The 72,089-nt window shown below is 38.5% G+C and overlaps 1 protein-coding gene across 2 annotated transcripts; it reads right to left on the reverse strand.

Moving 5' to 3' along the window:
• Positions 1-1,885: 1,885 nt before the first annotated feature.
• LOC124605415 (activating transcription factor of chaperone) lies at positions 1,886-50,380 on the reverse strand. 2 transcript variants are annotated; one of them, XM_047137066.1, is made up of 3 exons: positions 50,228-50,380; positions 29,315-29,665; positions 1,886-3,502 (listed from the first exon to the last, which is right to left on the reverse strand). In XM_047137066.1, exons 2-3 carry the CDS (start codon positions 29,553-29,555, stop codon positions 2,481-2,483), a joined length of 1,263 nt encoding a protein of 420 aa, XP_046993022.1. In that variant the 5' UTR covers positions 29,556-29,665; positions 50,228-50,380; the 3' UTR covers positions 1,886-2,480. The 2 variants fall into 2 exon arrangements, with proteins under 2 accessions (XP_046993022.1, XP_046993023.1); XM_047137067.1 differs by lacking the exons at positions 29,315-29,665; positions 50,228-50,380 and adding an exon at positions 4,467-4,797.
• Positions 50,381-72,089: the final 21,709 nt, after the last annotated feature.

Consider the following 72,089-nt stretch of genomic DNA (forward strand, 5'->3'; position numbering starts at 1 on the left):
TCAAACTCTGTACACCACCTAGATACAGCAATAATGAGTCTTTCACAAGCACTGGTAACACTTTGTTTGAATCATTCATTCACTTCCTACTACTAAATAAAAATTTGTACTGTAAAATTGCTTGCCTTTTTCTGTTCAATGTATTCTTTCTTACAAAACTGCTTCAGTTTTAAACGGGCCACGTACTTCACCCAATAATCACATTTGTCTGACACGAAATTTAGCTGCTATTGTGCCTGTGAAACTTTGATGTATCGCTGACTCCAACTTTCTAATGAATACACACACATTTATTCAGAACTATTAAGCTGTCTATACACTTCTTACAGTTCAGAAACTACACGCTAACATACGTAAATATTTATTCACCAACATAATGCCTGAGCAACTTCCAACACTTAATACCTTAAAATGTGCTGCAAAGATATAATGCACGTCTCCTATGCCAGGTATCTACAATATATTCACCTTATATTGTTCTATAGAAGTATACACTCAAAATCACTGTAAAATGTGTGTCTTATTCTGTCACTTTGGAAAATGTCAGCTGTAGAAGCCACATATGTACTGGAGGGACTAGCATGACACCATAAAAGAAAATTCAAATACCAGAAAAGTCTCTCTGCAAAATTTGGTGCCCATTTACATATTCACATGAATGCTGTTCATCAACATAACAGTTTAATAGGCTGGAAGGAAGGAAAATTTAGTTTAATACCCCAGCAACAATAGGGTAATTAGAGATTGACCAGAAATTTTGAATAGCATACGGTTGTGGAAATTGCTAGAAAAACCCAAAGTTGATGCACACAGGGATATAAATTCCACACCTTCCGAATGAAATTTAATGTTTCCCACAGCACCAACTTGCCCAAAAATATTTTTCCGAAGTGCACTAACTGATATTATTTAGTAATATGCTATCATGGAAGGGTCATTCCTCTAATTTAAGAGTGATTTCTTTAGCAGAATTGCAGTTTGTCAAAATCTGGCAGCTGCAAAACTGCACAGTAGATTTAACCAAAGAGTTACTGATTCCAGAATGAATTTTCACTCTGCAGCCAAGTGTGCACCAATTTGAAACCTCCTGGCAGGTTCTCAGGGTCCCATGTTCAAGCATCCGTCCAGCACACAGTTTTAATCTGCCAGGAAGTTTCAAAGAGTTGTTGACTTTACTAGATATGATAAATATAGTTGGTCTAAAGTTGTACCACAAATAATATGGTCTGTGTTTTCTTCGTGGTTCTTAGAAGAGTCAAGAGATAAATGATCTTAAACAATGTGATCATAAGAAAATAGGTCTTTACTCAGTTGGCTGACCATCCCAATCTTTCTTATTATATTACAAATAGATGCTGTCATTTCAGAATTAGTGTGAAATGAGTTTTGAGGCAAAAGTCTATGACAGCATGTGCAGAGCTTTGCAAACACCATTTCACCAAAATCAGAAGCAATGTTAACCACTTCCTGTTGGAGGTGGAAAAGAGTAGCTCTGGAAACTTTTTGTGACCCTCCCTTATTTAGAATTGAGGGTGATCTGGTATCACATAACTTTAAAACTGCTCTTCAGGAACTCTTACTTTACATTACACACACACACACACACACACACACACACACACACACACACACACACACACACAGAGAGAGAGAGAGAGAGAGAGAGAGAGAGAGAGAGAGAGAGAGAGACAGAGAGAGAGAGAGAGAGAGAGAGACAGAGAGAGAGAGAGAGAGAGAGAGAGAGAAGGGGGTGGATAAAATATAAATTTTAAAATGATGTCTTGCTTGCTTAAGAAGTGAGACAGGTGTGTAAAACCAAAATTAACTGAATGATGACAATTCTATAAACGACTAAAGCATGAAGTCATGTAAGTGATAACAAACATTTTTCCACCAGGTTCTCCATTTATTACTCATTCAGTGTTTACAGTAATAAGGCTTAAAAGTTCCAAGTAAAAAATATAAAGTATGAGACACACACACAAGTAGAAGAAAACTAAACTATTCTAAAATTATTTACTTACCTAACAGCGTGTCTCATTAAAGAGTTTAAGTTAATATTCCATTGATATTTTAACAGCACACAAGAAATGCCTGACTGATGACAGATTAAAACAATGAAGCAAATACATTGCATCCATGCCACTGTGTGGGTAGTGATATGATAACAACCGCCATTCTCAGCATCAGTACATTGTACGTCATCACAATGAGAGTTAGCTATCTACAATCACAACGCACACAATGGTATAGTGAACCAGCGGAGACAGTGTAACCACCCTGCAGAATACTGTCCAAAGGATGAATTAACACTTTACACAAAAACAGCCTTTCCATTTGCACTAAGTTTAAATTTCCTTGGGTAAACGCCTTAGGATCATTAACTAATAATTAAGTACTTGTACTCAACAGAACTTATGGCATGAAGCTAATGCTAACAATTCAGACCAAATGATACATTCACTGAATTATTAAATACATTACTTTATCAGTCCTTTTGCTCGAAACACGTCCCTCATGAGCCCCTTCAGGTACTTTATTTCACGTGACAGATCAGTTATTTTCTGTGTAAGTTCAGAATTCTTCTGTTCCAGGGCTCTCTCTTCTGACAAGATTTCTTCAATTTCTGCCTTCTTCTTCTGACGGTAGCGGGTAGCAGCATTTTTGTTTTGTTCCTTTTTACGTAATTTCTTTTCTTCCACCCCTGGACGAGCATAAGGTTTAGATGAAGAACCTCTCTTCCTTCCTGATGATTTCTGTGGCCCAGGTGAAGACAGCTGTTCTGCTGCTGGAACCCACTCAGGGTCATCAGCACTTTCTTCACTGCTTTCAAAACTGCTGTTGGAACTTGTACTAGGGCTCAGTGGTAACACATGAGGCTCGTATCCATCTTTAGAATCACTTGTGAACCTGCAGTTAACATCTTGCCACGCATTACTGCTAACATCCATGTCTTCTGCTCGAGATCGTACCAGCTCATCTACGTCGGCTAATTCTTTTGCAATATCTGGCGCAGGAGTAGAAGGGACCATCTGTTCGAGGTTGGTGAAAAATGTATCTTTCTTTTCAGAAATTACTTCTATGAATGGGCCAACGGCAGTAACATTTACTGGAACTGCAGTGGCATGGATGGGGAGAATGTGTGGCTCCGAAATGAGAAAGGCATCATTAGATACAACACTATCTGTTGGTGAGTAATGAGTAACAGAATTTGCAATTGTGGGACTCTGAGGTGGTGTGAGGGTTCCATTGTTTAGTTCAACTTCTCTAAATGCAGACTCAAATTCTTGAAGCAGTGTCTCTGTCTGAGAGACAGGGGCAGACAGTGATGGTTGAAGCACCTCCTTGGAAATGTGAGAGGCATCGGCCACCAGTGACTGTTGTTTCACAGCCTCATGTAGTGGGGCTCTGACACCATAGAAAGTATCACGAGGTTGCTCCACTGGTAAATCTTCCAGAATAGGTAGATCAGTCTTCTCCTCCAACCAATTGTTGAAAGGTTCTGCATAACAAAAGTAAAAATATTTCAGTAATACTGTCAACTGACAAATCATTATATATATGAAATTAACTGCATGATTGTATGTGTATTTCAGTACAGATGAAACTACAATAGACAAAACATTTCCTGAGTTGAATTAAACTCATTTGGTGACTTTTGTGTTTCAATTGAGAATGCCACAAATTAAAATACCGCATGCTACAAAATTACTGCTGTTTTCCTTATCCCCCCCCCCCCCCCCCCCAAATCCATTACTATCAAGAATGTGTTAAAACTTTGAAAGTCACTCTTTATTTTCAACTTTCTTTAACTTTTGTTAATCTCATAATTTTACCACAAAAAATAAAAATAACTGTTGTAATTCTTGATGCTAATGTACTCCATATTTGTCTCATTGTGTAATAATACAGTCAGAGCACTTAACATCACATTGCTCATATTTCATAAAAATGCTCAATAATTTAGAATACACAGTAAGATTATGATGTCACACAGCTGCAATACAGTACAGCTCAGTAAACTGACTAGACACTGGAGAACAGCTATTCAAATGAATGTTTATCAAGTTAAATTGACTGATTATATGGCAATCATTTTGTGCTGTTTCTATTAAATAGTCATACCAACATCTGGTGTGTAGTTATCAGGCAATACTTTATAATGTTAAACCCCTGTATCAGTAATTATGCAGTTGAGACTTCAGTGTTTTCTAAACAATGCTGAAGCAAGTGCTAACACATTACAAAACAAATGAAACCGATGGGAAACTGAACTTAAGTGTTTGAATTAAACATAACACAATTCAGTCGTCTACCACTGAATTCAATTGCGTACCTACACATTACATGCTCAGTACAGAAGTATGTAAGCACCAGGCAAAAAATAGTTGCATCAATCACAAAAGAAATATATAATTATATATACTGCACACTTTCACTTTTAAAGCCATTGCAATATTACATACCAAAGAATGCAGCAGCCATAACTTGTAACTATCCAAAGTATAATCTTCTTTACAAATTATCTTGACAGCTGTTTTCTTAATTTTGTGCAAACACTTTGTTCACAATTTGGGGGAGAAGAAATCTCTGCACCCAAGAAATTAAATGTTCACCTTCGGTTCACCAATTTCTCTGAATTTACAATAATTTCACGGTCCCACAAGTACAGGTAATTGTACTGCATGCTATAGTAAATGAAGGAACACATGGGAAAAGTGCAACATGCGACTAGCAACAGGCTATTCACAGTGAACACATCTGTCCTGCCACACAGCTGGACGCAGACTGCCTCCTCTGCTGGTTGCCCTATCTGAGCCTCCTCCCTTCCACTGGAGATAAGTGTCCCCCCTCTAGAGCTGCCTCAAGGTGAGGAGTGGGGAGGCAGCTTACTTGACAACAACAATCAATAATAGAACCTGATACAATGTAAACATGTCAAGTGATTGAGGTTATCATGTTCGCAATATCCTTATGCATCATCATTCAAGTGGCACAGACCTTTGCAACTAAGCAAAAGAAGCAATTATTTGATTGAGCCTGTTCTTTAAAATTTTACAAGGAAAAATGAGAATTTAAGTGATCATAATCACAAATGAATAAAACTTAACATCACATGTCCCCATATTCCAATGAAGCCTTACTTTTTCACACCATGTTTAAAGTATATAATGCAACCAGGCTCTCTGCATATTTAAAATGCAGTCTTACTGACTCTACTTTTTGCCTAATTTGTTCTGCTTAATGGAGTTCAGTTTTTTTTACAGGCTTTTGCATTTTTCTGGACACAGGTGTATCCTATTAAAAACATTTCTTTACATTATTTTTCCTGTCTTTGGTATTTGTTGCCATTAAAGTATTTCTAGAGTGATGAATTACTGTTTGTTTTCTGCAAATCAAATCTCAAGCTCCTCCTGGAATTGGAATAAATGAAAGTTTTGTTAAATTACATCGAATCCTATGTTTATTTAGACTTTACAAAACGAGTTATTGGATGCACTGCCTTTTACTTTTGCCTGTAACTTTATTAATCTTATAAAAGTGGAAGAGTGTGAAGTACTTTTGGGGAAGTTTTCCACGAGAAACCAAGCACACAGAGATTGGATGAATGACTCACATACAGCAATTAGCAGAGTTTGATTTTAATATACATAAATATTGGTATCCAGTATGAGTTAGATGAAACCTGGATAATCACAGAAACTACTTTTTTCCAAACAACTCCAAGTAAATGGGTTTATATACATTCTTTTGGTTAAAATGAATATAAGCATCTTTCATTAATATAAATGGAATGATTACTTCTGTTAAATTTGGGACAAAGAAAAAAATTGAAATTGTGGGTATCTAGAAAAAATGTCAAATATATTTGTTAATTATAATATGCTTGTGTTAAAATGGATACCACCACCAGAACTCAACATGAAGCTTTTTCATATGAGCTTCCTTTGATCTAACATGAATCCAATATGCAGAAAGAATCCTTTTGCAAATGTGATGAAAATGAGATATGGACAACATGCCTTGTGACTGAAAAGCTGTTTTCATCTTATTATCCGCTTTGGGATAGTTTCTTTCCATTCTATCTCTCTCTCTCTCTCTCTCTCTCTCCCCGCCCCCCAGACCCCCTCATTCCAGTATTCCACATAACTTCAAAAGGATCAGCCACTGAAGCACTATAGCATACTACAGTAGTCCATAACATTGGTTGCTTCCAGAGGCTTAAAAAAATTATTTCTAAAATATTTAGTGCGCTACACTCTTCAAGATGTCATAGGCTCAAACTATTAATACGTGCAGTTTTAATTAAACATACTGACAATTGGTATCAAAATACAAGATAGACAATTTCCAAAATAGAATGACTTCCAGTCAGAAAATGAGGACTCACAGATTTGAAGAAAGATATTGTAATAGTTCAAAATAAAGCCTATAACTAGCACCAGAATAAACAGCTCATAAATACCATTTCTACAACTCATCATCTGTTATCTAAGGAGACATACAGACTTCCAAAATTCATCAGGCAGAACATATGGACAAATTCATTATGTGTAAAATTATCTTGTCAAAGGAAGAAAAATGATGTTGATGACAAGGTCAGTAAAGACTGAGCACAAGGTTGGCTTGGGCAGTAGCACAAGGAGCGAGCTCAGAGCCTTTCCCTCGCCAAAGGAACCATCCCATTAAGTCTGCTATTGTGTTTATTTTGTACATGCTTCTAGGTGTTTGGGTCAAAATGACCCAATTTTCTTTCTGTTTCCTGTAGGTATACTTTTTAACGTATGTGTATTGAAACCACAACTAAATTTATAATTTAGACACTATAATGCACTAACCTTCCAACTGCATACAGAATAGTACAATGACACAATAACTGATATATTAAAATGAGGTGTTACTTGATTTTCACAACCCTATGCCTAATTGTTACTAACAGTTTTTACATGGATATGTATGAATTTTTTTACACTCAGCTCTCTTCACTAAACTTTTGCTGTCAGGTTTTCCTCGTAGATGACATTTGCCTCTCTTCTTACTCCTCATATAATTTTCTTTCGATGTGGACAACATCCTCGTCTCTCTATTTCTCCATTAATCACCTGCTTTCCACGAGTTTCTAGGAACAGTCTTCTTCTCTGCAGTGCGTTTGCTTACCATTGGGGATAAAGTACCTTCAATAGCAATTTCATACAGACATGTCAACAACACGTGAAAACACACTAGGCCATTATTTATTTATTTTTTTTTTTTTACTGTATAATTCACCATCATCTTGCCTAGTGTGTCCACAGCTCCTTTTATGTTTTTAAGTTTAAAATAATTAGCAGTTTTCCTTTGCTGTTATCACTACCTTCTGCATTATGGTGCAGAGTGCTTTGCAGAATAACACTTTTTTTCCCCCTTTGGGATGTATATAAAAGTGTTGCGTCTTTAGTGAAAGCAAATGCGTATGAGATTATAAATCTCCCTGGTTTGCAACAGTTTTTGTGGGCTAGAAGGCTTCTTTTTAGCACAGTTCCAATCGTTGCGTTATCACTTTTCATTAGCATCTGTCCTAGCTCGTGAGTGGTCAAAAAGTTCTCAAAGGTAATGTTATCCCCTTCTACATCAATTAAATCTGTTAGGTCTTGGTTCTTTTCAGGTATACTACCATTTCCCAGTATATGACTGAATATTTCATATGTAATTTGTTTCACTGTCAGAAAGCACCAAGAGCCTGATGCCACACTTTGCTAATTTACTATGCATATACTGGTGGAAAAGGTGGTTTTTCCCTTAATGCAACAAGTTGTTCATCTACCGTAACAAACATATTGGAATTGTAAGGAAATATCTCTGCCCATTTCTCCCAAAAATTTCTTATAGTACCAAACTTATCTTGTTCACCACTTCATAGTCTTGCCTCATATCATCAAATGTAATAACCCCTGTTATCTCTTGAGTGTTTCTAGAGACACTGTAGCTCTGAAATTCAGACGACCTTCATATTCATCCCATGAACTTTCGGCAGGCTCACTGCGTGACTTGTTCTTTCAGCATTGGAATGGGTGAGTATAATGTTTTAAACTGATGGAGGAAGGAATAATTTGACAGCTGAGTATTTATTTGCAATGCAAGAAAAGGCATCCCTTGTTGGTCCTGGAATCAGACGAACTATATTACACGTTAATGAGGATTTCTTTCTAAGGATGACACAACATGTTATTTTGAATGGAGTTTTATCAACAGTTGATGGACTTATTTCCAAATAAGAGGTACAAAAAATACTGATATTACTGAAAGTATGCTGGTAAAATTATTTAACTGGATAGATAAAAAATCTTTTCACCAAGCAGCGGCAGAACACACTGTTATGATTGGTAAGCTTTTGGAGCCAAGGCTCCTCCTTCAGGCAGAAGGGTTGAAGGGAATGCAAGAAGGGTGAAGGAAAAGGACTGAAGAGGAAAAGGACTGAAGAGGTCTAGGAAAAGGGTTAGATTTTGGGAAAGTCTTCCAGAACTGGAGATCAGGGTAACGACATACCGAAGCATAGTGACATACAATTTTAACAGAAAATTGTAATGTGTTGATACAGAGGGTTCAGTAACTATTGTTGCTTTTGCAAGGAGCACTGGAATTCTTAAATGCCCTAAATATTTGTATAAACTCAATTTGTATACGTGGAAAAAAAAAAAGAAAAAAAATAAAATCGCAGGTTTCCCAGTTAAAAATACACCTTTACCTGGGTGAAAATACAATTTTTCCAAAGTGAAAATACACTTTTCTGGGTCAAGTGACAGTATACTTTCCCTTGGAGCTGTAAAACCTATCAATCCTTTGAATGGTAAAGGTTTTATACATCAGCATAGAACTTCGCAGCACTTTAGGAAATGAAATGCAATGAAAAAATAACGTGTTTTTGAAAGATCTTTGATGCGCAGCAACATGTACACTGCATATTTTCTTATTATGAAGGTGTAAACATGAAGTCCACCAAATACAGCACATTGGCTTCCCAAGCACTGAAACAAAGATTGCAAACTGCTTTTGTCAGCCAATTATAGCTCATGTCATGTGACCTTGCCAGCCAATGACAGCAGATATTCAGAGGACATGATACACGATGTAGACAGCCAACAACAATACCACCGTTAAGCAGCATGAAAACACAAATAGAAAAAGTTAATGGTTTAAATTAATGTACATATAGTATAGTTACAAACATAGATAAGCTTTCACATGTCACATTGGTTCCTTTTTGTGTGTTACTCTTTAACATTAATCAAACACGAACATGCCAGTAAAATTTTTAAATAATGGCATAAATGGCTGGTTCTCTGGGCCCAAAATTTTTCTCAGTGGCAGTCCTCAAGGTGTTACGTTTTGAGCAAGAATCAAACACTCTGTGATACAAAAAATTCATAACACATTCTCACACGTAAAATAATCCATCTTGTATAAAAGGAGATTTACTTTGAAGGTAACATTTCTAAAACCACTATTAACAATATTTTTCTTACGATCTGTTACAAATAGGTTAATTTGCAAAACTTCCAGACAGTGTCAGGAAACAGGCATTACTGCGCATATGCAGCTATTGTGACACAGGTGGTCTGTGCTTGGTTTTGGTCTGTGTGTATGCTTTTTGATGCATTTCTGTTTGGAATTTCGTGCATATCTGGGCATCAGATGACCAGGTGCAGTACTACAGCATGTTGTTCGGAGAGGACATATGGAGTTACTGTACTTAGAGCAATTCATATCCATTGAGGATTGCAAAATAAGAAAGTAATCTTTGGCATAACATTCATTTCAAAACTAGACTCTACAACTGAAATACTATTATGTAGCATTTCCAATTGAGTTCATATGAACGCAGCACTGCACAAAGCTAGTCAGAATGAATAAAAATTTCTTGCAAAAAAGCTCTCCTTGTACATGCTACAAATGCTACAACTACGGACAAGAAGTTTTTCATTGTTTTCAAACAGTATAAAAAATTAACAAGATTTCTCTGTAAAGCCACAAGGTTTCTCTGCGAAGTCAAGAAACTGTACAACTTGACATTAATATTGTACTTCAGGAGTAAATGTAAAGCCTTGTGGGAAGTTATGATAAAATATGGTGTCCTGCCAGTCTATAATTTACCGAAGAATGGCATTCTGTAAATTTAAAGATGTGAACAACACAAATTAAGATGTAATGCCAAGCCTAGAGGAGGTACCAGAGAAGTGTTGACACGACTTGTAATCAAAAAACATTGTGTTGATGGCAGGCAATTTGTAAAATTCTGCTAAAGCTGTCAATATGTTTCAAACAAAACATTTTATTCAATACTATTAATCAAACTTGACTGCGTAGCCATCTTCAAGTGAAAATTTAAATATTTTCACATGTATATAACGATGTGTTAAAAGAAACAGGACATCAGATACCAAATGAGCATCAGAATTTAATACTAAAATGCATAATTTGGCTTAAAGTGCGCATTCATATGTCCTGATTCACAATTAAGTAGACCTCTACCTGGTATTCAGCTTTTCAGTGTGGTTTTCGGCATGTCAATTTTCTTGAGTAGCAGAACTGTATTATCTGATGTTTGGTTCTTTATTACAACATTATGCCATAAATGCCAGAAGATGAAAATGTGCACTTAAAATTCAGCAGACAGTTTAAACCAACCAACAGTTTTTCAAATAAATTGGCTGTCTTTGTGGAAAAGATTAATAAAAGCAAAATTTCTTCAGCAAACCAACAAAAATAACTTCCCGTTCTGTGACATGAGTAATGCTTGACTGCCAGTAATGTGAAAATAAAATAAATTCAGAAAACAAACTAACATCACATTTTTGTCTTCCATGATTGTGACTGGATTTTCATTCACTTGATAGCTTCCAGCCACAGAAATCAGTTTTGTTTTCATTTGACAAAACAGAGAGAAAACAGCAAAAAATTATGAAAAATTAACACAGATCACATGAGGACTACCCCCTTCCTCTAACTCAGATTGCTTGGCACATGCATGAATCTGGCAGTTTGGGCATGCTAGATAAATTTTTACAGCTAGCATCTGGCTGCTTGCTGCTACTGCTTATACAGCTAAAACCGCACTTCAAATAGGCAGAAGCGGGGAAAGATGCTGCTCATATGTAACTTCAGCTCTGTGCATGTGCGTTAGACCACTAGCAACTCCTCAAATGAAAGTAATGAGAACAGTTCTGACATCATGCTCATCGAAAGCAGTTTATTGTTGCAATTGCGCAGTTTTCATCCTAAAGTGATCGACACATTTTGCTGTCTGAAGACGCTGTGTGTGCACCATGTCTTGTTGTAAAAAAGTGAAATCCCTTGTCAGAGTATCAGTTCTTATAACTCAAACTTACAAGAATTTAACTGAAAACTAAAACAATAAAAAAATACCCGTAAAAAAATTCTGAAAAATTCCCAGGTTTTTCCAGTTTTCTCTCTAATGAAAAAAAATTCCCGTGTTTTACCCAGCTGTCCTGGGGTGTACGCATCCTGACAAAGTCAGTCCGCAAATGCTGAATGGCGCAAAATGTTTAACGTATCGCCATTTTCCTTGTTTACTGATGTGGATAGCTGGAAACACATTAGGCTTAATTAAGGACTGTACGTTAACTAATAAAGTACACACAACAACATCCATTCAACAGAGAAAATCTGCACCAGTAACAGTTTCCTGCACTTTCTCAACCCTAAATTTCATTGGCTTTAGGAGCTTGCCGCCACAATTTTGTATGCTCTTGGTACACACACAAGTGTGTACAATTTTTTCCCTATAATGTCGAGAAGAAACTTCTAAGGAGGCCTTTGACAGACTTCAAATTATGTATTTGAATTAATTTCATTAAAAACTGATGATTGGTATTAACGATTTGGTGAAAGGAAAAGTGAGGAATATTCATTAGTAATTAGTTTCTATGTTCTTTTTAGTAACACAATGGTCTTAAAAGTTCACTCACATTTCATCGAAACTTTGCAAAAAATGGCATTCCTTTTAATTTTAAGTGTACACGATTCGTAAGAGCTACCATGTCTCTTTACACAGCTGCCGCCTCATAGTCGTCACACATTACAACGTCACAAGCTAGACGAGTGTACATCTACGCTCAATTTCACCATCTTTCAAGAATAAGCTTTAATTGATTGCTCTAGAATATACAACACCCCCTACATATTGCTCATGTAGGGATCATGAGGTCAAGATTAGAATAATTACTTGTAGCATGCACAGAGACATTCAGACATTCATTCCTCCCACACACTGCATGTGAAAGAAAAGGGAAGAAACCATAAGAAATGTTAAAATGGGGCGTACTCTCTGCCATGCATTTCACAGTGGCTTGCAGAGTCTGGATGTAGACCTGTTGTAAATTTTTAGTATGTTGCTCTCTACGACATTTCTGTCAAATGTTTTATTAGTAGTGTTGAAAATGAAAGTGTTTTGTAATATGCTCTTTTTTCACTTGGAAAAAATAGAGTGAATGATTTTTTAGTTCCCTTTAGCCAGGTTCATTCCATACATTATATAGAACCACCCTGTTAAGAGTCATCACAGCATGATTGATGCATCCTCTGAGCTGTTCTGGTGTTCTTGGCAGTGGGGATAAGTAAACACAGTCCTTAACGTATCCCCAATGGAAAAAGCCACAAGACGTTAGGTCAGGTGACGTGGGGAGCCAAGAGAAATGAGCCACACCATTCTCACAATTATGCCCAATTCAGTGATATGAAAGTTTATTGTTTAGATGGTGACAAGCACCAATCCTTCAATGAGGGGATACCCTGTCTTGTTGGAAGATGAAATTATCAGTGTCAGCAGCCAGTTGTGGAAACAACAACAACTGTAACATGTCAAGGTACGAGGTAGTTGTCACAGTCTTCTCCAACAGACAGAAACTCCTACTTGCTTTGTTGTCATTTTGTCAAGGTACTGCACACTCATTGCTACGTGGGGGGCACAATGCAAACTCAGGGTTTATCGTTCTATTCACGCATCAACCATATTTGTACATGTAGAACATTCAAAAGGAATGAATCATTTACAGAATCCCTGTGCAATAGTTGCACATCTAACCAAAAGCTAGTGGAATTATCTTGTTATGAAGCTCATATTATTACCAAGCAACCTCTAAGCCACAACAGTCTAATAACATAATGGCATGCATGCAAGAAAGCTGTAAGGAGACATGGTGGGACGATATGCAGTAGCAATAGGCAGTGTACCATGTGATGTTCCAGCTAAGAGAGTTGTTCTACAATGTCCTTTGTAGTGTGCACTTTGGGATGCATGCAGAATGTTTAGTGTTTACTTTTATGTCAGTTTAGATACAGTGAAGGTACTTAGCAACTGCAGTGTTGTTACGGATAGCATAAAGGAATCTCAGTATTACATTAAGAAATGGCTTTGGTATTTTTCCACAATCGTGGCTTTGCATAAGAGAGAGAGAGAGAGAGAGAGAGAGAGAGAGAGAGAGAGAGCATGGGGGGGGGGGGGGGGGGGGCGAGATTCTCTAGAAAGAATTGATTGCACATGCATGAACTGACTGTGATGCATAATCGCAACTGCATTTTCATTACTACCAAAAAAGTACTACTGATCACTAACATGTTGTTGTTGTTGTTGTTGTAGCTGCTTTACGGCACAAAACAGCTGAACTCATAACTTTACATGGTCAATTACTGGATAAAGTTGGAAAAAAGTTGATAATACTCAAAGCCTGATCGACTGGAATAGATGGTAGCTAAAAACGATCACTTCCCCTTTGAGGAGGAGGCCAAACATTTGAAAATTAAATTTCTTTCGCCATATTACTACACAAATAAAAGTAAAATGAATCTACAGCTCTAGCTGTATCTGCTAAAATCTGATGTTGAAGTATACAACAACAATGCACCAACCTATTACACAGTAGATAAGTGCTGCAGACCATTCCAGTGTGGACAGATTCTGAACATGACAAAAGTAAACATTTGCTGGGTTCTGTGACTGCTCACACCCATTTAAAAAGCTTTCTGGACCAAAACAGCAATATAAATGTTGCAGGGATGACAGGCAAATCCTGACGACAGCCACATCTCTCCAATTACCATGTCCAAGTGAGAGGACTATCACTATGACACCAAAAAAAAGAAACATAGACAAGACCCACAAGTCATTGGGCAAGATGATGCTGAGCATTTTTCAGGAATGCCACTGTGCTAACGGATAATGCTGTTATGGAGCAAACTGTCACATGAACAAACCAGTGAAATACTCAAGTAGTATGAAATATAATGAAGCCGCATCCAATAAAATTGAGCAGATATTTTGAGGAAAAGGAAAGGTTAAAGCCGAATATCAACAATTATGGAAAGGGTAGACTGCAACTCACCGTAAAGGTGGCATGCTGTGTTGCAGCTGTTGAAGCTACATTGTTAGCTGCAACAGGCAGAAGACACGCTTTGTTGATGCTGCACATTTTAGCAATTTTGATCAAGATAATCTCACGCTGCACTGTTCTTTTTTGGCACCGCAGTTTAGAAGTGTGCACAAAATTAGCTAAGTGAAAAATCTGGGCAAAACACAAGTTTTGTTTACATATAAAAGCCAACTTAGTAATTTTCCTTTGTGTGAGACCATGTGTACAAGATCGTGTGCCAATTTACCGTTCTAGATTCTTACATTTTACTATTCGCATCAGTTCTGTGTAATCTTTCATTGATTGTATCAATGACCATTTGTATTGCGATATATTGTGACTGTTGGTAATGTGATATACTGTGAAATTTCAAACTTTCGTGAGTGCCACAATATACTCTTACTGTTATCGTCAATTGTAGGCTTACCTGTGCTCTTTGAAATTTTTTGAGAACAGTAAGCCTATCCTCATTCAAAACAATCATACTCTAATCTAATTGTAAAATTACAAGAGAAATATGTTATTCTGACTATTTTCTGGTGTTTACAAAACTATATTTTTGTAAGCTATTGGTAAGGGTGTTTTGGATACAAAACTGATTTCACAGAAAATCAGTGTTTGTGGTTCATAGTTCAGCCAAAGAGTACATCACCCCTGAATTTTGCTGTACATCAAAGCAAATAAATGTGCATTTTTGAGAATTTTCAGAAGCTACCATTGTACTTTGCACAATCTACAAGCAATTTGTAGCAAATCGGCCTTTGTGATTTAGTTACTGTAGCAGATTTTCTAACTAAAATACTGTGTTACATCTAGTTTTCCATTAAAGAGGAGTAGCCCTATATATTATCTCCACTTATTATAAATTAACACTGTTTTCAAGTATGCTACTGTCTATAATCAAAATTAAAACATTTTAGGAAATGAGTAATTTTTACCACAGGTTTTTATGTTGCCTAAATAGAAGTTCTTATAAAAAACAGGCAACTTTTTAGCTCTGCAGATTGAAAAATAGTCAGTGAGCTTAATTTAAAGTTATTTGTTCACTGCCTTGAAATATACTGCACCAGCCAAAATGCAACACAGGACGAGTTGGTTGACACTTGTAAGCAGCTGGAAATCTTCCTAACTACTGCCAAACTATTGGCAGCTGCTGTGAATCAGTGTGCTGGAACAGCTTCCAAGAGTCGAGTACCTGTGATACCTGTACCAAAGGTACCTGAAGTACACTCATGATCAGAAAAAAACATGTTCTGAAAAAATGATTAGCATCTCAGTCACCTCGGTTCAGCATGTGTCCTTTTACCTAGTAGGCATAGGGTCCACCATGGGCCCTGATAACTTGTTTCATGTGTGATGGCATTAACACACATAAAGTGCGAATGGTGTCCTGCGGTACAGCCACCCATGCTGCATTCACCTAGTTCCAAAGTTCATCTATGGAGATTGGCACCGGGTCACAGTGCTGCACACATTGTTTCACCATACCCCACAGATTTTTTAGCAGAGACAAATCTGATGATCTGGCAGGCCAGGGCGAAAGGCTGACATGCAAAAGGCTGACATCCTATGATACAAAGAAGGCATGTGTTCCTGCAGCAACATGTGCTCGTGCACTGTCTTTCTGAAAAAATGATGTCCGGGGTGTTGTGCAGAAGGGATATGGTTACTGGTCACAGGATGTCATTCACATAGGTCACACTGGTCACTGTGCCCTGGACACACACCAATTGTGATTTGTGGTTTTACCCAATAGCACCCAACACCAAAAGGTCTTGAGTTGGTGCAGTATCTCTTGTGTGAATGCAGTCACCGTGCTGCCGCTGCAACAAAATTTTCAAACAAGCAGAACCCGGGTTCATCCGAAAACACTATCTTATGGCATTCCTGTCCCTAGTCATGTCATTCACATTCATTAAAGATAGACAGAGAAGTGGACAACGCGCATGTAACCCATGCCATAATAAACAGCAACAGAGTGTCACCCCGATAGTGTACTGTGTGTTACAATGCTCCACCATTGCACCAGAACCGAGAATGTTGGAGATCTGTCCTGTAATGCTATTTGGACGAGGTGTCAATCATCTCATGGGGTGGTATGGGTTGTGCGACCTTTTGTATCTCATTGTGTTCTACAGCCTTCCATGAACCATTCAGCACACAACCTTTACAATACCGAAACACACTGTCCTACATGAGCAGTAGTTTCCTGGATGGATGCATCACATTCTCTCATGCCAATAATGCGCCCTCTTTCAAACTCACTGATTTCACAGTACGGTTTGTGCTTACATCTGTGAGGCATTCTGCATGTCTGCTCAAGTCACAGTGATCCATTACCTTCATTTTTTAGTGACAATAAGAGCCACACGCACAATTTACCGGTAGGTGGTATTGCGCTGCGGTATCGATGTTGCACGCCAACATGGTTCAAACGCTAGTTATTTCTGCAGAACATACTAATGCAGAAAGTTCAGGATCTGTCATTACTCATCCACTTGACTGCAAGTGTTATGTCATGGTGGGCTGTAGAGGATGGACAGGGACCAGGGAGGACTCACCACATCCCCCTAACCAACAAGTCTGAGGTGGTGTCTTTCACTCAAACTGAGCCAGTGTCACTTACTTTACCTGTTTTGGGGAAGTCTGTTTTGGTGTCAGGAGGAGGCAAACACAAAACAGTAGAGGTCTATTAATCATCAGCAACTGAAACACACAGCGAATGATTGTAGGGAAATAGCAGCAATGGAAAGGAAAGGACACCAGGGGTGTTCATTGTGTATGCTTGGGGGTCTCATACAACATGTTGAAGGAGCATCTATTGAGGGAGCACGGTGCAACCAGCTGCAGACTGTGGTGCATGTTGGAACAAATGATGCCTGTCATCTGGGCTCTCAGGTCATTCAAGCAACTGGCAGAGACGGTTGAGAAGTGCAGGATGGGGACACGAATTGGGAGGAGATTACAGGATTCCCCTTCCGCTATAGTCTACTGCTCCTTTTTGAAAAGTTTTCAATTTCAGTCTAGCCTGGGCACCCAAAGGTAGCAGTCAGGTGCATGGGAGATGTGCTTGGTTGGGTGAATGTACATATGTTTGTCTTTTCTGATGCAGACTTCATCTGAAAGCTTAATCTCTAATAGTGTTTTCATTGTGCCTGTCTGTAACTCAATGTGTCACTTTCATGATGAGTAGGAATACATCCTTTCCATAACTGTTGATATTCCAACCTGGTTTAAAAAAAATTAAAACTGGATTTAAAACCACAGAGAATTTAATAATGTGTGTTTCCTGACGTTTTCCCAGCAGATGGAATATCCCACTATTAGCAGACAACATGCTCAACTGAGATAAAGTTCCCAACTGTCAAAGGAAACATTAGTCTAGGTCTTCAGTGTTTGGCATTACAAAATATACTCTCCACAAAAAAGAACCAAATACTCTGCAATAACTGTGGATTTGCTGACTCTCTGCACTTGCTTTGTTTTATTATTAGATGCATAAAGTTTTATCTATGGCTGATACTCGTTATCAACAGTAAAACCTTCGATGCATGCAAAACTTCTCCCCAGTGTGAAGTGCATTAAAAATCTTCCAAGTGACTCACCTTGAGAATGGCTAAAAGGCTGCACTTAAAAAAAAAAAAAATTACAAATACAAAGAAAAATAGTGGAACTTAGAATTCTGTCTCTGACATGACATTAAAACTATAAATAATAAGTACCAGTTCTGATGTTTACAATATTACAATTGATAATTGTAAGACACATTACACAGAGCAAACAGGAAGACATTTTGTGATGCATCACAAAGAACTCATATAAACTAGCAACAAGACAGTATTGGGTGTTCACAAATTGAGCAGTATGTGCACCAGGAAGACATACACTCTGAGTGCTGGCATTTAAATTACTGCACTGGGGGTGAAAAAGAAGCAGCTCAAAAAAGTAAGACAGTGATACATCAAATATACAATATGCCAATTCTGTTGGCTGATCCAAAAATGTGGTTCATAAAAGGAAGAGAAAAAGTAAGGTGCAAATAAATGAAATTGAGGATTTGAGAGGTTGGAAAGGTGTTAACACACACAGGAAAGATGTGTTAGGAGAGAAACAAATGAGGAAATCCTGGAAGAGAAGACAGAGTAAACAGGCATTTTAATTGTATGTGCATGTGCAGAAAACAGATGAAGAGAGGATGCCCAGGAAGATGCACAAAATGAAGATGGAGGGAAAGAGACCAAGGGGAGGGCCAGGGGTTAAGCAGTTAAAATAAGTGGAAGAAAGTACTCAGACGAGAGGAGAACACTGGGTTGGAGTAGTAAAAGTGGTGAGAAGCCCAGACAATATGAGGAGGCTTTTGTTCCAAGCAGATCCTGCCATACAAGATAGTGGTGGTGGTGGTGGTGGTGGTGGTGGTGGAGGAGGACAAACTTTAAAAACTGGTTAATTTCTTCCAGGCATAAACTTTCACAGATAAAAAAAAAATGCTGCTCTACACAACACTATGATTACAGTCCATTGCCTCTGTCTCTGGAGGGAAGGGTGATGGTGGAGGCAGCAGCAAGATAAGTCACTATGTGTATGTAGCAGCCATTGGCTGTTTGCTGATGATGCTGCTGTTTATGGGAAGGTGTCACCATTGGGTAATTGTGAGAGGATACAAGATCACTTAAACAACATTTCTAGTTGGTGAAATGAGTGGCAGCTAGTTCTAAATGCAGGAAAATGTAAGTTAAATTGGACGAGTATGAAAAACAAACCCATAATGTCTGAGTACAGTATTAGCAATGTGCTTCTTGACACAGTCACTTTGATTAAATATCTGGTTCTAATGTTGCAAAGCAATATGAAATGGAATGAGTATAGCAGGATTGTAGTAGGGAAGGCAAATGGTTGTCTTTGGTTTATTGAGTGAGTTTGGGGAAAGTGTGGTTCATCTGCAAGGGAGACCGCATATAGGACACTAGTGCGACCTATTCTCGAGTATTGCTCAAGTGTTTGGGATCTATACGAGGTCAGATTAAGGAAGACATCAAAACAATTCAGAGGTGACCAAACAGATTTGTTACTGGTAGGTTTGAAATCTCAAGTGTTATGGACATGCTATGGGAACTCAAATGGGAATCCCTTGAGGGAAGACAACATTCTTTTCGAACAACACTATTGAGAAAATTTAGAGAACCAGCATTTGAAACTGACAGCACTATAATTCTACTGCCTCCACCACATGATGCGCATAAGGGCCACAAGGGTAAGATACGAGAAATTAGGGCTATATGGAGACATATAGAGTCTTTTCCCCCTCACTCCATTTGAGAGTGGAACAGGAAACGCAATGACTAATAATGCCACCGGAAAACCAGCACCATGTGTCGTACAGTGGACTGCAGAGTATCTTTGTAGATACAGATGTATCTGAGCAGGAGGCAATTTTTTGTGCTCTTCATGCTGAATTAGATCACAAGCAATTTGAAATAGATATGATGATTGGGGGGGGGGAGGGAGATTATCTTGGGAACCGGATAAAGGCAACAAGCAATGGGCGAAAGGGGAACTCCTTTTCAACTTCATCTATATTTGATCTAACAGTACGGAATACATTTGACTTGTCACATGAAAGAGGAGGGGAAGAACTTCATCCAGCTGTAGGTCACAGTAGGGTGCAGCTGACTTTTGGATTAAAGTATCTTGCGAAAGGAAAAGGAAAATGTATCTTTTTGACGAGAACAAGTAGGTATCCTGCGGTAGCTGTTGACTACAATAAACATTACTTTAAAGTTAATTAAAAAACCAAGGAACATGTACATAATGTCTGAAATTGGTAATTCTGACAATAGACTTAAGGCTATATGGAATGTAGTGAAATGAGAGACAGGACAAAAAGCCGCAAAACAGGATACCATCACTACTGAACTGTGTGGAAGGGCTATAAATGATGAGTCAAAGGTATTTAATAATAAAGTCTTAAATATAGTAGATGTATCACCAACTTCCCCTTCTGAAATTAAGAGAATTATATGTTCTCCCAAAAATAAGAGCTCGTTTAGTTTTGATGGTGTTTCCAACACAGTACCACTGATCTGTTCCCATACAATAAGCCCGAGATCTGATCCCATATAAAATGCCCAGTCTTATCTGAAATGTGTAATGCATCACTAACTCAGGCATTTTGCCACAGAGACTAATATATACTGTTGTTAAACCCCTCTTTAAGAAAGGTGATACGAGTTATCAATACCTACTGACCTGTTTTCCTGCTGACATCATTTTCCAAGATTTTTGAGAAGGTGATGTATTCTAGAACAGTATCTTACCCGAGCAAAAATTAATATCCTCGGCAAATCACAATTCGAGATTCAGAAGGGTTGTTCTCCTGAGAATGCCATTTCCATGGTCACTCACCACATTTTACAAGCATTAAATAATAAAAGTAGTGACAACTGGTATTTTCTGTGACTGCGACCTATCTAAGGCATTTGAATGCATGAATCACAGTATTCGCCTAAATAAATTGCTATTTTATGGGACTGCTGGTATGGTCAACCAATGGGTAATTCATATTTAACCAAAAGAATGCAGAAAGTTGTACTTACTAATTCTACCAACACAGTCTGTGGACATAATTTTGACTGAAGTAAAATCACATATGGGGTTTCCCAAGGTTCAATCTAAGGTCCACAATTGCTCCCCAGATATGTAAATGACCTTTTGTCTAATATACAACAGGAAGAATTAGTTCTTTCCGGCATTGACACTAGTGTTGTAATCAATCCAAGCACACACGGAGAAACAAAGGAAATGGTAAACAAAGTTCTTAGAAGTATCACTGACTGGCTTTCTACAAACGGTCTCACCATCAATTTCGAATAGAGACAATGTAGGGGTACTACACGAATGATAAGTGTAACAATGGCGAGGAAAATGTAACAGGGTGGAAACTTAAAAATTCTCAAGTGTTGATTGATGAGAACTTAAACTAGAAAAATCACATTTTGGAACTCTTCAAACAACTTAGTTCAGCCACATTGAGGCTGATTGCAGAACGATTCTACTGCCGCCAACACACATTTCGCATCAGAACTAAGATGATATCAGGAAGATTAGGGCTTGTACAGAGGCATATAAACAGTCGTTTTTCCCTCGTCTATTTGGAAGTGGATAGCAAAGGAAATAACTAGCAGTGTTAATGAGTACATTCCATCATGCAGCACTTTTGGAGTAAGTGCACTGACCAGCCAGAACATTATGACCACTGACCCACTATCGATATAAACCCATCCACGCAATAGCAGCATCACCTGGCAAGGAATGATAGCTTGTCAAACACAAGCATGTTGCCTGTAGTATCTGTGGATGTACTGTCCACGTGTAGAATAAGGAAGGCACGCCATCTATCTGAGTTTGACTATGGGCAGATTGTGATGGCCCAGAGGCTAGGGACCAGCATTTCGGAAACAACACGATTTGATGGGTGTTCAAGTGTTCAAGGAGTGCTTTGGTATCTTCAACACATGATGAAACCATGGTGAAACCACGACCAGATGTCGTGCGACCCGGTGGCCACCCTCTTTACGGACATAAGCATCCTAGGCTGGGCAGACTGGTAACAAAGGATAGATGGCAAACTGTGGGAGAATTACCAGACTAATGATCAGCAGAGTACAACTGTGTCTGAACACACAATGCACCAAAAACTTTTAACAAAGTATCTCCGCAGCCAACAAACCATGCATGTCTCAATGTTAACACCATGACATTAGTGACTATGACTGAAATGATCAAGTGGCCATTGGCAATGGTTGTTGGCACAGTAGCAAAATGTTGCATGGCCTGCTGACTCCTGATACCTTCTTCATCGTGCTGATGGGAGGGTGCGAATCCAATGTCTTCCAGGCGAACAGCTCCTTAACACCTGTACTATGGGATGAAGGAAAGCTAGCAGCAGCTCTATTATGCTCTGGGGAACATTCACGTGAGCATCCATTGATCTAGTGGAGCTCGTACAAGTCACCATGACGTCTAAGGAGCATTGTACATCAGTTGAGACCACTCACACCTCTTCGTGACGACCACGTTTCCCAATGGCAGTGGCATTTTTCAACAAGATAATGTGTGCTATGTCACAAGGCCAGGAGTGTGATGGTGTTGTTTGAGGAGCACAATGGCTGCCTACACCCCCACCCCCTCTACTAGCTAGGGGCCATATTCTGTATCTTTCCGCCACTTTACTGATCGTTTCGATACGCGAGCGCACCTAACGGACTTTTTTTTCAAAACAGAGCTCCAACACTATTTGTTAAGCATTTCGAAAGAGATTCCAAATGGTCCTAGCAAACTGAAATGCTGTTGTCAGTTCTCCTTGCACTAACGAATGAAAAGCAATCTGCCTCAGATCTGCGCATGCACACTGCAGCGCCAAAGCGGCACGATCTCTAAGCGGCTAGCAGCCGACACAGGCATGCCATTCTTCACAGTACCAAAAAGTGTGGTTTTAGTACGTAATACTGTTCAAATTTAGCTGACCCCGCACTTCTATGAAAGCATGATAACAATAGAATGTTGACTCAGTTCTGGAAACTGTCTTAAATGTCACATTATGTTATTTTATTCTCATTCACATCGACATCTTGTTTTGGATTTTACATTTTGGAATACGCGTTAGGAATGGAGTGTAGTACTACATTGTACAAATACATCTATAGAAACACCCGAAAAATTCGTCATTTTTTAATTTTCTGTAGTTCCTTAGTTGCTTCAAAATTCATGGAGGTATGTTCCGTCTATGCAACTTATTGAAGGCAGTTTGTTTATTACCACTGCTTTTTGCATCCTTTATTCGTGACGACACTCAACAAATAAATGAAGTGAAATGTGTATGAGAATGAACTGCCCTTAATTAGTTGCACAGGAAGAACACATCTTCACGAAACCGAAAAATTGTTTAGAAGAGTGTCAAACAATAAGAAGATGCATAGAATGTGGTTACAGCTCGCTCCTAGAGATCCAAATGATGAAGTAGACTACTTCCCTATATGATACATCAACAATTTGGTTCATTAGGACAAAATTTAAAAAATTGCCTTTTTTGAGAGTGTGTGGCGAGTGCAGATATAGAAGTTCGTTTTACTTTATAACGTGCATCTTATGAATCAAAATGTTTCATATATGGTGGTATAGGCTGAAAATATTGTGGCAGGAACCTTTCGTCTCTGTCTACTGTTGTTAAGGATTCGATCGCAGATAAATACTTATGACAAAGGAGTGTAAAAATGATTGCTGCTAGTTTCATTTGCAGTCATTTACATTGTCCTCTTAGATTCCTGTCTGACCACACTCTTGGAAATCGCTACGTATTCTGAAAAAATGGTGAATTATTTGTGACAAGAAGTAGTATACATGTCACTGTCAGTTGTTTCCTGCACAGTAATTTCAACTTTCATTTCTTTAACATATGGAAGTCACAAAATCAGAGATACTCGTTACTCAGAAAGTGTGCTCTTACATGTAAATTACAACGAATATTTCAGAGAAATGCGTAACTTTGACGATTAATCAAGTCTCAGAATGTGTTGCAAACAGGAAGAGGAAAAAAAAAAATATTTTCGCATCCAGCGGTATACGAACCTACGCTCTTCGCCACGACACTTTGTCACCTTACCAACTACGCTACTACAACTTGCATGCTGTCAGCACTTTTTTTGTGTAATTCCATTAGAGAGACAGACATGTTGACTTCGTTGCTGAATGATGCAGGTGTAAGCCATAAATGCATGAAATTTTGGAAGGTTTCCTCCATCTGACTTCATATAATTCCTTTGCATAGTTACTTAAAAGTTTTAAATGTGTTTCAATAATTAATAAGTCAACCATAAATCATTTGTGGAAAAGAGTACATGAAGTCACTAGTAATTTCAGCTAACACTCATGTAATATACATAAGCAGAGCCAATGTCTTGATATTCAATGATCTTTAAACTCTTTAAATTATTTACAGACATCAGGTGAGTTGTGTCAATTGTTGCAGAAATATAAACATGTATAAAATTATTGCAAAAACAAGACTTTCCCATTTTTATACAAAATTGAAGGAAGCAAGAGAAAAATATAACTTCATGAGCAGATGTGGTTTTGGTTCACTGTTCGGTGTAAGTTATAACACACAACAAGGCAGCTTCTGTACCTATGAAACAGATTGTCCAACAAGCACACGGAGTGAAATAATCAACTGCAAGTTTATCACTGGTCCCTGTTAACTGACCAGTTGAAGAATCAGCGAGAAACAATCTTAGGAAGGGATAGCAATATAATGAAATACTCTGAAATTTACCACATGCACTTGAAACAAAGCTTGCCTCCAAATTTGTCACTAAAGAAAAGAAACATAGGGCTGTCCTACATTTGCAGATGAAGGGTCATTAGCCATTGATTTCAAATTTATGTCCATAATCACTAGTTCATTAGTGTTTGTATTTTGTGACTATCAATCATAACTGCAACAAATCAGTCTACTCACTTTCAATGTAGGATAGTAAATTTTAGCTTTTGATACAGCTAAGACTTTGCCTAAGTCCACGAGTTTGCTGAAGTCTACGAGTTTGCAGTTTACAAATGCTTCATACAAACTTCACGTTCATTATGTTTCATGTAGCGGAAGCCCCAAATAACCGTGCCTAAGAAAGAATCATCTACAGCTAGTGTCAGTTAACAAATACATCAACCATTTCCAGGTCTAAATGAAAAAAAATTTCAGAGTACCTAAGAAGCAAAGGTGTTACGAATCAGATTTATATTGAGTGGTACATGCAAGAGAAATGCAATGAGAGCTTCCCCACCACATAAAGAAGATGCAAGTGATGGTAAGTCCTTATAGTACAGAATACTACTACAAGTGAATTCATAACGAAATGATTTAAACATACCGTGTGCCTAGTACCATGGATGGCTCGGAAGCTGACATTACATAGCAGAAGGAAGAAACAGAACTACATTTTCAAATGAAGACAATATCTGTAATGGGCCTGCATGATCTAGGTAACATGTAACTGACAAAAGTTTTGCAACAAGGCATGTTGAAATTTATTGTAAATCTAGAGAAATAGCATGTCAACTGTATCAGTAACACAATTTGTAATTTAAATATTCAGGTATTGTTAAATATACAAAAAATTTCATGAGGCCTCTTCAAAACAAAAGTCATTGTTTTATGTACAGGTAGTTTGGTGGTTTATTACTGATATATCCAGTATTCTAACCTGTTATCAAATTAAAACCAGAACAAGTTTCACATTTCTAGAACAAATGAAAAGCACCATGTTTTGAAATGAACAAACTGTGTCTGTTTTTACCAGGCACACTATAATGAAACAAAATACCACAATGCTTGAATTGTAAGACAATCAATCAATAGTGTAACTGCTGAAGAGAGAGAACTGATAAATCAAACATAATTTCCAATTCATTGATTTTAAACAACATCAAAAAACTAATTAACTGGAAGAAGATGTAAACTGACAAGTAGGCACAGTCCACTGTCTCGCTTTTACAAAATATTTTCACTCCAAATCACAAAAAAAGCCCTGTACCTGAATATGCAAAATGTTGGCAAATCACTAAAATCTCCATTTCAAATTTTCCTTTTGAACCAACATTTCTGAAAATAATCAGAAGTACATTTGCAGCAACATGAAAAGATAATTACCACACAGAATGTGATGAGGCATAGAAAGTCGAGACGCCAGTAAAACACAAGTGACATATATTGTTATTTCTGGAAAGATGCCATTTCCAACTTTTAAAGCGACAGAAGCATGTGGTGGCACAATGTACAATGCACTCCCAGCCAATAGTGTCATTTTGCTAGATGTGTCTGCAGTGGCGTATTTCAGATTGATTTAGCATTGGTATTAGTGTAGGTATTGTGAGGCTATTTACCCATTTAGCACACAACAAAATATATTCTCTGCCTCTTATTGTACATATGAGGTGGTTTTTTTTTTTAGTAAGTACCATTTTGAAATTAAAAAAGGACGTGCTAAATATCTCAGTAATTTTATTTTTACATGAAAGCCTGTACCCTAATATACTTTTCTACATAATTTCCGTCAATATTGAGGCACTTCTCGTAATGTCGTACCAGTTTTTGCATACCCTCCTCATAGAAGTCTGCCACCTGACTTGTTAACCACTGCATCACCACTGTTTTGACTTTGTCATCGTCTTTAAGATGCTGACCGCCCAAGTGTTTCTTCAAGTGCAGGAACAGATGGTAGTCACTGGGCACAAGATCAGGGCTGTACGGAGGACGATCTAGAGTTTCCCATCGAAAAGATGTGATGAGATCTTTGGTCTGATTCGCCACATGTGGACGGGCATTGTCTTGCAGCAAAACAATGCCCTTGCTCAACTTCCATGGACTGTTGCTTTGATTCTGGTGTGACGTAGGCCACATGTTTCATCGCCCATAACAATTTGGCTTAAGAAATCATCACCGCCGTCGTGGTACCGCTCAAGGAAAGTCAATGCATTGCCTAAATGTTTGGTTTTGTGCACATCCGTCATCATTTTCGGTACCCAATGTGCTCCAATTTTTGGTAATTCAAGTGCTCGGTCACAATGCCATACAAAACACTACGAGAAACATTAGGAAAGTCATCCCGCAAGGAGGAAATCGTAAAAGCGTCTTTTCTCTCACCTTATTGTCCACTTCCTGCACCAAACTTTCATTAATGACTGAAGGATGCCCACTCCATTGTTCATCATGAACATTTGTGCGGCCACCTTTAAATGCTCTCACCCACTTCATTACCATTCCATCACACATAATGTTTTTTCCGTAAACTGCACAGATCTCACGATGAATATTGACCGCTTTTAGGCCTTTAGCACTAAGAAATCTTGCAACAGCACGTACTTCACAGTTGGCAGGACTCACGATTATCGGAGGCATCTTAAACACTCAGTACACAACGTAAACAAGTAAACATGGAAGAATCAGACTGTAATGGCGCCAATGTGTAGATTTAGGTACAGGCTTTCATGTAAAAATAAAATTACTGAGGTATCTTAGCACGTCTTTTTTTAATTTCAAAACTGTACTTAATTAAAAAAAAACACGTCTGATCACATTACACAGCTATCATCTCACTTAACTTATTTATTAACACCTACACATAAATTCTCTGCAATCATGAGTCATATTTATCTATAAAAATTTGCTGAAGTCTAGATCAGGGCCACAGCACACCATGCTAACAGAAAAAGGAATATCCAGTAATACCAAAACTGGTTGTGATGCAGTAGGAAGACAAACTTACTACCTGCTACGAGGGCAGTTCAATAAGTAATGCAACACATTTTTTTTCTCGGCCAATTTTGGTTGAAAAACCGGAAATTTCTTGTGGAATATTTTCAAACATTCCCGCTTCGTCTCGTATAGTTTCATTGACTTCCGACGGGTAGCAGCGCTGTACGGAGCTGTTAAAATGGAGTCTGTAACGGATGTGCGTTGCAAACAACGGGCAGTGATCGAGTTTCTTTTGGCGGAAAACCAGGGCATCTCAGATATTCATAGGCGCTTGCAGAATGTCTACGGTGATCTGGCAGTGGACAAAAGCATGGTGAGTCGTTGGGCAAAGCGTGTGTCATCATCGCCGCAAGGTCAAGCAAGACTGTCTGATCTCCCGCGTGCGGGCCGGCCGTGCACAGCTGTGACTCCTGCAATGGCGGAGCGTGCGAACACACTCGTTCGAGATGATCGACGGATCACCATCAAACAACTCAGTGCTCAACTTGACATCTCTGTTGGTAGTGCTGTCACAATTGTTCACCAGTTGGGATATTCAAAGGTTTGTTCCCGCTGGGTCCCTCGTTGTCTAACCGAACACCATAAAGAGCAAAGGAGAACCATCTGTGCGGAATTGCTTGCTCGTCATGTGGCTGAGGGTGACAATTTCTTGTCAAAGATTGTTACAGGCAATGAAACATGGGTTCATCACTTTGAACCTGAAACAAAACGGCAATCAATGAAGTGGTGCCACACCCACTCCCCTACCAAGAAAAAGTTTAAAGCCATACCCTCAGCCGGTAAAGTCATGGTTACAGTCTTCTGGGACGCTGAAGGGGTTATTCTGTTCGATGTCCTTCCCCATGGTCAAACGATCAACTCTGAAGTGTATTGTGCTACTCTTCAGAAATTGAAGAAACGACTTCAGCGTGTTCGTAGGCACAAAAATCTGAACGAACTTCTCCTTCTTCATGACAACGCAAGACCTCACACAAATCATCGCACCCGAGAGGAGCTCACAAAACTTCAGTGGACTGTTCTTCCTCATGCACCCTACAGCCCCGATCTCGCACCGTCGAATTTCCACATGTTTGGCCCAATGAAGGACGCAATCCGTGGTAGGCACTACGCAGATGATGAAGAAGTTGTTGATGCAGTACGACGTTGGCTCCGACATCGACCAGTGGAATGGTACCGTGCAGGCATACAGGCCCTCATTTCAAGGTGGCGTAAGGCCGTAGCATTGAATGGAGATTACGTTGAAAAATAATGTTGTGTAGCTAAAAGATTGGGGAATAACCTCGTGTATTTCAATGCTGAATAAAACAACCCCTGTTTCAGAAAAAAAATGTGTTGCATTACTTATTGAACTGCCCTCGTATTTTCACTCAGGTGAGTGAAATGTGGTTTTTCCACACACAAGAAGCCTTAACAGCTGAAATCTAGTTTATCTCACGAAGAAAAACACACTGAAGAACGAGTTCCAAAAACAAGTCAATGCTTCCTGTAATAACTAACATTCACAATGTCTTTTTAGCAGAAGTAATACATTTTAAAACTTTATTGATAACATTTTATTTGAAAATTAGCCAAAATGCTTGGTCTAAAGATGTTGAAAATGACTCACCACACTTGATCCACTCAGTGAGATCTTCTAGGTCTTCTAGTAATTTAGCCGCAACCTCCCCACGTGAAAGTGGTTTTTGATGGAAAGGCTCTTCTTGTGTATTTGCTAAATCATCATTGGGCAGCCAGCACTCGTCATTGCCATCAAGGGTGACATACGATGGCGAACAGGGCTCCTGCTTCCACAGGGGCTCCTGCTTCAACTCCCAATCGAGACTGTACAATGACATTGTGTTCTCCATTTTCTTGCGATATGTATTGGGCAATTACACCTGATCCGCTGCTTGGTCCGTAAAATGCGTCCTTTGTCGATTGGACGACAGATGGTTGAATATAAAACGCCATATTGGCTCTGTAAACAAAAGGCATTTCTATAACTTTCTGCTATTTGAATTATTTGCTAACTTTAATATTAGGAGCATAGCTGCAACATGAAGTCACAAAGGAGGTATGCGACCATTTTGGAAAATATGTGTAGCCTGCAAAATGCTGATAGTCTGCATAACATCCTGAACGAGCAAATCAACTTGAACGACAAATGGTTCTTTAAGATCTTTAGTGACTTGTTGGATACATAGCATAGTATGTTTCTCTCTTCTTTATATATATATATATTCCACAGCCCTTGTTTTTGTTTTACTCCTTTTCCACTTCTCTCACCCCCCGCCCACCTTGTTTTCTAATGTATATTTAGAATGTACACAATGAGTCGGTGACTACCTTTCAGTGGTTACCCTGTTAACTGACACTCCCCTTGCCCACCTCCCAAGCCCCTCTCTTCACATTTTTTACAATTTAATTGTGCACTTCCACAATAAGCTCGTAGTTCTTTTTAGGGCGCTATCCTGTGATTGAACAACAACTTATTTTATTTTGTACATATTTAAAAAAAATTAGAAACAAATCCTTTTGTATCTGTTTTACTTCTTTTCATGATGCTTTTATTCTTCATAATTGGAATATTCCTAATGGTGATTTTATTCTTTTCGCAAGGATCTGTTTTAAAGCATTGTTTTGATTCTTTTAACATCTCCTACGTATGTACTGACTATTTCCTGTTTGCAATGCTGGGCAGCAATGCGGCACTTTCTATTTTCTTTGTATAATGTTTCTATGAAAATAATGTTTTTATTATAATATTCCAATATACTTCATGTATGTTACTTTCATGCAAAAAATTACTATTATAAGGCTCCTATATCCTGTTCATATTCATTGACTCTTTTGTACCTTTTGTACATATGCATGTCATCACTGGTTTGCACTGCTCAGATAGTGCTGCAGTGCCCATAACGTTCTTGAGTAATACTTACAAATTATTGCATTATTGTCTTTATTTTCCACCTGTTGATTAATATACCCACATTGGCATCTGTTGATGTTACGTTCTATTTGGAATAGGTTATGAATTGTACTTTTCCAGTTACCCTGTATTATATTGCTTGTTACTTATCATCTGTTATCATATTCGATCATTTTTGTGAATTCTATGTAGTTTACAGTTTGGCATTATATAGTACCACTCTCACCACATCGACGCCACCTGGTGTTGAAAATCTGTAAATTATTACAGCAACCATCAACCTTTTATCTAACTTCCTGGCAGATTAAAACTGTGTGCCCGACCGAGACTCGAACTCGGGACCTTTGCCTTTCGCGGGCAAGTGCTCTACCATCTGAGCTACCGAAGCACGACTCACGCCCGGTACTCACAGCTTTACTTCTGCCAGTACCTCGTCTCCTACCTTCCAAACTTTACAGAAGCTCTCCTGCGAACCTTGCAGAACTAGCACTCCTGAAAGAAAGGATATTGCGGAGACATGGCTTAGCCACAGCCTGGGGGATGTTTCCAGAATGAGATTTTCACTCTGCAGAGTGAAAATCTCATTCTGGAAACATCCCCCAGGCTGTGGCTAAGCCATGTCTCCGCAATATCCTTTCTTTCAGGAGTGCTAGTTCTGCAAGGTTCGCAGGAGAGCTTCTGTAAAGTTTGGAAGGTAGGAGACGAGGTACTGGCAGAAGTAAAGCTGTGAGTACCGGGCGTGAGTCGTGCTTCGGTAGCTCAGATGGTAGAGCACTTGCCCGCGAAAGGCAAAGGTCCCGAGTTCGAGTCTCGGTCGGGCACACAGTTTTAATCTGCCAGGAAGTTTCATATCAGCACACTCCGCTGCAGAGTGAAAATCTCATTCTGGAACCTTTTATCTGTCTCTTTATGATTGTTACTACTATAACATACAACTTTCATATAGGAATATTTCTTCTAATGACATAATTTATTTTTTGAGTGTCCACTATCTTGGTTTTGTAACTCATTTTTATTTTATATATAGCTATGTATTTTTATATTGTTTTCTGTTGATACGAGATGGCAATGTCCGATATGTGTAATACTGGAATAATAAAGTCAGCTTGCACCCAGTGAATGACTTTTTCCTCAGTGACCTGTGCGCCATTTTGCACATTGCACATATTTAACATTAGGATGCTGAGCACTCAAATATATAACTCATTCATTAACAGCTACAAATAAATTCTACACCATCATGACACATATTTTCTGTGAAAATCTGCGGAAGTCTAGATCAGGGCCAGTGGCAGTTATGGCAGTGTTTTAGCTGCTGCTCATAAGTTGGTAATGCATCCATTTCATGCAGCCAACTGGATGATACTTCCACATACCCAATCAGAGATGAAAGAAAGAGGAAATGTATTTCTTACACCAAAATTGAAACCATTCTCTCTTTCACTTTTCATTGTTTATTTGTAGTTTTGTTCCTGTATCTCTTCTGATTATGGCTGGGAGTTGAATGAGGTCAGTAACTTGGTGCTCCATGGCGACATGATGCAGTGGTGTATGTCTCATAGTATCATTGTGGAAGAAATGTGGAAAAATAGCTCTAAAAAGAGTCTATAGCCACTATCAATGGTGTAATGTGGATATGCAACAGAAGTAGCCACTTTATGAAGTGTTCCATCTGGAAGTAGTCCTGGTTTACAGGAAACAAAAATTAGTACAATTCTGCAGCTGACATATTTGTGTTATGTGTAACTGCAGATCCAGGTTTATATTCCACTAACTGGAGTTGGTTAAGCAAACTTTGTTGAGTGGAGACAATTTATGGGGATGTTTGTGTTGAAATGTGCCTTGTTGAAATGTGCCTGAGGCAGAATGACAAACTTGGTGGTGAACAAGGTTGAGATTTACAAGTCTCAGTCTGGCAAAAAAAAGTTCGGGATGGGGGACACACAGAAAGGTTGCCGAGTGTTAGGAGGCATACACAGAGGATCTTACCAAAGTTCCTTTCGTGTTGTGCCGTGTGGTCAAAAGCTGCTGAGCTGGAAATCATTAGACAGAACAATAATTTCTGACTTTTTTTCAATGAGTAAGTGCCTGAAAAATAAGGATTTTAAGCACCTCACTGTCAACAACAAATTGACTTTTAAGAATGCAGTGACAGGAGCACATACTCATACCACAGAGGGCATATTAGTTGCCATTAAATGGTCCTTGTGCAGCACAAGGAATTGGAAGACATTTTTAAAGCTTCTTGTTCAAACACATGTGGAAGAAGCAGAACCAAAATGACTCAGATCTATTTTTATGTTTTTTGTGTGCTGTTGCTTTGATCTACAGTTCACATGAATAAAATTTCTTTCAGTTTAATTTTTGCATTTTTCTGTTCACAATTCTCATTCCGACCATAAGCAGCAATTCTATTGGCAATATGTTTCCACAAATATTTGACTGTTTCTGTAATTACATTACTAATTACGAGAAAGCAGTTAGGTTGAAATGTGACAGTTTGACTCGAAAACATTAAATTAATAATATTCGTCGTCACAAATATTTCATTTGTTTTTCCCGAACATGTCACAAATTATGAATGTGTGGTTAGACTGGGAGTTCATAAAACAGCTTAGACTGCTGCAAGTGAAATGAGCAGTAATTACATTAATACACACTGTTTTATCAAATATTTCACGTTTTCTTTCTGGACACACTACGAATTATGAGCCTGTTGTCATGTTGGGAGATAATGGCACACTTTAAATTGCTGTGAATGAAACAAAGAGCAATTAAATTTATAATCGAAGTCAACATAAATATTTGATCATTTCTTCTGCATGTGTTGTTATTTCTGAGGTTGTGGTACATTTACATGAGAAGGTGGTGATATTTCTTTGTCTCCTGCTTCAAAACACATCATCTGTCTGATGCTCTCACACTGGCTGCACAGAACAAGTAGCTGACACACCCTTCTCTTTCCCACGGCATCTCACAGTAAGCACTAACAACACTGCTGCGTGAAACACGTAGGTAGCCACAGCCCTATTCTTAGACTTTTATTGTAAAAATCTTCAACATAACTACAACATTAAATATTTTATTAAACTCACTTATGAGAATTGTAAGTGGCATTTATTTTAATAAAACTAAATATTTTATGTCTCCCTCAATCAAGCAACAATAAATTAACTTTGGTCTGCTTCTATGGTCTACATCTCAGAGCTAACAGTGATCAGTGAAATGGATTGATGAACTGGTACATACAGACACCCAACATTTTACTGTTTACCATTCTTATATTACATTAAAAGATAGGCATACACTACACATACATTAAGACATTTGGGCCAAATCATACACTATCAGTATAATTTCAGATGTAATCCTAACCCATGCACTCACACATAGTGTTTCATAGAACAAGAGGAAGAAACTGCGGTGGTGTGGAACAAATCGGAGTATACACCTGCATTAACAAAAGAGAAGCAAATTATTGGAACTTAATCCAACAATAAAATATCACTATACTGCTGTATGTTCATGCACAAAACAGATAAATTTAAACTGAGTAAATTACACAGAAAGCTGTAGAATCCTCAGACAAAACAGCTGCTGTTCGTCTTATTTTGCTCGCTTAATATTTGATTGATTACACCGGTGTTTTTCAAATATAATACAGAGCCCTGCTTGGCAAATGTTGGTATTGATCTGCATAACTATTATGAACCAGATATGTTAACTGCTGTTACATCAGAATACCATCTCCAATACTGAAATGCGCAGCTTTCTTTGTAATGCTTATACACACTTTACGACTTAGAGAAGCATGTTACGGTGTAATCATCGATTCATAATTAATGTTCGTAGCTTGTAGATAAATAAAGTCAACGTACCTTGTGAAACATTATCGTGAACTGGTGCTGGACTCCTTTGAAGCCATTACACAAAAGTAAATTAAATTCACCTAGATGCAAGCGTACCATTTTACAATTTAAATCAACACGAATGATATATCTAAATAGAATGCTGCATATTTTATACAATTTTCCCATATATTTTCAACGGTAATTTACTTTTCAAATGGCACAGTTGATGATATAAAATCAGAATCAGTATCAGTAACAAAACAAAATAATCCCATAGATCAGTCTGTATTGCCTCTACAACCAGAAAGGATACTGCTTAAGCAATTAACTCCTCAGAAATTAATGGCACTCCTGTAACTATCTGCACCAAAGCTAGAGGTTTACACAACCCACCTTTACAAGTGGTTGTAGCATAAAAGCACCATTACACTTCAATTACAGTAACTTTGTGGGTCATGTGCAGTAGGTTGAATGGTAGTGGACCAATTGCGGTTGTCTACACATGGCAGGATGGGAAGGGAAGGAGACCCACATACATACATCACTGCTGCAGCCACCACGACTGCTCTCCCCACCACCAACAAAGACAGCGACAAAATTCGGTAAGCAAATTTCTGGTGTGCACACAACTGTTGATCAGATGACGAATTGGCATGTTGTGTACGAGACGGCAACTCCACTACCCAAAACTGACATGTCAATCACAAAGTTATTTTAATTCAATTATAGTAATAATTCAGACGAGACTCGTATCTTGTTCTGTAGTGTGTTTTACAGAGTCATGCCTTGCACGTACTTAGAATTTCACACCATCATCATCATTTTCCAATTCCAGTTTCCCGGGTGTTGTGTACAAGCGCTTGCCATTGCCTTCTGCCTTCATACATCATCTATTCCAGGACAGCTTCCTCCTCCACATCTTATCTTACAGTCTCTATCCAGCGTTTTCAGGGTCTTCCCTGTGGTCTATGAGGTTTGCGTTGAAATACCTTTTGGCAGGTCCTTCGCTGTTCATTCTCATTATTTGCCCATACTGCTGAAGCCTGCGTTTCTTTATGACACTGCTGACATGAACCTTAATACCAGCTATTTTTCTATTCACCTCATTCCTGATTGTGTCCTTTCTAGTTGTTTGGTTCACAGTGCTAATTAATCTCATTTCTTTTGCCTGAATTCTACTAAGGTCTTTACTTAGTAGGGTACATGTTTCTGCACCATATGTTAGGACTGGTATGAAATATGTGTAGTACGTCGTCACTTTTCTTTTTCAGAAGAAGATTTCTGTTTTGACCGAAAAAATTGGATGCTTTCTGTGTCTTGCTGAGTACTTCCTGCTTACTGGAGTTGCCTCTTGAGATCATGCTTCCTAGGTACTTGAAATGGGAAACAGATTCTACTTTGACTCCTTCCAGAAACACACCTGCCGTCGTTCCTTGACTATCGAGGGTTGTTTCTACTGTCTTTGTTTTACTTATTTTTAGTCAGAAATTTCTGAATATGTTGTTCCAATCATTAAGTTTCCTCCATGCTTCAGCTTCTGCCCGTACTATCAAATTATCTGCAAATACCAGGGAATTTGATTCATCACCTATTTTCTTTATGGATTTTATGATCTTTTCCATTACTATTACAAACGGGAGCAGTGACAGGCCACTTCATTGTTGGAAACCTCTCTTGTTTCAAACCATTTTGATCATCCGTTGCCTATCTAGACACAGCTGTAATACTTTTTGTACAGCATCTTGAGTTTATCAATTAGGTACTTTGGCACCTATAGTTCTTCCAAACATTTCCATATTTTGTTTAAAGGAACACTCTCATGCACTTTTCCGGTGTCTACAAATCCAATCAAGATTTTTTCCATATTCCCAGTACAATTCTGTCAGCATTCTTATTGTAAAAATTAGATCAATAGTACCTCGGTCTTTCCAGGACCCATGTTGTTCTTCCTCAAGCAAAGGTTCTACTATCTTTTTAAGGCTAATTTCTATGATCTTTTCTAACAGCTTCGGGGTGTGTGACAGCAGCATGATGCCTCTGTAATTTCCACATTTTCATCGATTGCCTTTTTCAACAGAGGAATGATGACTCCCTTAAAAACCAGTGATAACACACTATATAGCCAACTTATTTATTTTATTTATTTATTTATTTATTGTTCCGTGGGACCACATTTAGGAGAAGTCTCCATGGTCATGGAACGAGTCAATACATGAAATTATAACACGATTGTAGAAACAGATAAAATGAAATATAAGAAACATATTCAGGCGACAAGTCGTTAGTTTAAATAAAGAAAATCAAGAATGTAACATTGGAATTTGCTTAATTTTTTATCTCTTCCAGGAGCTCCTCGACAGAATAGAAGGCGTGAGCCATGAGGAAACTCTTCAGTTTAGACTTAAAAGTGTTTGGGCTACTGCTAAGATTTTTGAGTTCTTGTGGTAGCTTATTGAAAATGGATGCAGCAGAATACTGCACTCCTTTCTGCACAAGAGTCAAGGAAGTGCATTCCACATGCAGATTTGATTTCTGCCTAGTATTAACTGAGTGAAAGCTGCTAACTCTTGGGAATAAGCTAATATTGCTAACAACAAACGACATTAAAGAAAATACATACTGTGAGGGCAATGTCAAAATTCCCAGACTATTGAATAGGGGTCGACAAGAGGTTTTCGAACTTACACCATACATAGCTCGAACAGCCCGTTTTTGAGCCAAAAATACCCTTTTTGAATCAGAAGAATTACCCCAAAAAATAATACCATATGACATAAGCGTATGAAAATATGCGAAGTATACTACTTTTCGTGTTGAAATGTCACTTATTTCAGATACTGTTCTAATGGTAAATAAAGCGGCATTTAGTTTCTGAACAAGATCCTGAACATGGGCTTTCCACAACAGCTTACTATCTATCCGTACGCCTAGGAATTTGAACTGTTCCGTCTCGCTTATAACATGCCCATTCTGTCTGATTAAAATGTCAGTTCTTGTTGAATTGTGGGTTAGAAACTGTAAAAACTGAGTCTTACTGTGATTTAGCATCAAATTATTTTCCACAAGCCACGAACTTATATCATGAACTACATTATTTGATAATGTTTCAATATTACACATAAGATCCTTCACTACCAAGGTGGTGTCATCAGCAAACAGAAATATTTTTGAATCACCTGTAATACTAGAAGGCATATCATTTACATAAATAAGGAACAGCAGTGGCCCCAGCACCGACCCTTGGGGAACGCCCCATTTAACAGTGCCCCATTGGGACTGAACATCATTACCACTCTCAATATTGCGGAGGATTACCTTCTGCTTTCTGTTCTTAAAGTAGGAGGCGAACCAATTGTAAGCTACTCCCCTTACTCCATAATGTTCCAACTTCTGCAGTAATATTTTGTGGTCAACACAGTCAAAAGCCTTCGTTAAATCAAAGAAAACACCTAACGTTCGCAACCTTTTATTTAATCCGTCCAAAACCTCACAGAGAAAAGAGACTATAGCATTTTCAGTTGTTAAGCCATTTCTAAAACCAAACTGTACATTTGATAGCAAATTATGTGAATTTAAATGCTGCAGTAACCTTGTATATACAACCCTCTCGATAACTTTAGCAAACACCGATGGCATAGAAATAGGTCTATAATTGTCAACATTATCCCTGTCTCCCTTTTTATAAAGTGGCTTCACTACCGAGTACTTTAATCGGTCAGGAAACTGACCACTCCTAAAGGAAAAGTTACAGATATGGCTAAGTACTGAGCTAACATACGTGGAACAATACTTCAGTATTCTGCTAGATATCCCGTCATATCCATGAGAGTTCTTGGTCTTTAGTGATTTAATTATTAACTCAATCTCCCTCTTGTCAGTATCATGGAGGAGCATTTCAGGTAACAGTCTCGGAACACTTTTTTCTAAGAGCGCTATATGATTCCCTGTTGGGACTAGGTTTCTATTTAGTTCACCTGCTATATTCAGAAAGTGATTATTAAGTACTGTACATATATGCAACTTATCAGTAACACGGACATCCCCACTACGCACTGATTCTATATTCTCGACCTGTCTCTGCAGACCAGCCACTTCCTTTACGACTGACCATATGGTTTTAATTTTATCCTGAGACTTAGCTATTCTATCTGCATACCACATACTTTTTGCCTTCCTAATAACTTTTTTAAGCACCTTACAATACTGTTTGTAATGCGCTGCTGCATTTAGATTTTGACTGTTTCTAACATTTTGATATAATTGCCACTTTGTTCTACAAGATATTCTTATCCCTTTAGTCAGCCACCCAGGCTGCCTGTTTGTGCTAGTACCCTTACGCCTAATATTCCAGCTATCTTTATCATGTCTGAACTAAGATCATCAAAGCCTGCTGACTTTCCATTCTGCATGCTCTTTAATGCTGTTTCTGCCTCACATCATGTTAATGGGCATCCATTGGTCTGGACTTCATTAGAGTTGTGGTGACCTCATCTCCATTTAGCAGCATGTTGAAGCACTTTTTCCATTTCACCCCTAATCCCTCCCTCTGTTCATATAAGTTACCATCATCTATTTCCACTGCATTTAATTTTTGGTACGTTTACAGTAATTTCCTAATTCCCTGACAGTTGTCCTCTATCTTTGTGATAAAATCTTCCCCGCACTTTTCCTCTTCTTCCCGCATAAGTCTTTTTACAGCTAGTTTCTTTCCCCTGTATTCCTGAGCTAGATGTTCAATTGCTAATTCATTTTGTCTATCTTCTACTTTCTGTCTTTCATGGCCTCCATTTCATTTCAGTATGTTCCTATCTTTAATTGATGCCTTTACCCGATCATTCCACCAAGGTGTTTCTTCTATTTTGGTGTGGCACTCGTTTTTCCACAGATGTCCATGGCTTTCTTTAACAAGGGTTTCTTTGAATACCGTTCTTCCACTACTTCCCATTTCTGTTTTGGATAATTTTGCTATTATTCGTGCTTTATAGTTTCTTTACTTTTCCATGTCCTTTAATAACCACGTCTTAATCTTTGGCACTCTGTTTTGTTTCAGATTTGGCATCTGAACATCTTAGGTCAGCAATTAATACCCAATGGTCGGTACTTAGACACTCACTGGGTACGACTTTAACATTTGTAGCATACTGACCAGCTTTTCTATCAGTGATGATGAAGTCTGTCATAATCTTGAGCTTGCCATCCCAGCTGTATCTCATTATCTTATGACTTTCCTTCTTTTGATATTGTGTGTTCTGTATGGCTAAGTTGTCTCTCACACAGAAATCAATTAGGTTCTCTCCTTCCGGGTCTCTGTCTTTCTTTACCACCTTGAGCATTCAGATCACCCATGAAGACAGTGTTCTCCTCTGTTCTGCCTTGGTTGTGGCATCATACACAACCATTAGCTCAAAGGAGAGAGCCACCTTCCCTATCATTCACTTGAGTAACTCTTGCCTGGTGCATCCATGCTGTGGAGTGGGCATCCTACACATCAGTAGGCCGGTGTGAAAGGATGGCTAAGGTATGGCAGGACACAGCTTCATGGGGTGTAATGTGGATGCCTGTTCTGGGTTGAGGACAAAGACCTTAATGACATTTTTGGAAGAGGAGGAGACCTCAGGAATGGCAGAGATGGCAGATGAGGCAACCCATCCTCCCTGAGGGTAATTAAAAGAGGACACCCCTGCCTTGTGGAGAAGAGGGATCTTCAAAGACTAAGGGAGTAAACCCTGAAAGAAAATCCTCACCAGAATTAGGTCTAGCAAGTCAGCAGCTGGTCAAATATATACTGCTTTCAAACCTAAACCAAGTATCAGATGGAAGAATGAATTTCACACTATACTGCCTGTATTTACTTTCTGAACTGAACGTGTTTAGCCATTATGACCATTTTCAATTATCACAAATATAACAAGAATAAGGTCGTATGTTTCCATTAACATGCATCATTAAGTTCGCACTGCAGGATTATAACTGTCTTAAGACTTTCTTCACTATTTGATGGTTAACATCATACATTCCTTGAAAGAAACATGTACCATCCAAAGGAACATAAAATACACAGGAAAGAAACACAACAATTACATTAAAGGCCACAATTACTAGCTGCAGCTGACTGGTAACTAAATGTAAATGTCACGTGACTGGGGCCTCCCGAAGGGTAAACTGTTCGTTGGGTCCAAGTCTTTCGATTTGACGTCACTTCAGCGACTTGCATGTCGATGTGGATGAAATGATGATAATTAGAACAACACAACACCCAGTTCCTGAGCAGAGAAAATCTCTGACCAAGCCAGGAATCGAACCCAGGCCCTTAGGATTGACGTTCTGTCACACTGACAATAGGGCAGACTTGTGCAGGGTCATTCCACATCAAATCACCCAATAAAAAATAAATTTTACACCCACCTCCTTAGATTTTCATGAAATTTGGCTCAAATGGTTCTAATACTATCCTGACAACACCTGCAAATTTTTTTTGCTGTATCTCTTATAGTTTTTTTTATAAATTTTTTAAGTTTTGCGTTTTCCGAACCTTCCGAAATGGTAAATTTAATTTGTATACAAAACTTTCAAATTGCTTATCTTAAAAACTCTTCTAGATAACATCATGAATTTTTGCAGCAAGTTTGTTTATTGTACATATTTGAAGATAAAAATGATACTATTCAAATATATTAATATTTTCCATGAATATATATATATATATATATATATATATATATATATATATATATATATATATATATATATATATATATATATACGTATGTATTTTTTTCTTTTCTTTTTTTAATGGATGTTTTGTTTTATAAGAATTACAATATCTAGAGTCTCAGACCTGATAGAATGCTCAAATTTGTTTTAATTTACTCTTAAACATATAGCCTACTTGAAATAATGATGGCTTTTTAACATGTTTATTAATTATAGTAGATTACATTAGAATTATGTACAAAGATAGTGTACTTATGACACTTATGTATAACCCAACTGATTGCTTGAAACATTGAAGTTTTTGAGTAATTTTGTCTTTTTAATAAACATTAATGCTGATTCAACTTGTTTTTCCACTTCATCCAAGAGCTTTCAGTTCTTTTGATACAGTCTTTATTGAAGTAATACATTCTTCCAGTGCCTCTTGATTGAGGTGCGTCTACTACACAGACTATGTGCTCCAAAGGCACTATGCAAGAATCTTCTCTTTCAGGCCAATAAAATGATGCAGCTGGTCCTGAAGGATGTAGAAATAGAATTTCTGCATCTTCTTCATCATTGAATATTGTTTTTACCAGTCCAAAGTACCAGTTACCATCATAATTTACAGCCACATAGCTATTTATGGATGGTTCAACACGAACCCAATCAGAAGATGAATGGAAAGAAAAGAGTAAGGAGGGTTTTACACTATCTGCAGTCCTTCTAATTTCAAGGTTTTTTGTTGGAAGTGGTTTGAAGTTATGAAAACTTGTTGTTCCAGGAATGGTTCGGGTTGCTGAAAAACGGTTTTCTAGTTTTAAACTTAGCAAATCAGCTTCTTTTTTGTCAATAAAGTGAAAATGAACACACATCGATTACTGTCATTATTTGTTCTTTGTCTGAAAGCTGTAGACTAGCTTTCCTTAAAATTCTTTTAATAGTTCCTCCTAGGCCATCACAAATTGACTTCCCATGACTTGTTGCAAAAAAAGTGTGTTGGGCCTTCAAATTAAAGTCTCTCAAGTGTTCAGTCAAATTTTTAAAACTGTTTCTATTTTTGTACTGCCCAGCACAACCATCTGTAAAGTAGTGAACTGAGTCAATGTCAGTATGATGTGATGACAGCCACTTTGTAATTTCTTTTTGTACAAAGTTAACAAAACCAGTATCACGTTCTTGGTCATCACTAATAAAACACTGGTTGGAAACAAAAACATTGTTTTCCTCATTTCTTAGAAAAACTCCAACTGGGTGTAGAGTACAACCACCTCTATTTCAGTGGTAACTTTGGATCTCATTTTGTATAACGAAGGAATAATTTTCACTGAAACCCATCACAATAATTGCTGTTTTGGGTGGTGGGTCTTCTTTCAATTGGGTGGTGGGTCTTCTTTCAATCTTTTAAAGGCTGCTGATTGGGATTTTGCTATAAACGAGTGCGGGGTGAGCTTTTCCAATGACCTAACCAATAAAGAAATGTAGTCTTCAACACTGATAGACTGTTTGATCATTTCTGCCCTCTCTGTGTTAACCCACTGACTGATTACAATTTCTTCTTCTAAATCATAATCTTCACTTAGTTTTTCAGATAAGTACTCAGTTAGTGCAGTATTTGCAGTACAGCTGTCGCAATGACGTACCATGCAGTTTTGGTTTTCCGTGTTGCACACAAGCATCTTAATTAGATCTTTATAAGATTCTTCAATTTTCACAGCATCAAGTAATAGTTTAACATTCTGGTGGATACTGCATACACATACAGTGTGTGTGCCTGCAGCACCAGCAAGGATACACCATTTAGGTCTCAAGAAACAAAATTTTGAAAATCCTACTTCTACCTCGGGATTCTCCCATTAGAAAGAATAATAGAGTTCTCTCAAGTTACACAAAATGAGTCTTTTTTGCATGTACACATTTTTTTTGAACACTTACTTTGTCTTTTGTTCCAGGTAGCACTCTGGAACTTTCATCCTTTTCATAAAAATCTGTTACAAGTCTTACTGTATTTTCAGAAAGTTTTACCTTTTTTTGGACCAGGAGTTTCCAAAATACCCTTTTCAGATTTTAGCTTTCTAGCTTGTCGCACCATGTACTCACTTACATTAAATTCTTTCATCACTTTATTTTGACTCCGAGAATCTGGAGCCAAGGTCATAATCTGGATTTTTCTAGACCTCCCAACAGATGAAATCTTCTCTTTCATAAGAGAAATCATTACATCAAAATCCTTTGCTTTCTCAACCACACTTGTATCTTCTTCGACATCATCAGAACTTGGTGCATCATATTTTAATGCTTTTGAAACTGCCTTTTTTGCAGTCTTTTCAATACTGCTAACCTTCCTTTTAAAATAAGACCCTTTACTTTGTTCTGACAAGCCATGAAGCTCTATCGGTGTTAAACCTAAATTATCAAGAGCAATGTTTGTTTGTACGAGGGATTCATTTCTGGATTCCTGTGATTCTAATTCAACCATGACTTCATCTGTTTCACTTTCATTGACTTCAACTCTTAATTTTTCCTCACAAAAGTTACGGCATGTTGAGCAAAACTTTTGTCCAGGTTTTATGCTAATATTTTTTGTCAGTAATTGTTTAGAAAGATCCAAGCCTACACTTCTCAATGATTTTTTGATGAGCTTTTTGTGTTTTTTAGTGGGTCTACACATGTTGTTTGATACTTTTCAAAAACGTTTAAAAAGTAGTAGCTGTGGTATGAACATATATTCTTAAATTCACACAGATTAATTCCAGATCGTAAGTGGATCAAATCTCTTTCTTCCTCGCCCAATTCAGATACCGGCTGTAACTTTTTTGAAGGTGTGTAGGTTCTTTTGGAAACAGTCAGATTTTTTAAATAACCCTACGCTACAGGTTTGAATATCTGACATACTGATTTCACTTTTGGTCTGATTACTGTTCTGGTTACTTTTATAGGATATTGGAAAAGAATCTCTGTAAACTAAGTAACAGTACTTACTGAAAGTTCGAATAAACTTAATAAAATACTATCCAAGCACTATTTAACACTGTAATAATTTTTTACTTCAAAACACAGGAGTAACAAAACAAAATCCAAGCGTACATTGTTACTTGAAGAAGACAAAAACTTATTTTCGGTGTCTAAGTCACTTGGTACTTTTTATTTGTAAAATATAATTAATATTATTTTAAAAATTAGATAACTATTAAACAGGTTAAAAAGCCAACATAATTTTTCTTTTATCTAATAGCCTATACAATTAAGAGTATTTTAAAACAAATTTGAGCTTTCTGTCAGGTCTGAGACTCTAGATATTGCAGTTTTTGTAAAACTGAACATCCGTTAGCTAAAAAAAAAAAAAAAATTGTAAATTTTTATTCATTTGAAAGGTTTTAATATATCTTTATGGTAATTTTTTTTAACATTTAGATATAATACACAGACTTATTCCAAAATTTCATACTGATATCTTGAGTATTCTTTAATATACAAATTTTTTTAGTTGTGAGGACATGTTTAAGTTAAGATTTCCGACTGCTGAAACAACGCCAAATCTAAAAACTTAAAAAATTTATAAAAAAAACTATCAGATAAAGAGCAAAAAAATTTTACAAGTGCTTTCAGGATCATAAAAGAAGTAATTGTACCAAGTTTTATCAAAATCTGACATGGTTGGTGTCAAGGCCTGGGTGACTTGACATGGAATGACCCTGCAGTGATAGTTGTACCATAAACAACAAACTGTCAATAACTTTTGTTGTACAATTTAGGTATAGTGCCAGGAATTCAAAATGTGCCTTCACTTATTTGATCAGCTACTTATGATAACACTTCACAAACCAAACACTTCATCAGAAATAGTATGCGAACATAACATTTTCTGCAACTCATGTGCTAATGCTCCTACCCTAACTAAATCGTTCACAAAACATCTCTATTTTTTCAAAATCTAGTTTCCACTGTCTCAAATACAATTATGTCAATAATCTTCATATTTGTTCCATGTTTGATGCCAATGAACAACTTTGTAATTCCTGGGCCTTGTCCCTACAAGGGAACCTCCCAATCACACCCCCCTCAGATTTAGTTACAAGTTGGCACAGTGGATAGGCCTTGAAAAACTGAACGCAGATCAATTGAGAAAACAGGAAGAAGTTGTGTGGAACTATGAAAAAAATAACCAAAATACACAAACTGAGTAGTCCATGCGCAAGATAGGCAACATCTAGGATAGTGTGAACTCAGGAGCGCCGTGGTTAGCGTGAGCAGCTGCGGAATGAGGGGTCCTTGGTTCAAGTCTTCCCTTGAATGAAAAGTTTGAGTTTTTATTTTCAGACAATTATTATCTGTCCGTCCATCCATGATTACCATTCCTCCAGGTTGTACACCTCTTGTACAACCGTTAGATGTGTGTGGTTTTCGGCAAGTGAAATACTTTGTGAAAAGATTCTATGATTTTGCGAAGCTGCACAGGTACACAGAGCAGTATTGTTTATGTGATCGTGTGTCAATTATGAAAGTTCAGGCAGTCACACATAATCAACTTCGCTCTCCAAAATTCCAGGACATGTTCAGATTTGCTTGGACATATGCAGGATTTGTCGGTCTACACACGGAACAATTTGAAAGCATTAAAAACACGTTTTGACCAAGCACAGGGAAAACCGTGCGACTGTGAAACTGTTGCATTCATTTGTTGAAGTTTATGTGACAAACTCTTATGTTTTCATCACTTTTTTGGGACTGATTATCACATCCACAACAAAACCTAAACCGGGCAAGGGAGAAGAACCTTTTTACCCATTTGGCAAGTGTACAGAGTTAAGTTAGGTAGGTCGACAACATATTCCTGTCATGTGATGCACGTGCAGTCACCAGTGTCATATAGAATATATCAGACGTGTTTTACTGTGGAGGAATCGGTTGACCTATGACATTGCGATCAAATGTTTTCGGTTCCCATTGGAGAGGCACGTCCTTTCGTCTACTAATCACACGGTTTTGCGGTGCGGTCGCAAAACAGAGACACTAAACTTATTACAGTGAACAGAGACATCAATCAATGAACGGACAGATCAAAACTTTGCGAAAATAAAGAAAGTAAAATTTTCACTCGAGGGAAGACCTGAACTAAGAACCTCTCGTTCTGCAGCTGCTCATGCTAACCACGGGACCACTGCACTCCTGAGCTCACACTATCCTTGATGTTGCCTATCTTGCACATGAACTACTCAGTTTGTATATTTTGCTTATTTTTTTCATAGTTCCACACAACTTCTTCCTGTTTTCTCGATTGATCTGTGTTCAGTTTTTCAAGGCCTATCCACTGTGCCAACTTATAACTAAATCTGATGGGGGTGCAATGGGGAGGTTCACTTGTTAGTACCATATTTTTCTGCCTACACAAGAATATAAAATATAATCAAACACTTTTGTTAAATCAGTGTAGATTCCAACTGCCTCTTGTTCTCTTTTAGCCATTATAAAACCTTACACAAAGATGAACAAATTTTATTCACCAATACCAATCAACTTTCCAGACAACAAAATCACTTAACTGATAAATTCTTCATTATTATGGATTACTACTCTTTCACATAGACCTAGCAACTTAAAAAACATTCTGAGGAATAAAATCTGCAATTCTTCATATTACAGCTTCTTCCGAAGTTACCATAAATTGTAATACAGCCACAGAGCAATCTAGAAATTGTAAGGTTGAAATCTTCACTCATCAATAATTTAATGCACACTTGTTGTTTACACATCTGTAATAACTGTCCCCATGTTACTTAGATCTAGCTTGCCCATTAATCACAGACCAAGTGTCACGTATGTTCTGAGATATCCATAATCTCTTTCTATACTGTATGTACCTAAACAGTATGATGACACTAAATATTTGTATTGGGTGTGAAACTTTGTAATGTGGGTGTGACACTTCATGATACTCCTCACATTTCCTTTCCACGACATTCCAGCTGGTAAAAGTGGAGAATACAGACAGTTCTATTTATTACATGCTGGCAGAGCAATCTTCGTAGCACTTGGCATATGGTGTGAAGCATGTGAATACTTCAACAGCTGCCCCCCCCCCCCATTTTTTTTTTAGCCACACACAGAGTTTTAGGTAGATGGCATATTACAGAGCAGCAAATTGAAAATAACATGTCTCAATTGTGCAGTAATTTTGTGATGTGCAACATCAAAAACAAATTTATATTCTGTCCTAGTTTCCAAACCCTAAGGCACTAATATACAGGATTATTACAAATGATTGAAGCGATTTCACAGCTCTACAATAATTTTATTATTTGAGATATTTTCACAATGCTTTGCACACACATACAAAAACTCAAAAAGTTTTTTTAGGCATTCACAAATGTTCAATATGTGCCCCTTTAGTGATTTGGCAGACATCAAGACAATAATCAAGTTCCTCCCACACTCGGCGCAGCATGTCCCCATCAATGAGTTCGAAAGCATCGTTGATGCGAGCAAGCAGTTCTGGCACGTTTCTTGGTAGATGAGGTTTAAACACTGAATCTTTCACATAACCCCACAGAAAGAAATCGCATGGGGTTAAGTCGGGAGAGCGTGGAGGCCATGACATGAATTGCTGATCATGATCTCCACCACGACCGATCCATCGGTTTTCCAATCTCCTGTTTAAGAAATGCCGAACATCATGATGGAAGTGCGGTGGAGCACCATCCTGTTGAAAGATGAAGTCGGCGCTGTCACTCTCCAGTTGTGGCATGAGCCAATTTTCCAGAATGTCCAGATACACGTGTCCTGTAACGTTTTTTTCGCAGAAGAAAAAGGGGCCATAAACTTTAAACCGTGAGGCACACAGAAGCTTTAAACTGCGCATACCATCGCCGAATGGAGTTAGCAGTTGGTGGATCTTTGTTGAACTTCGTCCTGAAGTGTCGTTGCACTGTTATGACTGACTGATGTGAGTGCATTTCAAGCACGACATACGCTTTCTCGTCTCCTGTCGCCATTTTGTCTCACTGCGCTCTCGAGCGCTCTGGCGGCAGAAACCTGAAGTGCGGCTTCAGCCGAACAAAACTTTATGAGTTTTTCTACATATCTGTAGTGTGTCGTGACCATATGTCAATGAATGGAGCTACAGTGAATTTATGAAATCACTTCAATCATTTGTAATAGCCCTGTATATCCCAAGAAATGGTAAACTGCGGGGAATTAACTCCAAACCATATTGAAACCATGCAATTTGCTATATAAAAGTACCACATTGTAAATATATGAGCATCCTGATAGGCACTGTCGCTATTCTTAGATTTAGCCCCCATTAACTGAGACAGCAGTTCGCATTTTAATCTCTGCACGAGGCATCCCAGGGGTTAGTTAATTTCCCTCATTTAATTTTTGCTGTGACAATTAGAAGCCCCAATTTCAGTGTATAAAGTAGGAGAGCATGTAACTATCATGTCCTCCACATCTGAAAAGTAAAGGAATGCCTTTGAATTCTATTCAAAGGTATGCATGTATGTTGTGTATTCCACACCATGTGCCCAGGACTTTATATTTTAAATCTGGTAGCTTGTAAACAAAAACAATGTTGTTTACATTTGTTCCCGCACATCTTGAATGTAGCACTACTTGAGGGTAATCAAACAATAACTGAAATTTGGATAGTTTGAAGCACACACATGGTCATCTTCAAAATATCCACTGAAAGAAGTACATAATTATGCCATGCTTTAGTGTATGGTAACTGAACCATTTTCTCTCTTTTACACTAAGGGCTTCACATTAAATGTGATTGCTCATAACATTATCATTCTAAAATACCAGAACAATTACAATGGAATGACACTAAAATGAACAACTAACAGTACAACTAGCGGAACAAACAACCAATTGGCCAAACACTAACTGGATGAAATTTCACTCCTCTGAACAAGAAATTGCAGCAATTTACAACATCTCAACAGTAAAAAGAATTTAAAAAGACACCAGTTACCGTAAGCAAAGTATATGCTACACTCAAAGTATGTGAGAAGAATGTGTACAGAAGCAAGATCATTTTCATTTGCAGGTAATGTGTTAGCAAGTGTGCCATCACAACATGCATCCCACACAACTGTGAAATTGATAACAGTTGTTCTGTGAACCTCCGCTGAGTCTGTAAAGCAACGGGACATGTCCTTGACAAGCTGCAGCCTTTGATCAATCTGGGTTGTGCTTTAGTAGTGTAACTTACTGTTCTGCACATGGAGGGCGGAAATACATGTTTCAAACCCAATCAAGTACACAGTTTTCACCTGTCACATATCAGTAGAAGGTTGAGAACGGGATTATTTCATATGTCAGTACACCAATTATCAAGAATGTGTGTCACATGCCATGCATTATCATCAAATGCACTTCAGTTTTTCGGCTAGATTCTGTTACAAGTAATGGCCTTATGTTCTAAATATTTACAAGCGTTGCTTGGCACCTTTTAATACCCAACAAGAATAATATGAACTATAGAATCCTATAAAATCACTCTTAATCCCTTTCCAATTTGTATCAGTAACCCAACTACCAATTAACATATTTATGTACCATTCAGTTTCGTATACTTAAGATAAACGCAATGAAAATTTAATACAAAGACGTGCCTATAGGTTTGTTTATATTTAATTCGACAGGCCAAACTCTACGAAATCTGTGTAGGCCAGCATACTTTTTTTCGGAGAGCGACAAAAGCGAACACATTATGACACACTATTATAACACACTATAACATGTTCTCGCCTAAAACGAAATATTGTCAAATCATAGGGTACGAATCAGCGACCGTAGTGTCACATAAACACAAGAGGCATCTACTGTAAGCTGCAAACAAAGATGTGAGTATAGGAAGTGCGAACATAAATGTAGTAACCTGTTAGTATAATGAAAATATTCACTTTTTTATGAAATGCTTACCTCCTTCACATCAAATTTCTCGAAAGTACACATACTTACAGAGTGCACCCTTCGTGGTAATGGCATACGCGGAAGGACGCACCAATATGCACAGTAGTAATGTTAGCACTAAAATTCGTGGAATGGCAATACTTACTCCATTTTCGTAAACTTTCTCCTGCACACTAGGTGCGCGACGCTTTTAAGCGACTAGTTCCCCATTTTTACGGCGATATAGAACGAGAGAAATTTTTCACGTGCTTCTTGTATCGTGTCATGGGGACGAATGGGTGGATGAATACTAGAGCGCTCATATGTAGTTATCCTCCTCCGCGTGCTACTTCAGTATTCGTAACAAATACTGCTTTACCAGCTTTCCAAAATCAAAAATGATCGGATTAAAGTGTGTAATTATTACAGTAAATTATATGAAACAATTAACTGATTGAAAAAAAATACAAATTTCGATTGTTATAAGGGACTACTTTTTTGTGCGAATGTCATTGCTTCTACCTGTCACAATGTTGCATCAGAAACTTATATGACGTCATTAGATGTTTTGTATTTGGGTTCCTTTAATACATATGTTGAAGACAATACCAATTTCTCGGTAAATCTCTAAATAGTACATCCATCTGAAATTTAAAAGCTACCTGTGTCTGTTTTTAAGACAATGTCCTTTTATATATTCGTCATATGGTATGGACGTTTAATCGAAAACGTACAGCCTCCGCAAATGTCTGAAAGCCAAGTATTTTGTAGAACGTTTCTGTCGTATTGACTTGATCATCGATCAGAAATACTTTTTGTAAGTAACAGCAATATCACCACGGTATCAAAACAGGTCAGGTGCAACTTTCATGCCCTAGCGCTGTTTGTAGTGCAACAAAAGCAACGTAAAGCGTTGTCTATGCAACCATGTTCGTGTAACCAATGTACTTTTGGTAGGTTGATGAACTTCCAACACATACAGCTTTATGGGGCACTCAACCATGTTCCAGTTTGTTTTTCAATGGCCCTTATTACAACTTTTAACTGTTCCAACAGTCTGAGCTTCAAATAACTTAAATACTCGGGCCCACGCATCGTTCAAAACTAGACGAAAATATGAGGTGTCGGTATGCAAAACGTTTGTCTGTACGTAACGTAAGACTGAGGCAGTATAATCCCCAACTTTCGATCTCATAGTTCCAGTTTGCAGAGTGTTCAAGACATTTCTGACGAAAGTGTACTAGACAATTAAAAGCGCCTTTTTTTCGATGTGCTGCACAAGACAACTGTTTTTGACGTGAAAAATGGATATTTTGGAGGCATCTCAGATTAATGCACAAGTAATTTCTGCTGGTATACCTACGGGGCACAAAAAACAACATAAATTTCCAGGACTTGAAACACAATACCGCTTGGTTAATTGTTACGGTACCGAGTGCATCGAGTAAGAAACTCTTTCCTGGATAACATCTTACGCGGTCAACAGCGGTCGTGTTACTTCACGTCATGGTTTGCGAAGTTCCGCTGAAGCATAGGTAATGCATTTTTCCGTTAGCAAGCTAGAGGGAAGTGAGTGTACAGATAATCAGGGCTGGTATAAGCCCCAAGAGGCAAGCGTCAGGAGCCGTTACTGGGGGTGCCATACTGAGACGCACCCCGGTGCAAAATTTTTGCGCAGGGTGTTTCATAACTAGTAGCAGAAACTGACACATGTATACTTATATGATAACAGAAGCAAAAACGTTCCAATAAATATGCGTGCGCAAACAAGCCGTCTGTGAGATAATAAGCAACATTGGGAGTTCATAAAAGTGATGATGGTTAATGGCGTTCCTCACGTATTGTTAAATGAGCCATGATGGTTTTGGAAGAGTGAGATACACGTTGTAATGTGTGGTTACCAGCCACCACTGACTCCAGCATCAAATATTGTCATAGTCATTATAAAGGTATTTGAAATACAGTAAAAACTGCCGATTAACGTCTCCATCTAATGGGCCTCAAATTTCGTCCAAGACTTACCTTAATAATAAATACAATACTACTTCAGCAAGTTCATAGAGTATATGAGTACAATACATGTCATAATTTATAGGCCCTACATGTGTACTTGTTAAAGGAGCATTCAGTGTGTCGACTACACAACATTTTATTAACACAATATTTCTCTATTGTACCGTGCATAAATTTGTGTTTTCCTTTTCTGTAGCATAAATTAAAATTTTTAACATCTTCAACAGGTTTCAACCACTTTCGTGGCAAATTTTCTGAAATACTTGTTGTTCTCATGTAACTTAAAACTTGTGCAGTTAAACAATTTCAGTTATTTAAAACACCACTGTAAAATTTTCGTATTTGTGTCTCAGCTTTCCCAATGAGAAGTGATATAATTTGTAAGTTATGTAACTGAAAATTTTCACTGTTCAATAAAAAAAACAGATTTTATACTTTCATTTTTTACATCCACTTTAACAAATTTAACTTAAACAGGAATTGTTCCTCCTCCTAATATTTAGCACTGGAATAAGATTAAATATTTTTTAAACGCCCTTCCACAATTACCAGATTAAGATTGTAATGAAAGTTCTTTTACAAAGAGTCCAAGTAATGTCGGAGAGAAAGGTGGAGGAGTGTTTGGGAAAATCAACCTGAACTGGACTGAAGAAAAATATATGTTTACTAGTACATTAATTCTTGTCATTATTGACTAGCCCAGATTATGAACTCATTGTAACTCATGGTGTACTTGAATAAGTGTGTATGAGTACAGTGGTTGGTTTTGGGGAGGGGACCAAACTGCGAGGTCACCGGTCCCATCGCATTAGGGAAGGGTGGGGAAGGAAGTCGGCTGTGCCCTTTTAAAAGGAACCATCCCGGCATTAGCCTGAAGCGATTTAGGGAAGTCGTGGAAAACCTAAATTAGGATGGCCAGACACAGGTTTGAACGGTTCAAAATGGTTCAAATGGCTCTAAGCACTATGGGACTTAACATCTGAGGTCATCAGGCCCCTAGACTTAGAACTACTTAAATCTAACTAACCTAAGGACATCACACACATCCATGCCAGAGGCAGGATTCGTACCTGCAACCGTAGCAGCAGTGCGGTTCCGGACTGAAGCGCCTAGAACCGCTCGGCCACAAAGGCCGGTGTTTCAACCGTCGTCTTCCCGAATGCGAGTCCATTGTGCTAACCACTGTGCCACCTCACTGAGTGGTAATGTAGATAGGCAACATACTGTTTAAGCTAAGAGGCAACTGTACAGTACGGGCATTTAATAAATGTAAAAAGGCAAGAAATTCAAACAGTCGCTTGGCTGAGCAGGTTTCAGAAATATGGGCTCATTGTTCCCCTTACGTAAACAAACCAGCCATGTGAAAGGCCTAATTACAATCCCTATGTAAACAAACCGACCACTTACATCTTTATCCAGTGTTTATTTAAGTCGAATGTATTATCCTAGTTACTATAATCTATGACGCAAAATGGCCGCAGCCGGCCAGTGTGGCCGAGCTGTTCTAGGAACTGCGCGACCGCTAAGGTCTTAGGTTCGAATCCTGCCTCGGGCATGGATGTGTGTGATGTCCTTAGGTTAGTTAGGTTTAAGTAGTTCTAAGTTCAGGGGACTGATGACCTCAGATGTTAAGTCCCATAGTGCTCAGAGTCATTTGGACCAAAATGGCCGCCTCACATTCAAGGTCATTCTCCTCCCCTCCCCTTCCCTCCCCTCCCCTCCCCTCCCCACCCCTCCCCTCCCCTCCCCTACCCATCCTCCCTCCCTCTTCCTTCTAGAACAACTGGGTGGCAGGAAATTCAAACGTGCAGTATCCTATTGACTGTGTGGGAGCCAGTTAGCTTAATTATTATAATTTGTAACTTACAATGACATCACAGTTAAACATGGCTCTCCATACATTATGGCATTACAGTGTATGTGAGATAATGGCGGGAAATTCAAAAAATCCAAGTGATATAGCATGCATCTACCAGTATTGTGTTAGAAAAAACACACCAGCACATTGCTAGTACAGAAGGTATACAGGGAGAAAAGTATTTAAACCGACAAACTCGGGGAGGTTGTAGAGGACATCAAAACAAATATTTTTCCCTAATGTCATTTTGTCCTATGAGGAGTATTTAAATCAGTAGAGGAAGGTTTCTCTGGCGGCAAATTAATTAAACAAAGAAACACTTTTCCAATTTTTTATGACCAAGAGACAACACACTAACACAACCCAAATTCAGTTGCAGTAGATTGTCAAAAATGCCTCCATTGACACGTAAACAAAGGTTACACTGTCGATTCATGTTCTGTCTGACACGGGCAAAAACCCCAGGAGTATCCTGAATCGTTCCTACTGCTGCTACTATCTGGGCAACCAGATGCTCTTCTGATGCAACCGGAGTTACGTAAACAAGGTTGTGCACCTCTCCCCACACAAAAAAGTCCAGAGAGGACATATCTGGGGATCGAGCAGGCCATGGTACAGGACCACCTCTGTCAACCCACGTTTATGGAAACCGTCGGTCCAGGAATCGACGCACACGATGACTGAAATGTGCCGGCACCCCGTCATGTTGGAACTACATGCTTTGTCTTGTAGGGAGTGGGACGTCTTTCAGCAATTATGGCAATTCTCTGGCAAGAAAATTGTAATAGTGCCAGCCATTTAATGACCTAGGTAGCAGATACGACCCACACATTAACGAAGAACCGCACTTGATGAGCGCTAGTAACTGTGGCATGTGGGTTATCCTCACTCCAAACATGCGAATTGTGCATGTTGAAGACCCCATCACGCCCGAACGTTGCTTCATCGGTAAACAACCCAGAGGATGGAAATGTAGGATGCATTTCACACTGTTCCAGGTACCACTGCGAAAATTGCTCTGGATGGATAAACAACTGGTTCCACGTTGTGGATACGCTGTAAGTGAAATGGACGTAACAATTGCTCTCGAAGGACTGTTCTTACATTCGTCTGATTCGTCACCATGTTTCGTGCAATTGCACGAGTGCTGATTGAAGGATCCCGCTCCACATGCTGCAAGACAGCTTCCTCAAATTGCAGCGTTCTTACCGTGCGACGGCGTCCCTGTCCAGGTAATCTGCTAAATGACCCGGTCTCACGCAGACATTGGTACACAGCAGAAAAGGTCGCATGATGCGGTATACGGCGATTAGGATATTGTTGTTGATAAACCCACTGTGCAGCTCGTCCGTTGTGGTGCGCTACGTAGTACGCACCAACCATATCAGTGTATTCACTCCAGGTGTATCGCTCCATTAGTAAACAGAGACAATGCACTGCTACACTGGTGGACAGCAGTTGCCTGCAACTGAAGCGCGTAATACGCCCTCTAACAACTGAAGATCGTAATACGAACTCTAACAACCGAAGAGCGTAATATGGCCGCGCATCTACCTGTTTTTGAATATGATCTTCAAACGCTCTGCTCCCAGATCCCAGTCCATTACTTAAGTACGACCTGGCTGGACAGTACTAATGGCAACGTTGGCTTCAATCGTCTCGTTCAAGCACAATGGCCGGGTTTTCTCTCTGTATATACCGATGGCTCCAAAATTCCTCAAGAAAAGTGTACAGGATGCACTTTTTTCTGCCCTCAGATCCAGATCCGCAAAACCTTCAAACTGCCTACGAGCACTTCTATTTTACGGCGGAGACAGTGGCAGTCTTGGAAGCACTTAAGTTTGTCTCTAGCACTTACTTCCCCAAGATATTGATAGTATCTGACTCGCAAAGCGTTCTTAAAAACATTCAGTACAGTCGATGGAACAAAACAACCAAGAGTTATATCTTGGATGTGATATCTGAATATATTCGCAGCACACGCACGGGCCCGACGATCCATCTGTTGTGGGTACCTTCCCACTCTGGTATCCTCTATAATGATGAAGTTGATGCATTAGCCAAACAAGCGGCAACCTTAGGCACCGTCCTGGATCTGCACCTTCCTTATACAGATTACTTACGTGAAGTCAAGGATCACGCAAGATAACAATGGCAGGAAATGTGGAACGTTTCTCAACAGACAAAAGGCGGTTATTACGCAGCGCTACAACCTCGGATTCCTTCACAGCCGTGGTTCATGAGGACACATCTGGACCGATCCACGATTTCTACCATCATAAGATTCCGCTTCAATCATGCCTCTTTCCCGCAACATCTACATCGGATCAACGTTTACAGTTCACCAGCATGTGAGTGTGATCCTGAGTCGGAAGCTGATGTCAACCACATCTTATTTATGTGCCCCAAATTTGACTGTGAACGGTTGGTCTTTCTGAAGACATTGCTGAGTATGGGCTACCATCTTCCTCAATCAGCTTCTTCTCTTTTGTGTACTAAAGACGTTCGTCTACATAAAGTGATAGTTAACTTCATCAAGAGTACTGGTCACAATCTGTAGGTTTTAATGGTGTATGTAAATTACAAATATGTCTTGCTGATGAAGATATTTCAGAATTGGTGTGAATGGTAAGCCAAGGCACTTTTAATTATTTTCCAATTCAATTCAATTCAATTAAAACATTATGTACAAACCTGTAACAGTTAAGCTTTTTATTCTTGTAAATATGCATTTCTGTATTTGTTTATTCAATTATGTGTACATTGTCACTATGTGTTGCCGATGGCTAAATTGAGTACACACTCAAAGGCCGGAAAAAAAATCCTCATAGGAAAAAATGACATTAGGGAAAAATATTTGTTTTGATGTCCCCTACAACCTCCCAGAGTTTGTCGGTACAAATACTTTTCACCCTGTAGAACTTGTTCTTGCATTATCATTATCTTGTGTAGCAGTACGACAGGAATGTGAGAGGGATGCACTTGCGTTTATTAAACACTGCAATCCGCAAAACATGCGTCGCCATACACGTCAAGAGACATGTGAGTACACAACGCTTCTCGAGCTAGGCCGCAGCCACCACCACCGACAGCCTCCAGCGACGCCCCGCCTCCGCTCGCTGCCGCCTCCGCTCATCGTGAACAAGGTACTCCGGCTACAAGCTCAGTTACACTACTGCAATGTGAGAGATAGCGCCCCCATCCACTGTAGAATGAATGATTCCAGTGCAGTGTGAGGCTAAGGAAGAAGCCACCAGTGCATGGGCATAAACACAAAAACAGCCCACCACCTCAGTCACCTGCTGTAGCAGATGTAACTCGTCTCCTTGCTCCACATGCCCGAGGCGGCATCTAAAACGAACGCAGATACTCTGAGGAAGATGTATACCGCTTAGCAAAACCTCATCTAATTATAAAAGTTATCTGAGAAGCGTGGATACGTGAGGTTGCTTACATCTAACTGATGTGCAGTCTACAATGTGCGTACACTTGAAAGGTCTCTGTTGGATTCCTTTCATGTTAATTTCTTAAATCTGTTGTCATTTACGGCATAAATTCCTGTTCTAAATTTACTGTGGTGTTTCTGACTATCTGGGAGGAGACTGAGCAGTGCAACGTGTTACTTTTACTCATAAACAAGAACGATCTGTCACACTACTATACTTTAAAACACAGTTTATATGTAATTCATGTCACACAGTCTCATACGGAACCTACATCCGCTTTCTTTTATATGCTGTATATGATAAGATACTGTCATCCCCCTTCCCTTCTGTGTGAGAGGATGAATGAGCAAATGTATTTCTAGTTGCATGCTTGATGGTAGCAGACAAGCCTGTCTGCTAGAGAACAGTAGGACCAACGTCGGAACAGGTAGCTACGCTTTCTAAAAGCAGAGAGGTTTCTATTCTTAGTATGGTCCTGTCTGTCCCTTGTCATGTTGGTATAGGAAGCTGCCTCTCTGGTCACTTCCGTTTGTATTTGTGAGCCACCCCTCAAGAAGGGACCACGGCAGTCTGTCCACGGCGAGCGTCTGAAGTGGTAAGATCTCCGGCTAAGCGCGTCTCTGCTCAGTCAGTAGGACAATGGATTTCTTAAGTTCAGCCTAACTGAAAATTTAATCACCTTTATTTCAGGTTTAGATCTAAAATATCTAATGTTATCTTAAATTGCAACGCTTCAGAATATCTTCCAGTAGTTGCTTTGTCACTACTTTGTGAGTAAAGTGGAACCACAAGTGGATGATCTGTAACTCTAACTAAGATCAATCTTAAATGTGAATGTGCATGAGATTATAACGTCTCGTCTTGACAATATTTTTCAATATAGCAACTTTTCTTCATCTTCAACCCTCATGGGGTATACTTTGTGAGACCAGTACCACGTGCTTATACAATTGTTTGACCCATCAGGTTAATAGTATGACGATAGTAACCAGTTCGATGTTTTTCTTTTGTAGTTTGTGTTTCGATGTAATTTATTTTAATTATCAAAATTATTGTGGAGTTACACTCTTTGTGTAAACCAAGTTGACCACGTGAAGCATGTAGTGTAATCATCAAAGTAGCCCTCAGTTATTCTTTTCGGGAAGATTTCACAGGGAGTTAGTATGAATTTAGTATACCAGTGTGTGGTAATTTCATGACGGATAGGATTGCGCCACGAAAGTAACTTCTCTGGGTGAAAATTGAATCGGTTGGTTGTGGTTAATTTCCTCTTGCATATGTTTCAACGTTCTTCGTGTGTTATTTTATGAATGCAGTGTTGTATACAGTCTCCCAATCTTGGCTCCATATTTGATGTGTTCCGTAAGATTACAAACTCACATTTTCACAATCCTAAATAAGGCACCAGTTTAGTTATGAATCAAGTTTAATATGCTGAAATTTTAACGGTACAATGATCAATGTTAAAATAAATGTCTAAATATAAACCGATTTATTTCTTTTTATTTAAATTCTATTTATATGTATATATCACCGGTTGTCATAAGACGACTATTAAAGATTTATAATTAATGTTAGTCTGGTTGGGAATTTGGAAAGCTAGACTGGCTCCCTGGTGAAACAGTTGCTCAGTAATGCAAGAATAACATCCCCAGATAGCTCACAGCTTTTAACCCGCTTTTATTGTCTTGAATATCAGCACCGCTTTCAGAGCAACTTAATGCAATAACATTACACACTATCGGATCAAAAGTATCCAGACGTCTACTGGTTGACACACACACACATACACACACACACACACACACACACACACACACACACAGTGAATGACACAGCGTTCCCGCGCTCTCACCATACCTGAGAGGGATTGTGACCTGCATTGCGGTCCTGCATACTAGGGCTTTATGTTTGACTCTTCATCGAAAATACGTAGTCGAACTGAAATGTACAAATTTATCAATTAAAAAGTATCACTGAGGCAGTTTTTACATACGTCTTCTAGAAGCTGAAATTAGGATTTTGTTGAAAAAGCGCAATTCATATTTCAATAATTGTAATTTACTTCAGTCATAATCAAATCTAAACAAATATGTATTCTGCATTTTGAAAAACTCACACATAAAATATTAAAATGTCCTATCTTTATCATAATACTGTAAACAGGTTGTCGTGCATAACGCTGGCATATCTGTGCAGATAGGCCAATAATAGTAAGTTTCCTGCCTTTTCTTATTGTGTAGACAAACTCTGTGTGGAAATGATCTGAGAGTCCTTTCATCCAATTCCTTTTAAAGGTCGACTCATTGTTGGCATTTGTTGAAATGGTTCAATTGGCTCTGAGCACTATGGGACTTAACATCTATGGTCATCAGTCCCTTAGAACTTAGAACTACTTAAACCTAACTAACCTAAGGACAGCACACAACATCCAGCCATCACGAGGCAGAGAAAATCCCTGACCCCGCCAGGAATCGAACCCGTGAACCCGGGCGTGGGAAGCGAGAACGCTACCGCACGACCACGAGATGCGGGCTGTTGGCGTTTGTGTAACCGGGGAAGTGGAGATTTTATTACTGAATTACGAAAGTTGTAAAGGTTTCTTTTCAACCTGTATTTGTCATAAATTGCATATGCATTATATAATAAATGCAGAAAATGTACTCCAAGTTTTTTCGTCCCTTTGAGACTCTTTCTTTGAATCGGGTAATACGCTATCGTTTGATAGAAATGACCGACACCGTCCATTGGTTCGTTGTGCTTCAGAACCATCTCAGATTTTTGAATTACAACGCCTCGACAAGTCGTGGTATCAACTATATTCCCAGTAAAATCTGAGCTGACGATCAGCACTCCTTTTTGTCTTTCCATTTGAATACACGAATTCCCTCTTCATTATAAACATCCAATATTTCCTCCTTTTTTGAGTTTGAAGTAACCACTTCTAACAGAATATCTCTACGGTTTTTCCTGAGAGTTGTTGTAACATATGCGTTCCTACAAAGAAGTTCTTGATACCATTACAAAATTATCTGTAAATAATGAATGTCCAACCTCCAATTTTCCATTTATTAATTTATGGACAGCTGAACTAGCATGTCCTTTTCCACCAACCTCTTGATGTGAGGCACCTGTATATACAATAACCCTCACGACTAACCTAGACGACATATTCAACACATAAAGTTGAATTCCATAAAGGTGAGCCTTATTCTTTATATACTGTCGGAGCTTGAGTCTGCCTCTCTGCACAACCATGGATCCATCTATTGTCCTATAAAAAAGCCTCAATGATCGAATTTTGTACAGCCTGTCATCAGGAAGAGGTTCATTGGATTCTGGATTTTTTGCAAAATAAAAGGTTCCGAGAGTCCTAAAAATCTTTCCCTGCTCATAACTCGACAAAAGCATGGTAATCCAAAGAGTCCAGGGTCAGTGGTCCAATAATCACATATTCTGCTCTATGGAATGGTTTCCATGTGGTATAGTATACCAAGAAACATCATCAATTCTTCCACATCCAGAGACTGATGCTTTAGAATTTGTGGCCATTCCACCTAAATATTGGGCAGAAAGATTTGTTTGTGTCACAATACAGTCAAGGAGTTCGTCCGTTCGTAAGAGGTTTAGCAATTCTAATGAGTATCTAGATGAGTAATGTCTACAGTTAGTCAAGGATTTTACGTCAGTGGTGTTAGTGGCTTGCCTGGTCTTTTGTCTAGGGAGTCGGTTTGGGGAGGCTGAAAGGACACTTACCTGAGATGCCGAGTCAGGTAAGCGTGATTCGTCATCTTCATCGGATTCCTCGCCCCCTTCAGGAAGTAAAACAAAATTTTCCTCCTCCAGGAACTTCTCATCATCGTCGTCACTGATGTTTCCCTGGAGGTTCTCTTCATGTCTTCTCCCACGATCCTCAGAAGTTTGTTGTCAGTGAGGATTTTCGTCACAGTGTGGTCCTCAATTTTCACTCTTCTTTTATAACCTCCCCACATAAATATAAAAAAAAATGAACCAAATGTAACATCCCCACGGAAATAATAAAATGATCCAAGTGTAACCTCCCCACAAAATAATTTAAAGATGAACCAAGTATAACCTCCCCACAGAAATAATAATTAAATGAATTTTAAATATTGTAACCTCTGAACAAAATTGGTTCCCATTCATAATCTCTGTACAGAAATGCATTCCCATTTAATGTACCCACAAAATTCTTTTCTCATTTAATGTTAAGTTCGAAACAGAAAAATTCCTAAACCACGAAATAAAAAAAATCAGTAACCTGGTAAATTTTATGACGACAGCAGCGCTGCGCCACGGCCCTGTATTCTGAATAAAAAAAGCAAAAATTCTTACCTCAGTAAAAACTGCGAATATATCTACTCTTATCTAAAAAATTTTCGGCACAGCTCCGTGCAATGCTGGCCTATGCTTTGTGATTCATGAAAGGAATGATCATCAATTGGATAAAATCTTTAAATTGAAATGAATGCTTTTTTTTATTTAAAAAAATACTTTATATTATAAAAATTATTATTGTGGCTTTTTTTTAGAAAAAATTGGAATGGCAATTCACATGCATTACTAGATATGCGCAAGGCTGCTTCTTTACCTCATACAATAATACTCATTGTCCGGAATCCCGACCAGAGCAGACTGCAGACAAGCGCAGACACGCGCCGACTACTGCCGACTAGTGACAAGCAACAACTAACTAAATACTGCTCTCTTGTCAGAGACTCTCCTGTGCCTTGCCTATTGCAGGCAGCGCATATAGCGCATACCTCTTACATAACCCTCCACTGGGGGGGGGGGGGGGGGGCAAAAATTTGGCAGCGATGGTGAGTCAATTGGACTTGCCATGAGCAACAAATTTTTCTTAATTAACTAAGTTTACAATCACAGAATATATACATATATATAAGTGCAGAACATCAAATAAAATATAGTGCACATGCACTGAGTACAGAACATATCAAGCAATAACAAAATGTATACGCAATGAGTACAAAACATATTAACAAATGACAAAAGTGCACACGCACTGTGGTTCAGAACATATCAGCAAATCACAAAATGTATACGCAATGAATACAAATCATACTAACAAATGACAAAAGTGCACACGCACTATAGTTCAGAACATATCAGCAAATCACAAAATGTATAGGCAATGAGTACAAATCATATTAACAAATGACAAAAGTGCACACGCACTGTAGTTCAGAACATATCAGCAAATCACAAAATGTATACGCAATGAATACAAATCATATTAACAAATGACAAAAGTGCACACGCACTATAGTTCAGAACATACCAGCAAATCACAAAATGTATTGGCAATGAGTGCAAATCATATTAACAAATGACAAAAGTGCACACGCATTGTAGTTCAGAACATATCTGCAAATCACAAAATGTATACGCAATGAATACAAATCATACTAACAAATGACAAAAGTGCACACGCACTATAGTTCAGAACATATCAGCAAATCACAAAATGTATAGGCAATGAGTACAAATCATATTAACAAATGACAAAAGCGAACACGCACTGGAGTTCCTTTTTTTTTTTACTATTTTACAAGAACTAGGATAGGAAAGGGAAGGATTGCATCATGGTTGTAGCACATTAGGTTGCACGCAGCTGCACTGAAAGTCCATATCTTTCTACAGAAGCACAACACCAAGTGAGACAATCTGAAGTTCTTTTTCGTGAAGTATTAATCAGTGTAGCCAAGACACTGAAATGTCGTATTAATATTCCATGTTATCATTTTGGTAGTACATTAGGTACACCAAACAGTGGGACCATAACAACATCTCCATCGCTCAAAGTGGTGGACAGCATGTCGTGTCAACACCACATTCTTGTAAGGTACACCAACGTAGAATTAGTGCAAAAACCAAATATAGTGCTCCATGATAATGAGAATAGACAGGACAAACGGATATTGCAGTAATTTCTGGTAATTAGATCAGAAGGTGAAGGACATTAAGTCTTATGGTAGTCATCATTGATAATTACACTAGTCTATCAACTGATTTTGTCTCACTAGGGGTAAGATAGATACTGCCTACAGGAAAATTAAAGAGGCCTTTTGAGAGAAGAGAACCACTTGTATGAATATCAAGAGCTCAGATGGCGAACCAGTTCTAAGCAAAGAAAGGAAGGCAGAAAGGTGGAAGGAGTATATAGAGGGTTTATACAAGGGCGATGTACTTGAGGACAATATTATGGAAATGGAAGAGGATGTAGATGAAGATGAAATGGGAGATAAGATACTGCGTGAAGAGTTTGACAGAGCACTGAAAGACCTGAGTCGAAACAAGGCCCCGGGAGTAGACAACATTCCATTAGAACTACTGATGGCCTTGGGAGAGCCAGTCATGACAAAACTCTACCATCTGGTGAGCAAGATGTATGAGACAGGCGAAATACCCACAGACTTCAAGAAGAATATAAGAATTCCAATCCCAAAGAAAGCAGGTGTTGACAGATGTGAAAATTACAGAACTATCAGTTTAATAAGTCACAGCTGCAAAATACTAACGCGAATTCTTTACAGACGAATCGAAAAACTGGTAGAAGCGGACCTCGGGGAGAATCAGTTTGGATTCCGTAGAAATGTTGGAACACGTGAGGCAATACTAACCTTACGACTTATCTTAGAAGAAAGATTAAGGAAAGGCAAACCTACGTTTCTAGCATTTGTAGACTTAGAGAAAGCTTTTGACAACGTTAACTGGAATACTCTCTTTCAAATTCTGAAGGTGGCAGGGGTAAAATACAGGGAGCGAAAGGCTATTTACAATTTGTACAGAAACCAGATGGCAGTTATAAGAGTCGAGTGGCATGAAAGGGAAGCAGTGCTTGGGAAAGGAGTGAGACAGGGTTGTAGCCTCTCGCCAATGTTATTCAATCTGTATATTGAGCAAGCAGTAAAGGAAACAAAAGAAAAATTCGGAGTAGGTATTAAAATTCGTGGAGAAGAAGTAAAAACTTTGAGGTTTGCCGATGACATTGTAATTCTGTCAGAGAGAGCAAAGGACTTTCGAAAAGCAGTTGAACGGAATGGACAGTGTCTTGAAAGGAGGATATAAGATGAACATCAACAAAAGCACAACGAGGATAATGGAATGTAGTCAAATTAAATCGGGTGATGCTGAGGGGATTAGATTAGGAAATGAGACACTTAAAGTAGTAAAGGAGTTTTGCTATTTAGGGAGTAAAATAACTGATGATGGTCGAAGTAGAGAGGATATAAAATGTAGGCTGGCAATGGCAAGGAAATCGTTTCTGAAGAAGAGAAATTTGTTAACATCGAGTATAGATTTAAGTGTCAGGAAGTCGTTTCTGAAAGTATTTATATGTAGTGTAGCCATATATGGAAGTGAAACATGGACGATAACCAGTTTGGACAAGAAGAGAATAGAAGCTTTCGAAATGTGGTGCTACAGAAGAATGCTGAAGATAAGGTGGGTAGATCACCTAACTAATGAGGAGGTATCGAACAGGGTTGGGGAGAAGAGAAGTTTGTGGCACAACTTGACTAGAAGAAGGGATCGGTTGGTAGGACATGTTTTGAGGCATCAAGGGATCACAAATTTATCATTGGAGGGCAGCGTGGAGGGTAAAAATCGTAGAGGGAGACCAAGAGATCAATACACTAAGCAGATTCAGAAGGATGTAGGTTGCAGTAGGTACTGGGAGATGAAGAAGCTTGCACAGGATAGAGTAGCATGGAGAGCTGCATCAAACCAGTCTCAGAACTGAAGACCACAACAACAACAACAACATCAACTGATTTGACTAATTCGTGGCACTCATCGCCCAGTTACTGAACATTCCTGTACCATGTATGAAGTATTACAGAATAATGTTCATAAGTCAACTGTTTACAGAGAACATTGGCACTCATTGACCAGTTACAAACCATCAGAAGTCATCATTCAAAACAGGAGCTAATGAGTGTAGCATCAAGCTACTGGTATTCATATATATAGCATGAAAGTGACATAATACAAAAATAAAAAAAAACAGTGGCATTTGTTGGCCAGCAAGTATTGAATATTACAAAACATTTTTCATCATTCAAGTGACATGTGACATATTTACAGATAGTTATTGGCACTCATTGGCCAGTTATAAATCATCAGAAGTCATCAATCAAAACAGGAGCTAATGAGGGTAGCATCAAGCTACTGGTATTCATATATATAGCATAAAAGTGACATAATACAAATTTAAAATATAAGAAACAGTGGCATTCGTTGGCCAGCAAGTATTGAATATTACAAAACATTTTTCATCATTCAAGTGATGTATGACATATTTAAAAATAATTATTGGCACTCATTGATCAGTTACAAATCATCAGAAGTCAACAGTCAAAAGAGAAGCTAATGAGTGTAGCATCAAGCTACTGGTATTTATATATATAGTATGAAAGTGGCATAATATAAATTTAAAATATAAGAAATAGTGGCATTAATTGGTCAACAAGTATTGAATATTACAAAACATTTTTCATCATTCAAGTGACATATGACATATTTACAAATAATTATTGGCACACATTGGCCAGTTACAAATCATCAGAGGTCATCATTCAAAACCGGAGTTAAAGAGTGTAGAGCATGCATGCATTATTACAAAATATCATTCACTATTACTCAGAACTCATCATTCAAGTGACATATGACATATTTAAAAAATGTAACACTCTGTAACTATAAATCAAGTCTGTAGTTGGAAAACATCATTCAGTATTACTCATAACTCTTTTAAATTGGTATCATTATTTGGGACTGGTTATACATTTTTTTTGTGCTAGCAATGCATTGCGTTGGGATCGATAATTAATTGCTGGGGCATAACAATATTTGCTTTTGACTTATTGCTGCAAATGAAGATGTGTAACGTCATTTGTCATGAGTCAGCTGTGGCAAGGTGGTGAAACAATTAAAGTATATGTGATGACATTCATGAATGACACAGGTTTAATGACCAACTGCTTATAGCACATTAATTTCATGAATAATTTCTCCTGCAAAATATACAAAATGGATTATTAAGCTGAAAGAAGAAACGCATATTATGCTGAAAAGTAGTGAACTTCGAATTAACAGGTAATGAAATGTGTATTAAATATATATGTTCTCTAGCTGTCCTTTCCAAAACCTTCAGTCATCATACCATGCGACATAAGACATACTGTCAAGACGAACTGCAATAAATACTTAAATAACTACATAGCATAAATACATAAACTTCAACATTATCCTCATCTGCAAAGAAAAACTTCATTATCATTACTATCATCACCTGCAAGGAAAAACTTCATTATCATTTCATCATAACTCCATTATTATCATCACCTGTAAAGAAAAACTTCCATATTAGCATATTCTTCATCACTATTCATCATCATTCATTATCATCTGCAAAAAAAGGTCACTTCATTATACAACTATTCATAGTATAAAGTTCCTTATTTCTAGCATATTTCATCACTAAAACTAAGATGTGTAGTTCTGTCTGACAGTCTGCATCAATCGCCTCGTATTCTGAAAGAAAAAATTAGTTAAGACTGCTATCATACGATGTGTATAGTATATTCTTGTTAATGCTTGTTAATTCTGATCCATTTACTCTTCGTAACGAGGTATTGCATCTTCTTTCGTTCATTCCGAAGGTGAAATTCCCATAATTTATTTCTTTTACACGTTATTTCTTTCTGAAAATGATGAACAATGATTAATGTTTTGCATTTAAATCATATACCTATTAAATAAAAACTGGTTTCTGATGATATAATTAAGCATACAGCATAGCATGACAGAAAACGTAATATGTCAAAAACATAGACAGTGTGCAGGTGCAAAAATGTACACAGAGTATCACAATGTAGCAGCAAAAAAAAAAAAAAAAAAAAAAATTGTAAAATAGTCACGATATTGAGATATCAAAGGCAAAATGTCAAAGTCAACTGGTGTTTGTTACATCTTAAATATTTCATAGTGCATACAAACAAAACAGTAAAACAATCATACATAAATGAAAAATGGAAAATGTGCACGGTCTGATATGTAACGACAAGAAGAGCGACCTGCTAACCTTACCTTGCCGGGCACTTGCCAAAAAAAAAAAATACGATAATCATCAGTAAGTAATCACATAAATATAATTGCATAAGTGGTCATAAAATGTGTAAGTTCATCTGGAAAAATGTGCACGGTCTGATGTGTAACGACAAGAAGAGCGACCTGCTAACCTTACCTTGTCGGGCACTTGCCAAGAAAAAATACGATAATCTACAGTAAGTCTTCATGTGAATGTAATTGCATAAGAGGTCACAAAAAAAACAGGAAATGGCATTACAGTGTGATAAATCATAAAGTATGTTCATTCAATAAAGGGTTTGATGTTGGAGATATGGTGATTCCCTTTGGCTTTTCTGGTTCTCCGAGTTTCGATGTGTACTACATTGGGGTGAGGAATGCTGCGAATTCGATATGGACCTGCATATAGAAGCTCAAATTTACTACCCTATTTTTTCCTCTATTAGATAAATAATGTGTGCGTACTAATACCTTCTGTCCAATATGAAAGTCACGGCGTGTACAAACCTGTTTTTGCTGTCTTCTCCGGCGCTCTGCGGCACGTTTAATGTTGTTCAGCGCAATGTCAATTATTTCATGGTGTCGTAGTCGACGAGATGTAGGAAAGGTTACTAATTCTTTAATTTTGTTAGGAGGTTTAACATTTTTCAGTATAACAGTCGGAGATAGCATAGTAGATTCATTTGGTATGGAATTAATTACATCCTTCTACAATAATACTCATCCTCCAGAATCCCGACCAGAGCAGACTGCAGACAAGCGCAGACACGCGCCGACTACTGCAGACTACTGCAGACTACTGCCGACTAGTGACAAGCAACAACTAACTACATACTGCTCTCTGGTCAGAGACTCTCCTACAAATAGGAATAGAACACTTAGGATGTGGTTTTGTGACAACTGCAATATAGTCTGTTTGTCCATCCGAGTATTTGGTTCACTCTGATCATAAACCGCCAGCCAGAATACAAAAAAGTAATAATAATTTTTGAAAATTGCACGTTCACAAACCTGGTTGCTACAGGAAACAGCCAAGAAGTAGGGGGAACAGTGAAAGTCTACAGCATGGGTGCTAACGCCGAAGGCATGGGATCTAAGGAAGTTGGTGGGATAGATTCAGGACCGCCAAACCTTCTTTCACCTTCTCCAGTGCGAACCATTCTGACTGGAACATAAGTTTACCTAGTAGGACGGAAAAATATTTATGAACAATATTACTGCCAAATGTTAAGTCAATCAGAATAACGTGTGTGTTACTAAAAAAAGCTATTTTTTCCAATAACCTTCTATAATATGCTATCGTATCTTGATTAGATACCAAAGAAAGAATGATTTATTTTCGGATTCAACATAAAAATCGGATAAAATTCGTAAAATGCGGGCGCTATGCAGCTTGAGGATGCAGAGTAACTGCTGGCGAATTGCAATGGATACTGGGAAACGAGGACGTACTCATGGTCCTCTAAGTCTTTCAGAAAGCTGACATATCACATGTATTTTAGCAGGGGACTGTCTCGGAGCGAAGTAAACGTACAGGGTTATTACAAATGATTGAAGCGATTTCACAGCTCTACAATAACTTTATTATTTGAGATATTTTCACAATGCTTTGCACACACATACAAAAACTCAAATAGTTTTTTTAGGCATTCACAAATGTTCGATATGTGCCCCTTTAGTGATTCGGCAGACATCAAGCCGATAATCAAGTTCCTCCCACACTCGGCGCAGCATGTCCCCATCAATGAGTTAGAAAGCATCGTTGATGCGAGCTCGCAGTTCTGGCACGTTTCTTGGTAGAGGAGGTTTAAACACTGAATCTTTCATATAACCCCACAGAAAGAAATTGCATGGGGTTAAGTTGGGAGAGTGTGGAGGCCATGACATGAATTGCTGATCATGATCTCCACCACGACCGATACATCGGTTTTCCAATCTCCTGTTTAAGAAATGCCGAACATCATGATGGAAGTGCGGTGGAGCACCATCCTGTGGTGCGTTTAGCTCCCTGCTTCCTTTATTCGTCGACTTCCGCGGGCTACGCGTGAAACTTGCCTGCACGCGTTCAACCATTTCTTCGCTCACTGCAGGCCGACCCGTTGATTTCCCCTTACAGAGGCATCCAGAAGCTTTAAACTGCGCATACCATCGCCGAATGGAGTTAGCAGTTGGTGGATCTTTGTTGAACTTCGTCCTGAAGTGTCATTGCACTGTTATGACTGACTGATGTGAGTGCATTTCAAGCACGACATACGCTTTCTCGGCTCCTGTCGCCATTTTGTCTCACTGCGCTCTCGAGCGCTCTGGCGGCAGAAACCTGAAGTGCGGCTTCAGCCGAACAAAACTTTATGAGTTTTTCTACGTATCTGCAGTGTGTCGTGACTATATGTCAATGAATGGAGCTACAGTGAATTTATGAAATCGCTTCAATCATTTGTAATAGCCCTGTATAAGTGAATGGTCGCGACCGGGGCGGCATGCTCTGCCATTGAGAGAGAGTCTGGGCAAGCGCGCTGGTACGCCCCCCATCGCTGACTAGGGATTGGAGGAGCGTGCCGGCGCATTCCTCTTATTAATGGGTTAATGTGGGTGCACCTACCGGTCGAAATGCATACCATTAAAAAGAAAATCGTGACTGGCAACTCTGGGACTGGGCGCGGTATTTGTACTGCACCTTCAGCGTTTTGTTTCGAGTTATTGTAGCGTAATATTCCCGGCGATTCTCTCGGAATCCGGTCGCAACAGTACCATCCCACTTCGAAACTGCTTAGTGTGTTTCGTTTTCTAAAAAGCCCAATGCTTTCACCTCATTCCGAAGAAGGAACCGAATTGCAGGTTAAGGCCTCTAGATGAGGTGCACAGAAGAGATCGCCTACAATACACCTGTCAGTCCCCTTCCAGAGTACTGACTACTTTTCCCTATAACCTCTGGCAAAATTAGGTAGTTATTTAAGCAACTGGTGTGACAGACTAAACGTGCAGTTATTATTGAGACGTAACCGTAGTTAGGAAGCGAATGTGCAGCAAATAGTGACAACGTAGTATTTTTTCAGAAAACTTGGGGTTAATAGGGTGGTCGGAAATTCCCGTTACAGACTTCTAGGACTTGTAGAGGGGAATGAATACATCGTATTTTGAATAGGAACCCATGTCCGGAAACGTCATCCAACGAAACTACAGACGGTCAAAGTTACAAAGTTATAGGCGCGGGCGTCTGTAAACGTACGTATACACGGGGTGATTCCGTGATGATGTTACAGACTTTTTAGGGTGATGGAGAACGATTAATGTATTAATTTGAAGTAAGGATCCCTGTACCGGAAACGAGCGAATCGAGAGTTATAAACGATATCCGTTCTGATACCACTGACAGTTGGATACGTGTACCGGTTCTTGTGTTGCGAAGAGTGTAGGGTTGGTATGTTTCAGTGGTGGTAGTGTGGACAAAAACTAAAAAAAATGCCCAGTAAACGTGGGCTCTAAAGTGCGTACCTTAACAGCTATGAACACTTGCTCAATAGAGGAGATGTGTTTCACATTAGCGAAGATTAACGAATGGTCATAGCTCCTTAGGTATGCAATTTAGAGCCCACGTTTACTGGACATTTTTTTTAGTATTTGTCCACACTACCCCCACTGAAACTTACCAACCCTACACTCTTCGCAACACAAGAACCGGTACACGTATTCAACTGTCAGAGGTATCAGAACGGTTTTCGTTTATAACTCTCGACTCGTTCGTTTCCGGTACAGGGATCCTTACTTCAAATTAATACATTTATCGTTCTCCATCATCCTAGAAAGTCTGTAACATCATCACGGAATCACCCCATCTATACGTACATTTACAGACGCCCGCGCCTATAACTTTGACCCTCTGTAGTCTCGTTGGATGACGTTTCTGGACATGGGTTCCTATTCAAAATACGATGTACTCATTCCCCTCTACAAGTCCTAGAAGTCTGTAACGGGAATTTCCGACCATCCTATATAAGAAAGAGGTAACTGGTCTCGTCTCAAAATGAAGCGCTACCATTGTCATGCCGAAGTTATAGGGGCCCTCCTACTTTGTAGCTGTGGAAGGAGTTTACTTCTATTGAAATAATAGAGGATGTGTACACTGTTGGACGACGGCGAAAAAGTGATGTAACAATTACAGGAAAATATGTGCTGATAACAATAAGCAAAAAGCATTTCAAAAACAGGAAGAAGACAAGAGCAGGAAGCCACATGCTGTAAACCTTGGAGACTGTAGTTTTAATGGAATATTTATTGGTGGTGAGAATATAGGAAAAGGCAATTTAACTGTTCACAAATAATTGGGGTGAAAGAAATGGAAAGGAAATGGCATGGGAAAGAGAAAGGAAGGAAACAACGATTTTCAACTGCATACGGCATTGCAGCAATGCAACAGCAAAAGTTGAAAATTTGTGCCAGGCCTGGAATCGAACTCAGATGCTCCACTTCTTTACCATGGCTGCTGAAGCGCCTTTTTTTCCCGGTATTGTTCGTTGCGTTTGGTCTGGGCGGACGTCACGAGACATCCGTTCAAGGTGATCGTTGATTACTTTACTCAGTTT

The sequence above is a fragment of the Schistocerca americana genome, chromosome 3, assembly GCF_021461395.2.
Source record: "Schistocerca americana isolate TAMUIC-IGC-003095 chromosome 3, iqSchAmer2.1, whole genome shotgun sequence".
In the NCBI taxonomy this organism is placed as follows: Eukaryota; Metazoa; Arthropoda; class Insecta; order Orthoptera; family Acrididae; genus Schistocerca; species Schistocerca americana.

Bases quoted from the DNA above. Each gene is read 5' to 3' on its own strand.
- LOC124605415 (XM_047137066.1), bottom strand. From the start codon at position 29,555: ATGGAGAACACAATGTCATTGTACAGTCTCGATTGGGAGTTGAAGCAG. The intron at 3,503-29,314 runs GTGAGTCATTTT...TTTGTTATGCAG, and splicing joins CACTGAGTGGATCAAGTGTG to AACCTTTCAACAATTGGTTG.